The sequence below is a fragment of the Carcharhinus amblyrhynchos genome, chromosome 9, assembly GCF_965287045.1.
Source record: "Carcharhinus amblyrhynchos chromosome 9, sCarAmb.v2.hapA, whole genome shotgun sequence".
NCBI lineage: Eukaryota > Metazoa > Chordata > Chondrichthyes > Carcharhiniformes > Carcharhinidae > Carcharhinus > Carcharhinus amblyrhynchos.
In genome coordinates this window covers 64140792-64212880 of record NC_137332.1, presented here as the reverse complement: position 1 = coordinate 64212880, position 72089 = coordinate 64140792, and the positions used below count along the sequence as shown (strand labels likewise).

Here is a 72089-nt window from a genome sequence, read left to right as displayed (position 1 = left end):
AATCTTGTTCTGTTGATGATTGCCGGACGGATGCTTCATATTAATGTCAGTAGGGAAGGCCCCTCAATGCTGTGTCACTGAGAAAAGGAAGCCATTGGTTCCCATGACCCCACGTGCAATTCGCTCGCATCCTCTGCTCCAGGGCCCTGTATGGGGGTTTCAGATCCCTTACCCACTACACAGATGTGGTCCCAGACGCCAGTGTGCATGCGGAGCTCAGGTAGGAGTCAGACTAGTTTGCACCAGGGCATCATCATATTGATGCTTAGGGAGTCATCATCACCCTCCTGCCTGTCAAGAAACTCACTAACACGAGTACCCAGGCCCACCACTCTGGTGTGATGATGTTGCAAGATATAGAAGGAATTCTTTTGGGGAGGGTGGTGGAATGGAACCCACAGACACTTGCCCCTAGCAAGCGAACCACCTGGTTACCAGTGCCTCCCTTGCCGCCCACAGATGCTTCATTTGAGCTGCCAGCCCTCCAATGCCTGGTTGGTTTTCCTCGGTGAACTCTTCCTTTTCTTCCTCCTCCTCCCCCTCTTCTTACTCCTCCTGCTGGCCATCCTTTCCAGTGATGCCTGGCTGTTCAACCTCCATGTTCTCCTTCTCCAATAGGTTGCCTCTCTGCAGAGCCAGATTGTGTAAGATACAGCACACCACCACAATGCGAGAGGAGGTTGGGGGCTGTATTGGAGGGTCCACCAGATCAGTCAAGGCACCAGAATCGCATTTTAAGGAGCCCAATGCACCTCTCCACTATCACGCAAATGGTTACATGGCCTCATTATAGCAGGTCTCCACCTCAGACACAGGCCTCTGCACTGGCATCATCAGTCATGTCCGAAGCAGGTAATCCATATTATCCACGTCTATCTCGCAGCCTGGGCTCCTCCGGGATGTCTGAGCTCCTTTCAATGACGCTGCCATGCACGCTGTCTTGTGCAGACGTGCATGATAGTCATATTGTGGTGACACATGAGTGGAACCCCTTCCTATTGACAAATCTCCGCGGATTCTGTCGGGGGGCCTTGAGGGCAATGCGTGGGAAGTCGGTGGCCCCTGCACGTTAGGCATCCCTACAATGGCTCTGAACCCTGCAGCCCGGGCTTTCTGCTGCGCCTGGTCCAGGTTGAAGTTGATGAACTGACCAGCCCGGGCATGATGTGGATGTGCCGGCGTTGGACTGGGGTAAACACAGTAAAAAGTCTGACAACACCAGGTTTAAGTCCAACCGATTTATTTGATAGTAAATTCACTAGCTTTCACTAGCTTTCGAGGTTACCCTCTTCATCAGGTGAATGGCACCTGACGAAGAGGGTAACCTCGAAAGCTAGTGAATTTACTATCAAATAAATCGGTTGGACTTAAACCTGGTGTTGTCAGCCCGGGCATACAGAGCTTCAGTGATCAGCCTCACAGAGGTGTGCGTGGCAGATTGGGAGATGCCACTGACATCTCCACCAGGGGTCTGGAAGGAGTCAATTTGACAGCCACCGAGAGTGGGTGACCACCCCCCGACCCCCAACCTCTAGGTGCCAGGTCCTGCAACAGATTGGACAGGTATTGCACACTACTTCTGGAGTCGGAGACGTTGGCAGCTCATGGTGTCTGACATCTGCTTGAAGGACAACCATGCATGGAACTGCCGAGGTCTCTGCTCTCTCCTTCTCCTATGCTCCCCCTCTGGGTGAATGAAGGCAACCTCCTGCCTCCAGTGGTCATCTCCCTCTGGTCCTAGAAGTGGTAAGGCCCGGGCTTTCTGTGCCCGCAATTCTTCCTCCTGCTCCTCCTCCTCAACTCCAGCGGCAACCAAAAGAACAGCAAGATCGATTGGTTGAATCGAAAAAGCCATGTTGTCACTCTGAAGGGGGAAGGGGGAGGGGAGATGTAGAGGTTATAGAATGCTAGTTGCTTCTAGCACATCAACAGTCACTGTCCACACCTCCCGATTCCCCCAGCCACATGCTCCCCACATAACAGCCCCCCCAATTCCCCCAGCCACACGCTCCCCACATAACAGCCCCCCCAATTCCCCCAGCCACATGCTCCCCAGAATCACAGCCCCCCCAATTCCCCAGCCACATGCCCCCCACAATCACAGCCCCCCAATTCCCCCAGCCACATGCTCCCCACATAACAGCCCCCCCAATTCCCCCAGCCACACGCTCCCCACATAACAGCCCCCCCAATTCCCCCAGCCACATGCTCCCCACAATCACAGCCCCCCCAATTCCCCCAGCCACATGCTCCCCACAATCACAGCCCCCCCAATTCCCCCAGCCACATGCTCCCCACAATCACAGCCCCCCCAATTCCCCCAGCCACACGCTCCCCACATAACAGCCCCCCCCAATTCCCCCAGCCACATGCTCCCCACAATCACAGCCCCCCCAATTCCCCCAGCCACACGCTCCCCAGAATCACAGCCCCCCCAATTCTCCCAGCCACATGCTCCCCACAATCACAGCCCCCCCAATTCCCCCAGCCACATGCTCCCCACAATCACAGCCCCCGCATTCCCCCAGCCACATGGTCCCCAGAATCACAGCCCCCCCAATTCCCCCAGCCACATGCTCCCCACAATCACAGCCCCCCCAATTCCCCCAGCCACATGCTCCCCACAATCACAGCCCCCCCAATTCCCCCAGCCACACACTCCCCACAATCACAGCCCCCCCAATTCCCCCAGCCACATGCTCCCCACAATCACAGCCCCCCCAATTCCCCCAGCCACATGCTCCCCACAATCACAGCCCCCCCAATTCCCCCAGCCACACACTCCCCACAATCACAGCCCCCCCAATTCCCCCAGCCACATGCTCCCCACAATCACAGCCCCCCCAATTCCCCCAGCCACACACTCCCCACAATCACAGCCCCCCAATTCCCCAGCCACATGCTCCCCACAATCACAGCCCCCCCAATTCCCCCAGCCACATGCTCCCCACAATCACAGCCCCCCCCAATTCCCCCAGCCACATGCTCCCCACAATCACAGCCCCCCCAATTCCCCAGCCACATGCTCCCCACAATCACAGCCCCCCCAATTCCCCCAGCCACATGCTCCCCACAATCACAGCTCCCCCAATTCCCCCAGCCACATGCTCCCCACAATCACAGCCCCCCCAATTCCCCCAGCCACATGCTCCCCACAATCACAGCCCCCCCAATTCCCCCAGCCACATGCTCCCCACAATCACAGCCCCCCCAATTCCCCCAGCCACACGCTCCCCACATAACAGCCCCCCCAATTCCCCCAGCCACACGCTCCCCACAATCACAGCCCCCCAATTCCCCCAGCCACACACTCCCCACAATCACAGCCCCCCCAATTCCCCCAGCCACACACTCCCCACAATCACAGCCCCCCAATTCCCCCAGCCACATGCTCCCCACAATCACAGCCCCCCCAATTCCCCCAGCCACACACTCCCCACAATCACAGCCCCCCCAATTCCCCCAGCCACATGCTCCCCACAATCACAGCCCCCCCAATTCCCCCAGCCACATGCTCCCCACAATCACAGCCCCCCCCCAATTCCCCCAGCCACATGCTCCCCACAATCACAGCCCCCCATTCCCCCAGCCACACGCTCCCCACAATCACAGCCCCCCCAATTCCCCCAGCCACACTCTCCCCACAATCACAGCCCCCCCAATTCCCCCAGCCACATGCTCCCCACAATCACAGCCCCCCCAATTCCCCCAGCCACATGCTCCCCACAATCACAGCCCCCCCAATTCCCCCAGCCACACACTCCCCACAATCACAGCCCCCCCAATTCCCCCAGCCACACACTCCCCACAATCACAGCCCCCCAATTCCCCAGCCACATGCTCCCCACAATCACAGCCCCCCCAATTCCCCCAGCCACACGCTCCCCACAATCACAGCCCCCAATTCCCCCAGCCACACGCTCCCCACAATCACAGCCCCCCCAATTCCCCCAGCCACATGCTCCCCACAATCACAGCCCCCCCAATTCCCCCAGCCACATGGTCCCCACAATCACAGCCCCCCCAATTCCCCCAGCCACATGGTCCCCACAATCACAGCCCCCCAATTCCCCCAGCCACATGGTCCCCACAATCACAGCCCCCCCAATTCCCCCAGCCACATGGTCCCCACAATCACAGCCCCCCCAATTCCCCCAGCCACATGGTCCCCACAATCACAGCCCCCCCAATTCCCCCAGCCACACACTCCCCACAATCACAGCCCCCTCAATTCCACCAACCACATGCTCCCCACAATCACAGCCCCCCCAATTCCCCCAGCCACATGCTCCCCACAATCACAGCCCCCTCAATTCCACCAACCACATGCTCCCCACAATCACAGCCCCCCCAATTCCCCCAGCCACATGCTCCCCACAATCACAGCCCCCCCAATTCCCCCAGCCACACACTCCCCACAATCACAGCCCCCCCAATTCCCCCAGCCACACGCTCCCCACAATCACAGCCCCCCCAATTCCCCCAGCCACATGCTCCCCACAATCACAGCCCCCCCCCAATTCCCCCAGCCACATGCTCCCCACAATCACAGCCCCCGCTTTCCCCCAGCCACACGCTCCCCACAATCACAGTCCCCCCAATTCCCCCAGCCACATGCTCCCCACAATCACAGCCCCCCCAATTCCCCCAGCCACACGCTCCCCACAATCACAGTCCCCCCAATTCCCCCAGCCACATGCTCCCCACAATCACAGCCCCCCCAATTCCCCCAGCCACATGGTCCCCACAATCACAGCCCCCCCCAATTCCCCCAGCCACATGCTCCCCACAATCACAGCCCCCCCAATTCCCCCAGCCACATGGTCCCCACAATCACAGCCCCCCCAATTCCCCCAGCCACATGCTCCCTACAATCACAGCCCCCCCAATTCCCCCAGCCACATGCTCCCCAGAATCATAGCTCTTTGCAAAAATGAGAGGCTGCGGCAGTGCAATTTGCAAGGGCTTTGTGCACATCCTTCAGCTGGAAGTGAACTGAGTGCGCGAGGACCCAGCAGCACCGCAAGATCCAAAGTCAGTGCTGAGACCCAGGTCTGTGCTGCAAGTCGGACATCAGAGAACCTGCTGAGCAACAGCCCTCCATCCTCCATGTGCTCGTAGGGCCGCCACCGACCCAAGAAACAAAATGGCCACAATGAAAGGATACACGTGAGCAGCAGAGAGCTGTTGAATGCTAGGCACTTACCTCCTCACTAACCCTCACTGATGGAACGCCCAAATTGGACTTTTATGGAGCATGTCTGTTCTGCGCCGATTCCAGATTGGTGAATGCGGTGGTAAAGGGGGAGTGCCAGTAAAGTTGGATGCAGCTCATTAAGTCAATTTAAATGCATTCAAACCCATTTAAATTGCCGTCATGCCCGTTTTGGGTGCGGTCCCAATTGTAGCCATTTACGGCCATTGGTAAAGGGGGAACAGACGCAGAGGTGGACGTGGATCATGCTACTCACCTCGAGCCCAACTTTACCAAGTTTTCACGCCCGAAAACGGGCACAACTTGATAGCAAAATTGGGCCCTTAATATGGGGAGAATGTGTAGTTGTCCACTTTCATAGGAAGAATAAATAAGCAGAATGTTAATTAAATAGAGACAGACTGCAGAATGTATAGAGGGATTTGGGTGTCCTCACATGAATCGCAAAGCATGCAGGTACAGCAAGCAATGAGGAAGGTAGATGTACAGAGGAGACGTTAGGGGTAAGTTTTTCACTCAGAGGGTGGTGGGTGAGTGGAATCGGCTGCTGTTGGTGGTGGTGGAGGCGAACTCGTTGGAGTCTTTTAAGAGACTTCTGGATGAGTACATGGGATTTAATGGGATTGAAGGTTATAGGTAGGCCGAGTAGGCAGGGATATGATTAGTGCAACTTGTGAGCCGAAGGGCCTGTTTGTGCTGTAGTTTTCTATGTTCGATGTTCTAGATGTAATGTTGGTCTTTATAGCAAGGGGGTGGAGTAAAATATAGGGACATCTTGCTTCAATTGGACAGAGCATTGGTGAAGCCACACTTAGAGTACTATGTACAGTATTAGCCTCTCTGTATTGGAAATAGTTCAGGGAATCAGCAGCATGAGGAAAAGTTGAGTAGGTTGCCCTATGAACACTGCAGCTTAGAAGAATTAAAGGTAATCTTATTAAAATATATAAGATTCTGAAGAGATTTGACAAGGTCGATGCTGAGAGGGTTCCCCTCATGGGGGAATCTAGAACCAAAAGGTACAGTTAAAAAATGAGGGGTCTCCTATTTAATATGGGAATGAGGCTGAATTTCTTCTCTTGGAGGGTTGTTGGTCTTTGGATTTCTCTTCCACAGACAGCAGTGGAGATTGGGTTATTATGAGTTATACAGAGTTTTGATCAATAAAGGAGGTAGGCAGGAAAATTGAATTAAGACCACCATCAGATGAGTCACAATTCTATTGAATGGTGGAGCTGGTTTAATGGGCGTATTCCTGCTCCTATTTTCTGAAATTTTATGAATGCATCCCCATCTGACACAATGTGAAGGAGGTTTGTTCCCTAAGAATGCAGATGTCAGCAACAGCCTGCTGTGAAAACCTGAACTTCCCGAGGCACTGGTGCTCACAGATGTCGAGAGACCTCAAGTTAGATCTGTGTCTCCATCCCTCTGTCTGTGGAGTGGTATGAATCTGAGGAGAAGGGAGATGGAGCTTTTGTTGCTCTCGCTGTTGCTGTTGGTGTTACTTCTCTTATTTCTCATCAGAAGTGCAAGATAGAACTGCAATAAGCTGCTCCCATGCTCTGGTGAAGGCTGGCAGCAGGGAGCTGCAGCTAATGATGAGTGAAGAACAAGATGGGTAAAGTGACATCCAAGGAGTTGGCAATCACCTGTCATTCTGAGAAGGGGTTTTGTGAGCAATGGCCTCACTTGGCCCTGGCTACACCTCTTCAGCTTTAGTAATAAAAGGTTTCCCAGCCTGCCAGTTTCACCAAAGTATCACTCCCCTCTATGTATCCACCTTGATGACCCTGGTGAGTTGCTGACAGCTCTGGAAATATATCCACTCACAGTTAAAGTTGTAGCCCTTGGTTAAAACAGAATTTATTGACCAATACGAATATTTAAATTGTTTCCTGATCGTAGAATCCTACAGTGCGGAAAGAGGCCATTCAGCCCATCCAGTCTGCACTGATCACAGTCCAACCGAGGCTCTATCTGCACAATCCCATGCATTTACCCTAGCCAATCCCCCTGACACTCAGGGGCAATTTACCATGGCTAATCCACCGAACCTGCACATCTTTGGATATTGGCATAGGCGGTGGTGGTGGGGGCGGGGGATGGAGGGGGAGGGAGGGGAGCATAACCTCTCATCTTCAAAGAAAGATGAACCTGATGAAGTTAGGATCCTGACCCAACATCTCTTTCAGGGAATTCCACTTCCTACACTCCCCAAACCCACTCCACTTGTCTCCCAATAATCATATAATCTTACAGTAATCAAGGTATGATTGGACCAGAGCACAAGTGTTTGATCATGAATCCTTTGGACTGCATTATGACACTGCTTTGGCAAACCAGTTAAGAATTCTGTATGTTAATTTACGATGAATCGTCATCCCTATTTTACTATGGTAAGGTTTTTTTTAGCTTTTTAATCTTATTTCAAAGTGAAGACCTTGGTTTTTTTTTCACTTTCTTTTCTGAATTTCATCTGAAGAATCAGCAGAAATCCTCAGATTTCTTATGTGCAAGAGGCCTGAGCATCAAACCCGCAAAAAAAAAGCCTTCTTCAATCAATCTATTTTTTTATGTTGCTTGTGCTGGCATGTTTGTATTCTTCAAAATCCTTCAGAGGATTTCAGTCAGCAATTTTTGTTTTCTTCTGTTACAGTTATAGTAACAAGAACTGGACATGGAGTTACAGCAGCAATCCTGAAAAGATGTGAAAGACATGATGAACTGTCAGTGTTGTCCAAAGTTCAAGGGTAATGACAGGACATCTCCAAATCTTTGACTTTGTGCAGTTCTGAGTAGTTCCTTCTCCTTGCACTGTTTTGCTCTTCATATTCTACTTTCAACTCAAAGATGCAATTTGAATAAAAATACATTACAAATGGTTTAAAACTCAAGTAAAATCAGGTACCAGGTAGAACACAAATCTCAATCTTCCAAGCAATGGCTATGCTGTGTGCACTTTAGTTGTGTGGGGAGGTTCTCCAGACCCGACACTGCTGTGCATTTATTTCAATCCCAGCTTTCAAAGAAATGCAGAGTGCTGTGTCTGCCAGGGAACTACTTCAGGGAGTAGTGTTGATGGAAAAGAGGTCACACTCCCTTTTTCAGGGCACTAGCTTCCATATTCACGTAAGTTTAATGGTCTAGAATTTTGAACATGGGTTAGTGAATGGGTAGGTGGATGGATAGGTGAAATGATTGAGTGAATAGGTGGGTGTGAGTCAGTGTGTGAGTAGATCAATGAGTAAGTGGGTTAAGAAGTGTGTGAGTCAGTAGTAAGAGGTGAGGTGGATGAGTAGGTAGGTAGGTGTGTGATTGAGTGTGTAGATGGCTGAGTGAATAGGTGTGTGATTGGGTGAGTGTATATATGTGGCTTCTAATATGTGTATATAACCACAAACAGGGGGTCCAATCCTTTGCAGAGAAAAGGAGCACTTCCACACATTATGTCTTTTGCAACTAAACAAAAGCTCAAGGGACAACCATCGCCTGGTTCATTCACAATGGCAGTGCCTTGAACAGAATCAACTATCCTAGTTTGAATTTGAAACAAAAATTTAGTAGAAAACTGCTGTGTTTCCTATGGCAATGCCTCTACCAATCATACTCCACTTTTAAAGTTTATTTGTTAGTGTTACAAATAGGCTTACTTTAACACTGTAATGAAGTTACTATGAAAATCCCTGAGTCGCCACACTCTGGCATCTGTTCGGGTACACTGAGAGAGAATTTAGTACAGCAATGCATCTAACCAGCACATCTTTCGGACTGTGAGAGGAAATTGGAGCACCCAGAGGAAACCCATAAAGATACGAGGAGCACGTGCAGACTCTGCACAGATGTTGACCCAAGCTGGGAATTAAACCTGGGCCCCTGGCGCTGTGAGGCAGTGGTGCTAACCACTGTGCCACCATGCTGCTCCAACTTTGATTTGATTTGATTTATTATTGTCACATGTATTAACATCCAGTGAAAAGTATTATTTCTTGCATGCATAGCTTACATAGAGAAGGAAACGAGAGTGTGCAGAATGTAATGATACAGTCATAGCTAGGGCGTAGAGAAAGATAACAATGCAAGATAAGTCCATTCAAAAGTCTGACAGCAGCAGGGAAAAAGCTGCTCTTGAGCTGGTTGGCACGTGACCTCAGACTTTTGTATCTTTTTCCTGAAAGAAGAAGGTGGAAAAGAGAATGTCCGGAGTGCGTGGAGTCCTTAATTATGCTGGCTGCTTTACTGAGACAGCAGGAAGTGTAGACAGAGTCTACACTGGTGCGTTGGTTTGCATGATGGATTGGGCTACATTTACAACCTTTTATAATTCCTTGCGATCTTGGGCAGAGCAGGGCCAAACCAAGCTGTGATACAACCGGAAAGAATGCTTTCTACTATCCATCTGTAAAAGATGGTGAGAGTCGCAGCTGACATGCCAAATTTCCTTAGTCTTCTGAGAAAGTAGAGGCATTGGTGGGCTTTCTTAACTATAGGGTCGGCATGGGGGGGAGCCAGGACAGGTTGTTGGTGATCTGGACGCCTAAAAATTTGAATTTCTACTTCGTCCTCGTTGATGTAAACAGGCATGTTCTCCTTTATGCTTTCTGAAGTCAATGACGATCTCTTTCATTTTGTTGACATTGAGGGAGAGATTATTGTTGCTGCACCAGTTCACTAGATTCTCTCTCTCATTCCTGTATTTTGTCTCGTCATTGTTTGAAATCTGAGCCACTACGGTGGTGTCATCAGCAAACTTGAAAATTGAATTGGAAGGGAATTTGGCCACACAGTCGTAGGCATGTAAGGAGTATGGTGGTGGGCTGAGAGCACAGCCTTGTGGGGCACTGGTGTTGAAGATGATCATGGACGAGGTGTTGTTGCCTATCCTTACTGATTGTGGTCTGTGAGTTAGGAACTTCAAGATCCAGTCGCAGAGGGAGGTGCTGAGGCCCAGGCCACAGAATTTGGAGGTGAGGTTTGTGGGAAAGATAGTGTTGCAGGCTAAGCTGTAGTCAATAAATAGGAGTCTGACATAAAAGTGTCCTTGTTATCTCAGTGTTCCAAGGTTGAGTTCAGGGCCAGGGACGGGGCATCTGGTATGGACCGGTTGTGGCGGTAGGCAAACTGTAGCGAAGAACAAAGAAGAAAGAAAATTACAGCACAGGACAGGCCCTTTGACCCTCTAAGCCTGCACCAATCATGCTGCCTGATTGAACTAAAACTCCCTACCATTCTGGGGACCATATCCCTCTATTCCCATCCTATTCATGTAATTGTCCAGATGCCCCTTAAATCTCACTAGTCTGCTTCCACTACCTCCTCTGGCTGTGAGTTCCAGGTACCCACCGCCCTCTGTGTAAAAACTTACCTTGTATATCTCCTTCAAACCTTGCCCCTTGCACCTTAAACCTGTACCCCTTAGTAATTGACTCTTGCACCCTAGGAAAAAGCTTCTGACTATCCACTCTGTCCATGCTCCTCATTATCTTGTAGATTTCTGTCAGGTCACCCCTCAACCTCCCTCATTCCAGTGAGAACAAACCAAGTCTCTCCAATCTCTCCTCATAGCTAATGCCCTCCATGCCAGGCAACATCTTGATAAATCTTTTCTGTACCCTCTCCAAAGCCTTTACTTCCTTCTGGTATTGTGGCGACCACAATTGAACACTATATTCCAAGTGCGGCCTAACTAAGGTTCTGTAAAGCTGTAACATGATTGCCAATTTTTAAACTCAATGCCCCGGCCGATGAAGGCAAGCATACCTTATGCCTTCTTGACTACCTTCTCCACCTATGTTGCCACTTTCAGTGACTTGTGTACCTTTACACCCAGATCCCTCTGCTTATCTATGCTCTTAAGGGTTCTGTCATTTACTGTATATTTCCTATCTATATTAGATCTTCCAAAATGAATTACCTCATATTTGTCTGGATTAAACTCCATCTGCCACCTTTCCGCTCAAGCCTCCAACTGATCTATATCTTGCTGTATCCTTTGATGGTCCTCATCGTTATCCGCAAATCCACCAACCTTTGTGTCATCCGTAATCTTACTAATCAAACCAGTTACATTTTCTTCCAAATCGTTTATATATATTACAAACAGCAAAGGTCCCAGTACTGATCCCTCAAGAATGCCACTTGTCATGACCCTCCATTCAGAAACGCACCCTTCCACTTCTACTGTCTGTTTTCTATGACCGAGCCAGTTTTGTTTCCACCTTGCCAGCTCACCTCTGGTCCCATGCGACTTCACCTTCTGCACCAGTCTGCCATGAGGGACCTTGTCAAAGGCCTTACAGAAGTCCATGTAGACAACATCCTGGATCCAGGTAGTGCGGGAGGCAGGAATTGATTTGTGCCATGACTAAATTTTCCAAAAGACCTCGTAATGATGGATGTCAGAGCCACCAGCCGATAGCCATTAAGGCATGCTGCTTAGTTTTTTTTTAGGTATTGGGATGATGGTCATCTTCTTGAAGCAGCTAGGGGCTTCAGACTGTTGTAAAGCGAAGTTGAAGATGCATACCTCTGCCAGTTGATCCGCACAATCTTTTATAGCAGCACTCTCTTTTCATGCAGGATAAAATGTTGTTCTCTTCACTGCTGGTTTATCTTGCGTGGCTGTCTTTATGAGTGCAAGATGGAAAGCTTCAATTGTATGCATCTTTTTTTCCAGCAAAACTCAATAATCATTCATTTTATTGCATTAGTGAAATAAAATTACTCAATTTTATTCCAAAATTTCTTGAATACACTAAGGTGTATTCAGACAAAGGTGTAACAGACAAAGATGAAAAACAAATTTTAAAATAGTTCATAAACAACATTTTATTTATGATGTACATAAACATAAGAACATAAGAGCTAATGAGTTTCTTTTTAATGATTATCAGCAAGGCTGGACAATCTCAGTTGATTGGTACACTAATCATTGCATTCTGGGGTTGGAAAAATAGTCAATTGCATATTTCTAACAGTTGTGACGTTTGTGTAACTTTAAGAACTTTTTTTAAATCTTGTTCTCTGCAGTTGTAAGTAGACCTTTTTCAGTTTTGTTTTCATTGCTGCCGAGTTGCCTATGAGGGGTCCTTTTGTTACTACTTCAATAGCTTAAATGCGGTCTGTTTATGTTACCTATAGGTTGTTTTATGATCTTGCATTGTTAGGAGGATTGTCATGCATTTTTGGACAAGTTTTCTCCCTTTTCAGTGAGTTTAAGTGTCGTCTTCTGTTTGGCTGCACTTATTGTTGAGTTTTAGAGGGGACATCAAGTTGAAAAGAAGTCTCTTTCTTTCCCTGGTTTTGGAAATTCTACTGGTTAGCTGAAAGCAAGGTCCTATCTTTCTGAAGGGGAGAATCAGCTGTTGGTGGCTTGCCTAGAATCCCTGGTGCTTTGGGAATCTGTTCTGACTTCAAACTGCTCCGAGTCTATCCGAGAACTGCAGACTTCAACTTAAAGTCTCAAGTCCAGTATTATATGAGCATAAATATTTGCTGTGTTAAATGTGTGAAAAGGATCTTTTATCCGTGGGATTGATTTGTTAAGGTTTATCCATTATAGTGATTGTTTTGTTTCTTATTTGTAATTGATAAGAGTTCTTGCCAATTTTCTTGTTATATATGTTAACTATATTCTTAAATAAATTTTGTTTGATAAAAGCTCCCTATGGGTAATTTGAATCATACCTGAAGTGAAACATACCATGCTTATTCCAACCAAATTCAAGAGGCAAAACTTATGATCCAGGCAGGCTCCATAAAACATTTGGAATTTCTGACCTGAACCATAACACAGTGCATCTATAATAAAATTTGACTAAAATCATTACTTTTACATCTGAAGCACTGCACATTCGCCTTTATACGTGAATCAAATAGGCTTGCTCTCTGTATTAAATATTCCAATTGATGTACCCTACTCATACATCTTCAATATACTTGGTTTTGTGTGAAAACCTTGCTCATATGAGCAAGAAATATCAAGAATACTAATATGCATATTGAAAAAAAAATTTATTATGTAATAGGGTACATGTGCTTAAAGTTGTGCACATGTCTTAATGTCCAAAATGAAAATAGAATCTGATTATCTAAAATTAGCTTTGTAGCTATGACGATAATAAAACTCTCTCATGCAAAAGAACAGGAATTGAAGGTTTGTGCCTGTACATAGTTGTCACTCTCTAGGTTTGACCACCACTAATAAGTAATACCAATGTAATACCATTGTTCGCTTGTGTTATTATTTTGAATTAGCCAAATTAAAACTGATAATAATAAGAGTTTAAATGATTCACGAGTAAATCAGGTGGCAGGTGAAGTTCAATATAGAGAAGTGCAAGGTGATGCATTTTGTCAGAAGAATATGGAGAGACAATGTAAATTACGGCATAAATTTCTTAAAAGGGTGCAGGAGCAGAGGGACGGGGGTGTATATGTGCATAGATCATTGATGGCAGCAGGATAGGTGGTTAGAACAGTTAATAAAGCATATGGTATTCTGGCCTTTATTCACAGAGTTGTAGAATACAAGAGCAAGGAGGTTATGCTGAACTTATACAAGACACTAGTTAGATCTCAGCTGGAATATCATGTAAAATTCTGCGAGCCATGCTAAAGGAAGGATGTGAACACATTGGACAGAGTGCAGAAGAGGTTTACAACAATGGTTCAGAAATGAGAAACTTCAGTTATGATGATAGATTGGAGAAGTTGGAACTTTTCTCAACCTCACCTTGGAGTGATGAGATTTGAGTAGAGATGTTCAAAATAATGAGTGGGGTGGACAGAGTGAATAGGGAGAAACCATTCCCACTCTTAAAGGGGTCATAGGTTTAAAGTCATTTACAAATTTGTTTTCCTGCAGTAGGATAGCCAGCAAGCTTATATTGTCTGCAGTCAGTATTTAACTCTCATGATCGTGAAAATAATTCATCCATTACTTTCTACAGGAAGTTAGTGCTCTTTTTTTTAAGTTCCACTCTGGTTATGACAGGAAGATTTGGCAACATTACTGATTCTCCTTTTTACTGTGAACAAACAAAATTTTTTTTGCTGTTTTTCTTTTGATACAAATATCTTTTTGTCAAAGATCCATACTTCCCAACCACTTTTCTGTTTGAGAATTTTATCTGCAAGTCAGTACAAACCAACATTGTTTTCCTGTAATATAACGCCATTTGGGAACTGTTGGAGCTTTTTGGGAGACCAAGTCCAAAGGACTCACAGAGACGGTAATTCTGGTTGAAGACATACTTTATTGCCCAGGCCTGGTCCACGCATGTAGAGAGCAATTTGAGGCAGCCCAAATTACTCTAAATTGCATTGTTATCAGTATTACAGTTATATACTTTTCAAAAATCATTTGCCTACCTCCTTTGCTCATCCTAACCAGATGTGAGCCAATCATTTTAGTTGAAGCATTAACCTTGGACAATAACATTCTACCCTCTCGCAGCATGAGAATACATATGTCCATTTGGGATGGCATGGTGACACAGTTGTAAGCACTGCTGCCTCACCGTGCCAGGGACCCAGGTTCGATTCCTGGATTGAGCCACTGAATGTGTAGAGTTTTCATGTTCTCCCTGTGTCAGCATGGGTTTCCTCTGGGTGCTCCAGTTTCTTCCCACAGTCCAAAACGTGTTGGTTAGGTGGATTGGCCATGCTAAATTGCCCATTAGTGTTAGGGGAACTAGTAAGGGTAAATGAATGGAGTTGTGGGGATAGGGTCTCAGTGTGATTGTGGTCGGTGCAGACTCAATGGGCCGAATGGCCTCTGTCTGCACTGTCGTATTCTATGATTCATAGAACCTTAAAGTGCTTGCCCATTGTCTCCTAGCAACCCCATCCGGAGAGTTCTAAAGATCTTTTCCCACTGCCTATTTAGCAACCCCTTATTGGAAAAATTGTACTCCTCAATTCCTTCTACTATCTGGGCAGTTTGTACTTTCTAAAGCCCACACTGATAAAAGAGTTCTTTTTGCTTCACTCAGTAGCTGTATTATTTTCAAGGAATGTGGTTCTTCTCGTGCAGCTATATCCCATCATGCCCTTGAGAATCATTAGCCAAGGCGTAAGCTTTTAATACAAATTATAATATGTTTTCAAAAAAAATACATTTAAATTTTCTAACAGTGGTTATATGTGTGTCTATGCAAACTGTACCTTTCTAACTCCAGGTACTTTGTAATTTATACTATATTAACTGTAAATTAGTCTATCTTGATCTATCAGTCTTTATAGTCCCAGATTATCCTGAACCTCACTTACAGGAACCAACTGATGGATTGGCCAAGATCAAATGATTTTGCTATGTCACCATATCACTCTCATCCTCTAAGGGAGTTCCTTCTAATTCAGCCTTGTATTCAAAATTTTTATGCATGTCTTCTGAATAGTGTCAAAAACTTGCATGTTCCAACAATTCTTCAAAAAGGCCAGGTAAGCTGTTTTGTTCACCTTGCCATAGGCATTGGAAAAAATCCACAACACATATCGCACAAGTGATTGAATGGGACTGAAGTTTTCTGTTCTACCGAACATAATCTCCAGAGACTTCAAGATGATTACTCAGCAGCATTTCACTAGAGAGACAGAACTTAAACTTAATTTATGAATAGTTGTATCAACAGTGAACAGGAACAAAGAATGAAGTCCAATTTCTTTACAAGTCTCTCAGGGGGGTATTTAGTGTATCAAAGGATATGATGTTTGTTATAGTAGCATAACTGATGATGACTTTAGCAAAATATGACTCCTGCTTGCCTTCATTCTCATTGAAGGCATTGAGTGGGCGATGTGCTCTTTTTTCTTTCTTCTCACTAATCTCTCATAATACAGTCCATAGGGTTTTCCTTCAGTGCTCTAAACTCTGCCTGTTTTCCACATCCTGTGTGTTATTCATTATCCACTTGCTTTTATTAATAAAACAGCCATCAATTAAGCTGCATTTGTGTGACATGAAGAACGCACAATCTTGACTCTACAAATTAAGTGACCCTATTCTGAATATCTACACCTGTAAACCAGATTCTTACTTTGAGTTACAGTTCTAATATAATCAGCCATAACTCAATTGGTAGCACTCACATCTCAGAGTCAGAAAGTTGGGGGAGTGGGGAGGGGGAAGGGGGGTGTCAAGTCCCACTCCAGGGGTGTTGGCTGTTTAACTTCTCATTTCCCATATCTAGCTTGTTAAATCATAGAATCCTTACAGTGCAGAAGGAGGTCATTCGGCCTATCAAGCCCCCCTAGACCCTACCTCTGTAATCCCATATCTTTACTTTGCTAAATCCCCTGATACCAAGGGGCAATTTAGCATGGTCGATCAACCTAACCCGCACATCTTGAATAGCAGATTAGCTGCAAAGACTTGCATTGTGTTGTGTAAACTGTGTGTGCCTTTATATGCCCTGTTTGTGATCAGAACTCTCCACTCACCTGACAAAGGAACAGCGTTCCGAAAGCTAGTGGCTTTTACTACCAAATAAACCTGTTGGACTTTAACCTAGTGTTGTGAGACTTCTTACTGTGTGTACCTCCTCTGCAGCCAGTGTGGATACAAAGATTTCTCTCAAGGCCCCAGCAATTTCCTTCCTTGCCTCTCTCAGTATTCTGTGGTATATCCCATCAGGCCCTGGGGACTTGTCTACCTTAATGTTTCTCAAGAACCCCAAGAGACTCTGAAGTAATGTTTTGTGTTTATAGTAGCCTTCATGATCCCAGGATGTCCCAAAGGGCTTTACAAATAAAGCATTCTTGAAGTGCAGTCACTGTTGTAGACAATGCCAATTAGTGTACAACATGCTCCCACAAACAGCAATGTGCTAATAACCAGATAATCTGTTTTTGCGATGTTGATTGAGAGATAGATATTTGTCAAGGCGTCAGGGGATTACTGCCCTGCTCATAGAATCCATAGAATCCCAACAGTGCAGAAGGAGGCCATTGGCCCATCAAGTCTGCACCAACCACAATCCCACCTGGGTGCCATTCCCCTAACCCCATTTACCCTGCTAGTGCCCCCTGTCGCTAAGGGGCAATTTAGCATGGCCAATTAATCTAACCACACAGCGTTGCACTGTAAGAGGAGGCCAGAGCACCCGGAAGAAACCCATGCAGACACAGGGAATACATGCAAACTCCACACAGACAGTGAGCTGAGCTGGGAATTGAACCTGCTTTCCTGGCGCTGTGAGGCAGCAGTGCTAACCACTTCTTCAGAATTATGCAACAGATCCTTTTACTTGATAGCAAGACAGTCCTCAGATTAACTTCTCATCTGAAAGATACGAACATCTCAAAGAGGAGTAGGCCACTCAGCCCCTTGAACCTGCCCCGCCATTTAATAAGATCACGACTGATCAGAAAGTAACCTCAAGATAATACCCCTGCCAGTGTAGCACTCCTTCAGTATTGCTCTGGCGTGTTAGTCTTGATTTCTTGCACTCCACCTGGCATGGTGGCACAGCGGGTGCCATGGTGGCACAGTAAGCACTGCTGCCTCACAGGCCATCGTTCAATTCCAGCCTTGGGTCACTGTCTGTGTGGAGTTTGCACGTTCTCCTCGTCATGGGCATTTGGCCTCTGATCTTTGGGTAAGCGTTCTCCAAGGCGGCCTTCACGACACACGATAGCGCAGAGTCGCTGAGCAGAAACTGATAGTCAATTTCTGAACACACAAGGACGACCTCAACCGTGATCTTGTGTTCAGGTTATATTATCTGTAACCCCCATGACTTGCCTGAACTTGCAACATCTCACTTACTGTCCTGTCTGGAGACAATACCCATCTCTTTAACCTATGCTTAATGCTACCTCCACTCACATTGTCTGCACCTTTAAGATTTGAATAGGAGATTAGCTGTAAAGACTCGCGTTCTAATCACTATGTGTGCCTTTATATGCCCTGTGATCAGAATTCTCCACTCACCTGACAAAGGAACAGCGTTCCGAAAGCTAGTGGCTTTTGCTACCAAATAAACCTGTTGGACTTTAACTTGGTGTTGTGAGACTTCTTACTGTGTTTATCCCAGTCCAACACCAACATCTCCACATCATACAGGGGAGGTCCCAGAGACTGGATAATGGCCAATGTTGTTCCTTTATTTAAGAAGGGTAGCGAGAATAATCCAGGCAATTACAGGCCTGTGAGTCTTACATCAGTGATAGCGAAATTATTTGAGAGGATTCTTTGAGATAGGATTATTCCCACTTGGAAGTAAGTCGATGTATTAGTGAGAGGGAACATGATTCTGTGAAGGGGACGTTGTGTCTCATGAACTTGATCGAGTTTTTCGAAGAAGTGACGAAGATGATTGATGAGGAGAGGGCAGTGGATGTTGTCTACATGTACTTCAGTAAGGCCTTTGATAAGGTCCCTCATGGCAGACTGGTGCAGAAGGTAAAGTCACATGAGATCAGAGGTGAGTTGGCAAGATGGATACAAAACTGGCTCGGTCAAAGAAGACAGAGGGTAGCAGTGGGAGGGTGCATTTCTGAATGGAGGGCTGTGACAAGTGGTGTTCCTCAGGGATCAGTGCTGGAACCTTTGTTGTTCGTAATATCTATAAATAATTTGGAGGAAAACGTAACTGGTTTGATTAGGAAGTTTGCGGACGACACAAAGGTTGGTGGATTTGCGGATAGCGATGAGGACCATCAGAGGATACAGCAAGGTATAGATTAGTTGAAGACTTGAGTGGAGAGATGGAAGATGGAGTTTAATCCGGACAAATGTGAGGTAATGCATTTTGGAAGGTCGAATACAGGTAGGAAATATACAGTAAATGGTAGAACCCTTCAGAGTATTATCGACAAAGGGATCTGGGTGTACAGGTACACAGGTCACTGGCAATGCAGGTGGAGAAGATAGCCAAGAAAGCATATGGCATGTTTGCCGTCATCGGCCGGTGCACTGAGTTTAAAAATTGGCAAGTCATGTTGCAGCTTTATAGAACCTTAGTTAGGCCGCACTTGGAATATAGTGTTCAATTCTGGTCGACACACTACCAGAAGTACGTAGAGGTTTTGGAGAGGGTACAGAAAAGATTTACCAGAACGTTGCCTGGTATGGAGGGCATTAGCTATGAGGAGGGGTTGGAGAAATTTGGTTTGTACTCACAGGACCGATGGAGGTTGAGGGGCGACCTGATAGAAGTCTACAAGATTATGAGAGGCATGGACAGAGTGGATAGCCAGAAGCTTTTTCCCAGGGTGGAAGACTCAATTCCTGGGGGCACAGGTTTAACGTGTAAGGGGCAAGGTTTAAAGGAAATGTACGAGGAAGATTTTTTACACAGAGAGCAGTAGGTGCCTGGAACTCATTGCCGGGGAGGTAGTGGAAGCGGATACAGTAGTGACTTTTAAGGGGCGTCTTGACAAATACACAAATAGGATGGGGATAGAGGGATATGGTCCCCAGAAGGCTACAGGGTATAGGTCAGTCAGGCAGCATGGTTGGTGCAGGCTTGGAGGGCCAAAGGGCCTGTTCCTGTGCTGTAATGTTCTTTGTTCTTTGTAAACCCTGCATCCCTTATGATTATTGGTAAATATATGGCTTATTAATGGAAGTCTTTCTGTCTAAAAGAGATGGTACTTAAAAGGTAGCATTTTCTTAAATAATTATTTTGTTAAGAACATAAGAAATAGGAGCAGGAGTAGGCCATCTAGCCCTTCGAGCCTGCCCCGCCATACAATAAGATCATGGCTGATCTGTCGTGGCTCAGTTCCACTTTCCCGCCCTCTCCCCATAACCCTTAATCCCCTCACTTATCAAAAACCCATCAACCCGCATCTTAAAAATATTTAGTGAGGCAGCCTCCACCACTGCAACGGGCGGAGAATTCCAGAGATTCACCACCCTTTGAGTGAAGAAGTTCCTCCTCAACTCCGTTCTAAACCGCCCCCCCTTTATCTTGAGGCTGTACAACAACTGCATTATTTTTATTCTCGTCCCTGCCCCTTTCCACTTGCCATCGATAAGTTCTTGAAGAGGAGTGAAATATCTACTCTTATTCAGATGTGGCTAAAAGAATTGAAGCTCAGGAGAAATAAATGAGGTTCGTACACAGACAGTACAGCAACTTTGGAGTTTTGTGGACTGGTGATGCCTCTTGCCCTATCCCAGAATGCCTAATTTGCTGAAAGAAGTCCTCAGACACTGAAATGGTACCAAGTTAGTTGAAATGCCATTTCAATACAAAACCCATTCGCTCTCCAGCAAGAATATATAGTACTTCAAGTGCCTGAGAGAAGAAAGCATAAACAAAAGTCAACCTATGATGGAGTGTGTGTGGGTTTCAGATCAAGCATAAGTGATGAGCTACCTGGTGCCTAAGCTCATAGCAAAATTGAAAAATGTGTACACCATTGCCAAAACCATAATTCTGCCTGCATGCCAAAATATTATAAGAGTGCTGTTGCACAATGACTATCACTGTACATTGGTAAGATGAGCAATATCCCTTGGGAGTCGTAGAAGCCAGAAGGTGTGGCCCATTGCTATCAATTAGGAGTTTCACATTCTGTGTAGAAAGTTCAGCCCGAAGTAAAATCAAATTTTAAAAGTGCTCAATCTTTTGTGAGTTTGCAAAACTTAGTCAGTACGGTATTTTTACATTCTAACTGAAACATCACACATGCCTACCTTGTAGGAACAATTGCATGCATGATAAAAATAAAATTCTCTCTCTCTTTCTCGCAATGTGAGGACCAGCTGGCAGTGTAACTTTGGTCTGCCAGAATCTTTGATCACTAAAATGGATAGCTGTTTTTGTAGTACAATGATAAGCTAACTAGCAACAGTTTGGGGTCAGCACGTCGTGTGTAAAAGCTTCACCATTAACACAGCTAAATGTGTGAAGCCTAACTGCAACTCGTGAAAAAACAATTTCCTAAAGCTTAATTTGGACCAGGTAGTTTGTATGATCAAATTAAAGTTTATATTATCAAATCAAAACAGATTGCCCTGGATCTGCGAGTTTTACAAAAGGGCAGGAATTGTTATTGACAGTAAACTTCTGAGTTATGCAATAACCCCCAAGGAAGGAACCCCTGGGTGGCATGGCAGCACAGTGATTAGCATTGCTGCTTCACAGTGTCAGGGGCTCTGGTTCAATTCTAGCCTTGGATGACTGTCTGTATGCAGTTTGCACATTCTCCCTGTTTCAGGGTGGGTATCCTCCGGATGGTCCGGTTTCCTCTCACAGCCCAAAGTTAGGTTGATTAGCCACGCGTGGGTTAGGTTGATTGGCCATGCTAAATTAACTCTAGTGTCAGGGCGCATAGTGGGGTAAATGTGTGAGATTACAGGAATAGGGCCTGGGTGGGAGTGTGGTCGGTGCAGACTTGATGGGCCAAATGGCCTCCTTCTGTACTGTAGGGATTCCATGAAGGGCTTTATATCTTCAAACGTCAGTCCATTTCGGGTACATTTATATCGGAAGTTGGAGCTCATAGCAGCCAGGAGTGGTCTTTCTCCATGTCACCTGGCCAGTACTGTGAAGAATCCTTCTGGTCACAGTTTGGGTGGAGTTCTCAGTCTCCACCAGCGGGGAATGGTGCACTTTAAAAAAAATAATAATAAATTTGGATGGTCAACGCATGGGAATTATATTGAGATGGGCTAAACATTTAGACTGAGGTTGAGTAAAATATTGAAAAGTGAAGAAGTGCCATTCCAGCTACTTTGGTGGCATAAGTTCCAATCTAAAAGTGGGTGTTAGTTCCCAAATTAGATTGCATTATTCCCCTGCATCGTTTTCCTGGGTGAAGATAAAAGCATCGATTTTCAATTTGCACTTATCATACCAGCCCGAAAGCTGTGCTACTGTTCAGTAATCCGGAAGACAACAAAACAGTTCCTGCTCCCTGTATAAGCAGGAAGTACTGTTGCTGTAATCAGCCAAGTTTCCCCCAACAAACGCGATATCCCAGGGTAAATTAAACATCCTTTCATTCAGGTAACCCTGGGGAACGTTAAACGTGTTATGCTGCATTTTATATTTCTGGCAATCGGGTGCTGGATGTGAAATTTCGAATTAAAAAATATATATATACATGTGAAACCTTGAACATCTGCAATGTTTAACCACCTCCCGGTACAGTTCAACCCATTCGTCCCAATGTCGTTGCGTCCAAACACTTTGAAGTGGTCGAATATTACTTACAACATTGGGAAAAATGTGTTCCAAACTCTCTGTATGTCCCCGGCTTCTGTCCGCAAGGTCAGCCCGGCTTGCGGCTGCAGGCTGAGCGGTGGAGGGGCTCAAGGCAGCCCGGGGGAAGGTCAACAGCCCTCCGCAGCAAGTGAGCCCCAGGAAGCCGCCAAGTTAACAGCCCTTGAAAAGGAGATCGCCGCCTCTCATCGCCAGGCCTGCAAGGTGAGTAAGTGAATCAGCCGGTGCTGCACTCCCTTCTCAGCAACATCACATCTGCCCGGCCAAAGTCTTGTTCATTCAGAGTGCTGGTGGCGTGCTGCTCACTATATTAAGACCCTTCATACATGGTATCCCTCCAGTATAGAAGGAGACCATTGGGTCTATTGAGTCTGCACCAACAACAATCCCACCCAAGCCCCATCTCCACATTTTTACTCTGCTAATCTCTTTAAACTACGGATCCCGGGATAGTAAAAGACAATTTAGCACAGCCAGTGCCCCTAACCCACTCATCTTTGGACTGTGGGAGCACCCAGAGGAAACCCACACAGACACAGGGAGATTGTGCAAACTCCTCACAGACAGTGACCCAAGCCATGAATCGAACCCAAGACTCGGAGATATTGCAGGAGTCCCATGTGGTTATCTCCCTCTCAAACAGGTACACTACTTTGGATATGGCTGTGGGGGAGAATGCCCTCTCAGAGGAAAGCAGCAGCAGCAGCCAAGTTCAGAGCACAAGGTCCCACATGTGAAATTGGTCAAATATGTAAGAGCCCCTGGGATACAGGGTTCTGTGGCAAACTGGATGAAAAGTTGGCTTAGTAACAGGAAACAAAGAGTACAAGTCAATGGATGCCCTTGTGAATAGAAAGTTGTTTCAAGTGGTGTTCCTCAGGGCTTGGTGTTGGGATCCTTACTGTTGTATATACTAATGATTTGGATGTGAATGTGGGGGGCACGATTGGAAAATTTGCAAACAACACAAAGATTGGCGAGCAGTGGATAGTGTAGAGGATAATCTACAAAACAATATAGATGGATTGATGGATGTTCACCCAGAGAACTGCGAGGTCATACACTTAGGGAGGTCAAACAGTTATTGAGAATACACAATAAATGGGAATATACTAAGAAGATAGATGAAGTGAGAGATCTTGGTATACAAGTACACAAGTCCCCAAAGGCAGCAGTGGACAAGGTTTTAAAGAAGGCATATGGAATGCTCTCCTTTATTGGTCAAGGTAAAGAATATAAAAGTAAGGACAGAATGTATAAAACACTGGTGAGGCCACAACTGGAGCATTGTGTGCAGCTCTGGTCACCACATTACAGGAAGGATGGAATTGCTCTGGAGAGAGTGCAGAGGAGATTTACAAGAATGTTGCCAGGGCTAGAAAAGTGTAAGTGAGGCAAGATTGGATAGGTAGTCGGAAAAATGCAAACAACTATTATTGGAAAATTATATTATAATTAGGCAGAGTCAGCTTGATTTTATGAAAAGGAAATCACGTTTGACAAATCATTTGGAATTTTTTGAGTGATTAGTTATAGCAGTAGAGTTTTAGAGCACAGAAAAAGGCTGTTCAGCCCATCATGCACCAACCATCAAGCACCTATCTATTCTACTCCCATTTTCCAGCACTTGGTCCAGATCCTTGTATGCTATGGTGTATCAATTGTTCATCTAAATACTCCTTAAATGTTGTGAGTTGTGTAGAATGTTGTTAGATTTTGGAATTTGTGAATGTAGTATTTTTGGATTTCCATGACACATTCAGTAATGTGCCACACAAAAGATTGTTACACGAGATTACAATTCATGGGATTGTTGCACATGTTGGGTGGGGTTGGTGGGTAACATGAATTGAGGATTGGTTAATGAACAAAAGTTTGAGTATAAGTAAACGGTTAAATTTTGAGAAGGCAAGATGTGAAAAGTGGAGCACTGCAAGAATTTGTGTATTGGGTCTTACGTTGTTTAGAATGTACAACATTGACTCAGCTAAGGCTCCCAAGTAAATATAACTAAGTTTGCTGCTCATGTTCGGTTTTGTGGGAAGTAAGCTTTGAGGGAAGATATAAATTGGCTGAAAAGTGATATAGATTGGACACAAAGATGATAGATGCAATATAATATTGGGAAGCTTGAAATTACACGCACTTTGGTACAAAGAATGATAAAGCAGAGTATTTTTAAAAGACAAGAAGCCAACAAATACTAGTTTTCAGAGGGATTTGTGAGTCGTTCTGTAGGAATCACATGGAATGATGCCACGCTGTCAGGAAAAGCAAATGAAGGGCAGGATTTTCCAATCTGATCCATGGTGGGACCCATTGCGAGTGAGAACAGAGAATTTGACATTCCAGCCAAAATTCCATTCACTTGCAGCAGAACCGGAAAATTCCAGCCGTCAATGAGGATGGAAGATTTTGGCCATTATGTTAGCCTTTATCATTAGAGGGATTGGTGTATCATCATAACAGTATCACATCATAATTATATAGGACTTTGATGGGACCACACCTGGAGTACCGTGTATTAATGTTGTTCTTCTTATCTAAGGAAGGATATACTTGCCCTAGAGGAGCTGCAAACAAAAGGTTCATTCAATGATCCCAGGGTTATCCTCTGAGGAGAGGTTGTGTAGAAAGGGCTTATACTGTCTGTGTTCATAAGAATTACAGGTGATCTTGTTGAAATGAATAGCATTCACAGGCACCTTGACATGATTGATACTCATAACTGTATACCTTGACTATAAAGTCCAGAACAAGAGAACAGGATAAATGGCAGCCATTTGAGATTAAGATGATGAGAAATTTCTTCATTCTTAGGGTTGAGGATGTTTGGAATTCTCACTCTTGGAAGGCTGTAGCTGCATAAGTCAATGAGCGTATTCAGGATGGAGATTGATAAGTTTTGGGTCCTAAATCAATCAAGGGATCTGGGGAGGGGGTGGAAAAATGGAATTAATTTAGAAATTCAGACATGATCTTATTGAATAGTGGAATGACATATAACTTGCTCCTATTTTTCCATTTCTTACATAAACAAACTCTGTAAAATTTGGGGAACTGGTCCCATCAGATTGATTTCATATAGAATTGTTGGCTTGACAAATGTTGGCATAGAGCATAAAACCAACAAATTCATGGTAAACCTTTTGAAATGACTGGTTAGACCGTAGATGGAGTGTTATGTCCAATTCTGGGTACCACACTTTAGAAAGAACATAAAGCCTTAGAAAAAGAGGCAGAAATTTACTGAAAAGGCACTTGAGAGGAGAGGGTTTCTGGACATACCTGAGAAGCGGGGATTGTTCACCTTCAAGCAGAATAGGTTAAGAGAAGATTTAATGGAAGTTTTCAAAATTATAAGAGATCTAGATAGTGGAGTTAGAGGAGAACAGTTTTCACTAGCAGGTGGGTTGGTAACTAAACAGCATAGGTTATAAATCATTGGTAAAATTAACAGGGACAGGATTAGGGGAATAATTTTTTTTATTCCAGAACTGTAATCTGGACTGTACTGCTTGACAAGTGGTGGAAGCAAATGCAGTAATCGCTTTCAAAGGGGAATTGGATCCCCACTTAAAAAGGAATTCAATATATTGAAAAAAACAAGTGGTGAAAAGCCTGTTAATATGGTTAGGTTATAGACAATATGATTATTCTATAATATCTGGTAGCAGTTCTTGCAGTACTTTTATAGTACTGCACTGCATTCACTAATGTTGAAATAGCCGTAATTGCAAAATTGCACAGATACAGCTGAAGTGGAAAATACATTTTTGGACCCCTATGTTGTGAATGCACCTTTGGGAAATGATTTATGCAGAGATAAGTGACAGGGTAATGCAATACATTGGAAGCAGATTCACTATATGGCATACGAATAACATAAAACAAAGTCCACTTGTCCAGTCACCACAGCCTCATCTCTTTAAAAAAATCCAGTCTATTTTTTAAAGTGTAAATATAATGAAATAGTTTCAATAGATTTAACAACCACTTCCCCAACAATTGGCTCATTTAGATGCATTAATTGGGACAAAGCATAATATCATTTCAGCTGCTATTCCTGTGAAATATTAAGATTCAAGAATAAGAATTGGCATCGGGCATTTCAGTATAAGATACATTTAATTTATGGAAACATTGCAGTTTTTAGCAGGAATCTAACAATGTCGCTTTCAAAGTATTGGACTGTGTAAAATCAGATCTGACATCTCTTAAAAAGCACATTCCTCAAGCATGTGTTTATACTCCAACTTCAGTGTCACAACCAAGCCGTTTTTACTTCACTACAAAGCTAAACTTGTGCTGATTGCAGTTAGATCAGTGGTCTAACTCAACACACTTGGGACGTGAAACTAAAACCCCAGCAGCTGGTGGTTTCACACCCAAAAGCACAGATCACTCCCTCAGTTTAAAGAAGGTCTTGGAAGTTCACATTTCCCATTTTCCAATTTCCTCCTGTGTGCAATGTTGTGGTTCCGTAATGTTTAAACCCCTGTTAGCAAATGCTGCATTCCTCCTCCCTCCCCACCCCTCTCCCCAACCTAATCCCCAGCATCTTCCCAAGTTGTCCTTTACAGATGAATTGAATCGGGAGAGATTTGCAATCCATGTCACCTTTTTTGTAAAACATGAATAAATCCATTGCTATGAAAAGCAATGTAAATTGTAATGGAGAACATAACAGCATCAGGAGTTTCACAACCAACTTATGCAACTGACCATGTATTGCACCAAGTAAATTTAAACATTGATTATAATTATGACAGGTCAGCATCAGCAACATTTATTCTAATCAAAGAAGAATTCATATAATTTCAGCTCACAGTTCAGTAAATTCCTTTTTTGCTGGGACACATTGACCACTGTCCACAGCACTGGGATCATTTTAGCATTCCCTTTTATCATCATGGTTAGAATTGTTTTCTATTGAGGTATCATCCGGCTCTACGAATTGCAGCAAATTCAAGAGTGACATGCACTCAATTCACTTTTTGTATCGTAACAGCACCGTGAAATACAAGAGCTTGCATTTCAGTGCAACGTAATAATTCATATAGAGTATTTAGAACTCCCCTTTTTTCTTTCTTTGGTCTCGACTGAATTCAAGTTAATGATGAATATACTTTAAATTTTCCATATTTATTGGAAAATATTAAACTGCCACAACTCAGTGATCAGTTTATTCTTATTCTATACATCATCATGAACACTCCCCGAGGAAAATGATGGATCCATGGCATGCTGTGTTATCATTTTATTTTTGGAAGTGACATTTTGCTTGGTTTATGGGCATAATAATAGTCAACACGTTGTGAATAAAATCATACAGCATATAAATATGTGTCATACCAACTGCAAGTCTATAGATGCATCTATTGACCCAGTGGGAACAATTAATTAGAACTTCTGCAAGTGGTCTCTGTTAGTTTTCTTCACTAAACTAATCCATAGTAAATCATCTGTGTAAATGTTCATTACTCCACTATTCAGGTTATGCTTTCAGCTGCGGAGTCCAAAAACTCTGAACATCTGTCCCTCAAACTCCCCTCCTTTCAGACGCTCCTTAAACCCAACTTCTTGGACCAAGCATTTGGTCGTATGCCCTAATATCTCCTTCTTTTGCTTGTGTTGAATGTGGCCTGGTAATCCTCCCATGGAGTGCTCTGGAATGTTATTGCTCTGCTAGGGGTGCAAGATAAGTGCAAGTTGCTGTTGTTGTGAATTAGAGTGATGGCACAGTGGCATCACAGCGCCAGGGAACTGGATTTGATTCCCAGCTTGGGGGTCACTGCCTGTGTGGAGTTTGCACATCCTCCCCGTGTCAGCGTGGGTTTCCTCTGGGTGCGTCAGTTTCCTCCCGCAGTCTAAAAGACATGCTGATTAGGTGCATTGGCCATGCTAAATTCTCCCTCAGTATACCCGAACGGGCACCAGAGTGTGGGGACTAGGGGATTGACATACTAACTTCATTGCAATGTTAATGTAAGCATACTTATGACACTAATAAATAAACTTAACCTTAGAGAGGTGGCTCACTCGTACTGATTATGGTCATGGAACCTCACGAGTCGAAATGGATGCCGTTTCCCCACACCACCACCCCCCCGCCCCCCCCGACCCACAACCCAATAATCGATCAGCTTCATGTGAAAAGGATGTCTTCCTGAGCAAGGGATGACTGTGCTGTACTGAAAGCACAACACGGAGTGGAGCAACACAAACAAACATCCACCTCGCCTGCCAAAATATTTACAAGTTATTTGTGCAAACTCAGTTGGGAAACCCGAATGAAGCGCCGGTGCGAATCCCTTAGGGTAGAACGCCACCCCCTTATTCCCAGAGCTTTTAGCTCCCAGCTGGTGATCGGCGCACTGTCTGAAAAGCAGAACATTAAACTTTACCTTTTGTTTCCCTGTTTGTTTTTTTTTACATGAATGCCCACAACATTAAACGCTGCCCACCTTTTTGTGTGCTGTTAAAGGCTGGTCAGCAGACCTATGTGGATCCAGAGAGCGGCTACCTGGTACTGACCCGTCTAGCCCACCTGCAGCGGGGGGAATGCTGCGGCCAAGCTTGCAGACACGTGAGTAACAAGCCTCCTTTTGTTTACAACCGCCTCCTCCTCTTTCCAACAGGAATTTCCTCCTTCCTGACCTTGTCAGCCCCAAGTGTTAAGCTCCAAAATGCATCCTATCTGTGGTGCCTGACCCCTCAGGTATACCTGGGTAGCTTTCAGGATTTTATTGTGTTTTCATGAGTGGCATTTTTTTCTTTGCAAACCTGAACTGTTTAAACAACAAAGAGTACTGGGATTTCCAATTCTTAGGAATTGTGATTAATTAACCTTATCATTGAGCTTTCAGATCCCGAGCAAAAGATGGAAGGAGAATTTTTTCAGATGGTATCAAAGAGAACATTTACAATCTCAACTTTTTTACAGTTTGAAACGATTAGTCAAAAATAAATAAATATTCAAGACTTTCTTAAAATAATATGGGAAGCAATCTTAAGGCTTTCAATTTAAGAAGCGTTGGCAATTGCCATGTAGTCTATCCCACTGATTTTAGTTTTATTAAGTGGGTTCAAAATTAAATTGGCATTTTGTTTTGTTTCTTCGAGCCGAAAAACCCTGACATAAATCAGTAAATTCCACTAATAGGCTCGATCACTCTGGGCATAACGAAGCTCGGCACTTGAGGAGACAGGTTTAGGAAGTGCAGTTTTCTGAACAGTAATCAATCCCACTTGTTTTCAAGGCGTCCCTCACAAAGATCCTGCAGCCTGGGAGCGGCTCGCCAAGAAGACCGACTTTTATCCCCCCTCCCCCGCCGGTTAATTGTTACGTGTGAAGCATCCTCCAGCCCCCTCACTGTAAGGCACCCGTTACATTCACAGTCAGGACAGGAGGGAATCATCTCTTGTTTTCAAATTCTCTCCGCAGTGCCCTTACAACCAAGTCAACGTTAAAGACCCAACAAAAAGGAAGCGTTTCAATTCCATCTTTTATGTCTGACTCTGGTGACAAGTGGAGGCAAGCCAAGGAGTGAATCCAGTTTTGCTCGGGGGTGAATAAAGAGACAGGATTGAATCGTTGGTGCTGATCCCAGAGGAACCTCAGAAGAAATACTGTTTGAAGTGTTTTTTTAAACCCCCCGATGTTCTCCTTCCCAACCTTTCTGACTGAGTGCCATTCGTTGCATTGCCTCATGCAATCTGCCCACAATGAAAGATGGGACACTGTTGGCACTCCAGTCACTTCTTCCCACTATGACTTCACTGTTAAACATATTTCTTGTTTGGAAAGGTTAATATATCTGGGAGAAAATTAGTTCCCTTTGTAATGAACATCGACAACTTATTTTTTCCCCAAGAACAAACCAAAAGGGGAAGCGGTGAATATGAAAAATGTATTACAAATATTACTTGAAGAGTAATTCATTTGATTCATTGTGTGAGACTGATGTGGGGGGCGAGATGGGGGGTGATTTATAGCATGGATTTGAAACCAGCTGAATTTAATTAATGAAATAATTGTGGGATACACATCTTTGTGCATGCTATTTTAGAAGAATTTCAGAAGTTACTATCAGGAATTGAATGGCGTACAGACACCTGACTGGCTATTTATTTTATGTTATAGTAAGCAACCACCTATTTCTTCATTTTTAGATTGGGATGGTTGTATTTTGTAATTTAGTAGGTTTTTTTTGGCAGTGGCACTCTTGCATTTGAGTTTGAAGTTTGTGAATTCTAGACCCATTCCAAAATAAGCACCAGAATGATCTTGCAGTGTAGCAGTGAGATGGATGCTACTTTGGTGGGACTGTCATCTTTTGGATAGGATGTCTTGTCCATCCTGATGGTTCAGGGAAAGTAGGATCAAGTTTCTGTGTCACTATTCACAGAAGATTAGCATGTCCTCCTTTTGTTCTCCTGGGAGTCAATATCCCCAAAGTACATTCATTAAGCCATCTTATTGTTTTATTTTGTGTGGGACCTAACAGTGTGCTGCTGCATTCACTTATGTTACTGCACTGCAAAGTATGGCACTGTATGAAGCCTAAGCTTTACATGCTATCTCATTCTTTGTCAAACCTTCACTTACAAAAAATAGAAGTATGTATACCCAATGTACTTTGCACAGTCCTTATCATACAATGATGATCTTGTCATTTGTTTATCAAATAAAAATCTGTTGCGATGTGGAAAACATAGGAAACATTACTTGGGAAGAAATAAATGAATACAATGAACATTATCTATATAATATAACAAATAGGTATAACAAATGATTACACAACATATTAGATCAGAAGCAAAACATTTACAATTACTTTCTTCTGTCCTTTCAGTTGGAGGTTTAAACTGCTTAATTTTACTGCCTTCTCTTAATGCATTCCCTCCTCTTGCATTGGCACAACTTCTAACAAGTGCGTACTCTTTTCTACTGTTCAGCCAATTTCTTACCCACTGGCAATTTTTATTTGGCATCTCCGAAACAGCTTTTAGATTAACCAGTTACCTTTCAGAAATAACACTTGGGGCTAAAGGGATCAAAGGATATGGGGGAAGGCAGGATCAGAATATTGAATGTGATGATCAGCCATAATCAAAATGAGTGGCAGTGGAACAGGCTCAAAGGACCAAATAGCTTACTCCTGCTTATAGTCTGTTATGTTTTGGGGATCTCAGTGCACTGTATCATAGATCTTCCATATTTCTCTTGGAATGACACTATATGGAAAAAAGGTTAAGGAGAATCGCTGAGCAGAATCTCCTCCTTCAAAGCATAGTGGACTCTGAACTGCCCTCTGAAATGACCAGGCAGAACATTCAGTTGTATCACAGTGATGTGTAACATATGCAGGCCTTCTTACGCATCCCAAAAAATAGAAGTAAATCAGATTTTTTAAAAAAGAATATTGGCTGCTGTTTACTAAATTGTTGTGACACAGAAAATTCTTGTAATGAATTGCAATATTTTGCACAGCATGGAAGACCAATGGTCTGTTAATGCCTGCATCTGCTTTGACACCTTGTTTAAAATGGGGTGCCACCTTAACCAATTTCTAATCTGCTAAGCTCTTCGCAATGTTCATCACTTCACTCATAACAGCTGACAATTTCACAATGTACAAATCTCCTTTCTTTGGCACTTTCAGATATTATATAGGAAGTATTGCTGCCAATTTGTCAAGAGTATTGTTAATTAGATTTCATCTATTTTAGTAAAAGGGCTGACCTTAGTTTGATCAGAGTGTAACTTTGAATCATAGACTCTGTACAATGCAGAAAGAGGCCATCTGACCCCTCAAGTCTGTACCAATTCTCTGAAAAAGCATCTCACATTGGCCCTCCCTCTGCACTATCCCGTAATACTGTGCATTTACCATGGCTAATCCACCTAAACTACATATCTTTGGACACCAAGGGGCAACTTAGCACAGCCAATCTACCTAACCTGCACATCATTGGACTGTGAGAGGAAACTGGAGGACCTGAAGGAAACCCACACAGACACAGGGAAAAGTTGCAAACTCAATACAGGCAGTCACACAAGGCTGGAATGGAACTTGAGTCCTTGGCGTTGGGTGGCAGCAGTGTTTCGGGATGAAGGTACCAAAGATTGAACACAACAAAATTTTTCTACATGTTGCCCAGGTTGCCACTGTTAATCTTGCTCGTGTTATGTACAAATGATCGTAAAATAACACTATCTATTAAATAATTTATGTAGAAAAGTTTCCCCCATTGTATTCTGATTATGATATTAAATTAAGTGACGCAAGGATTCTGGTTAAATGCATTGTTACAATTTGATGTTCTTCAACATAAGAACAACTTGCATTTATACAGCAGTTTTAACATGGTAACATTTTCCAAGGTGCTTCACAGGCGTATGATCAAATAAAATGTGACACTGAGCCTCTGAATGATATTAGAACAGATGACCAAAAGCCTGATAAAATAAGTAAGTTTTAAGGAGCTTCTTAAAGAAGGAGAGCAAGTTAAAGTGGCTGAGAGATATGAGAGTAAATTTCAGAGCTTAGGAAGATGAAGGCATGGCAGCTGATCAGAGCATGATCAAACTGAGGCTGCTGAAAAAGCCAGAATTGAAGGAGTGCAGAGATCTCAGAGTATGGTAAGGCTGGAGAAACATCCAGAGAGGTAGGCGCTAGATCGTAGAAGGATTTGTAAATAATGATAAGAAATTTGAAGCTGGAAGCCAGTTGCCAGGATGAGTTGATGATTTAGGAATGGAATTTGTAACTGGAATCGAAGATAATAGCTTCAGTCTTCCCAGTATTTTGATGGAGGAAATTTCTGCTCATTCAGTACTCTTCTGCCAGGAAAAACGACTGACAAATCTGAGGCAGTGAAGAGGTGGAGAGAGTTGTGGTGAGGTAGAGTTGGGTGTCATTGGCACACAGATGTTATTAGGGGCAGCATGTTGATAGGAAGTGGTTTGGGACCAAGGATAGATCCTTGGTGGATTCTGGAAGTAATGTTTGGGAGGTGGAAGACAAGTATTACTGGTGATACTCTTTCCTCATTTCCAGAAGTAGACTGCACTCATTATAAACTCTTCTCTCGCAGGTTAAGTTAGCATAGGTCCAATTTAATAACTAAGCATTAACATGTTAAATTGCTTATTGAAAAAAACTTAGTGTGTCAACTGTCAATTTGGAGCTTTGAAGTATCACAATTTTCAAAAACAGTAGATGGGCTACACAGCGATTTACATACTAATAAAATGACTTCATAGGAGCAAAGAAGTAGGCAGGATACTCTCATTCAAAATGTATACTACATTGAAACTGGAGTAATATTAGCATTCACAGCTCTTCCCGCTTCTTGGTAAATGTGTGATAAGACACCATCTCTAGAAGATATGTATACAATGTTGACAGAGCTCTGTCTAACCCTATCTGCAATGGCACAAAGAAAAGAAAGTGATGAAGGCTAAAAGATCTGACATTTATAAATCTCTGTGATGTAGAAGCAGCTTCTTTGAAGATTGACTTCAACAAACAGAATCTGAGCAGACAAACATCTCAGTAAAAGATGGGAAGAAGGCTCGGATATTGTGTCTCTTCTCAGTGTCTCTCACACTGTTTAAGTAGGCTGCTTTCAACACAGAACAGTTGGAGATTACAATTTCTAGTTACAGAAATTGGAATGATTTCATGTAAAATAGCTGCCATGCAGAGATGATCTCATAAAAACAATGGGCTTTGTTTTTGGCATCAAGCACAGATATGAAACAACAAAAGTGTTTTGGCCAAAATCCACACTAAATTGATGAGGTTCCTAATCTGATTAATTTAATTGACAAGTAGTTTGGTTGGACACGTGACGTTTGGTCAGCTTGTTAGAATTGATGTCTACTTGCACTGCATCCATTGAATTTGCCAAAAATCAAAGGAAGTGTCATAAAGGTGGCCCAGAGACACAGATGACTGATATTATTTAATATGGGGTTACTATATTTAAAGCTAATGGAAAAAAATGGTTTTATTCATTACCCCTACTTTCTCACAATATATGTACGGGAGATGAATAGGTGAAAATACAAGTATCTGAGCTCTGTAACTATTGCAAGAACTTGGTCCAAAAGCTGTCATTCAGGAATCATTCTTGTGACGTTGAACACGTGGAAGAATTAATCCTTCAAGCTCAAGCTGCACTATTATTGATCTAAAGCATTCACAATATTGCTAAGGCAAGCATGTGCGGAGGTTGGAGTAAAAGATCTGTTTCAATGTAGATGATGACATATTGGTGACAAAGCCCCATATGAACTGGCAGTATTCCAATTTACCACATCTATAAGATACTTTACATACAGACCAACCTTTGAATGTTTAGAGGGAACTTGATGTCAGATAAAATAAAATTTATTTATTAGTCACAAGTAAGGCTTACATTACACTGCAATGAAGTTATTGTGAAATTCCCTTATTGCCACACTCTGGTGCCTATTCAGGCAAATGTACTTAGCCAGTACATCTTTAAGACTGTGGGAGGAAACTGGAGCACCCAGAGGAAACCCACACACACAGGGAGAACATGCAGACTTCGCACAGACAGTGACCCAAGCCGGGAATCAAATTCAGGTCCTGGTGCTGTGAGTCTGCAGTGCTAATCACTGTGCCACCCCATATACATTGTAGATGTATTCCACGTCATTAGGCAGAAAATAGTGGATCTTTGAAACAGGCTGGCATCTTAAGTAATGCATATCAGTTCAATAAATATTCTTCAAACAAGTTCTGGACATCTTTTTGCTTGGGCACTTCAGAGAATGCAGGGTCATAGTGATCCTAGTCTGGGTTTTCACATCTTCCAGGCTATTGCATTGTTTTGGGTGGGTTAGAAAGTGTGTATATTGTGATCCAAAATTTATCACATTTACATGGGATTGGCTGGATGGGCCAGAGGATTGTTACCTGTTCACCATTGTTCATATGTTTATATAAAAGGGTAGGATTCATCAGTTGAGGAGAACATAAGAACATAAGAAATAGGAGCAGGAGTAGGCCATCTAGCCCTTCGAGCCTGCCCCGCCATTCAATAAGATCATGGCTGATCTGTCGTGGCTCAGTTCCACTTTCCCGCCCTCTCCCCATAACCCTTAATCCCCTCTCTTATCAAGAACCCATCAACCCGCTTCTTAAAAATATTTAGCGAGGCAGCCTCCACCACTTCAACGGGCAGAGAATTCCAGAGATTCACCACCCTTTGAGTGAAGAAGTTCCTCCTCAACTCCGTTCTAAACCGCCTCCCCTTTATCTTGAGGCTGTGCCCCCTAGTCCTACTGTCTTTTTTGAGCGGGAAGAGTCTCTCCACCTCTATCCTATCCATCCCATTCATCATCTTATACGTCTCAATGAGATCTCCCCTCATTCTTCTAAACTCTAACGAGTACAAGCCTAGTTTATTCAGCCTCTCCTCATAGCTCAATCCCCTCAACTCTGGTATCAGCCTAGTAAACCTCCTCTGCACTCCCTCCAGGGCCAAAATATCCTTGCGCAGGTGCGGCGCCCAAAACTGCACACAGTAATTGGAACTAATGTTATGGCAGAGAAGAAGCAAGGATGTACATGGGCAGAAAGGCAATAAATGGTGAGTTAAAAGGGGAATCAATTGCTCATATTACTAATTAAATGATAATGTTTAAACATTGTTTTTTGATACAGTATGTTCCAGGTACAGTATAACACCAAATGATGCTTAAAGAAGCAGCCTTATTTTTGCAAATTAAATAAGTTAGAAAAATTAAAACATAGAATGGTTTGCATAATTTAAATTTAAGAAATGAAATAGGAATTTTGCCATGAAAATGTTAAACACTTGCATTCAGGACATATATTCAACCAAAATTATGTTTTATCTTCCAGTTTACATGTAATATCTTGGCAAGCAAAGGCTCAGTACTTGGGTACTCAGACCATTCTCTCTGTTCCATCATTCAGTTGGATTGTGGCTGATCTGTACCTTGTCACCATTCACCCTAACTGCCTTTGATCCATATCCCTCAAAATCATTCACCAACAAAAATCTGACAGTCAAAGCCTTGACCAGTTGAATTTACCCAGCCTCTGCATCCTTTTGTGGTGAGAATTCCATGTGTTTGCTAACATTAGCGTGATTTCACTTCCAACTAATCTTGCTCTAATTTTAAGATGATACCCCTTTATTCTGAACTTTTCTATTAGACAAAGTAGCTTCTCTGGATTGAGATTTCTCAGTCTTGTGGAGGCAGGTTAGAAAGTAGGGTTGGGAATAAAGTTATAAAACAGCACGTGGACTTGGCTACCCGATCTCCAAACGATCTTGCTGAAGGTGGGAACAGTGTGGTAGAAGCTACCTGTCCAGCCACAGCGGACAGCTTATTAGGGCCATTAATTGGCCATTTGGAGGAATGTTGTTGACATCACTGAGTGGGTTTGCCCCCCCGCTCCCCACCCACTGGAACCTATCAAGTCACTAGAGCCAACCAGGGGTTGGGCAAGCTATCGATTCCTTCTTTCAATTGCCCGAGCACAGGGCTACTGGGATGTGACAGCCCATAAATAGTAGATCTTTGAAACAGGCTGGCACCTTAAGTAATGCATATCCGTTCAATAAATATTCTTCAAATATTCACAAGCCACGCTCTGTTTTCTTTTCAAAATGTAGCCAGACAAGATTTTTAATATTTCCTCATGCTGCTAAGAGTGCTTCCATTTTGAATCACATTTGAGGTCTCTTGCCACCTCAGTGGGGCTCATCTACTTTGTTGAATCTTTCTATCATTTTAAACTCCTTCATAAGATTATATTCCCTGTTTTACACCCCGACACCCCTGTCCCCATCCTACTCCCTCCACCACCCCCAACCCCACTCTCAATTTTCTAAACTCAAGGAAATACAACCCATGTCCTTCTTATTTGAGGGGAGGTGATATAGGGTCATGGTAGTGTCACTGTACTGGTAATCTAGCATCCAGGCTAATGCTCAGGGACATGGGTTCAAATCCTACCATGACACCTTGGGGAATTGAAGCTCAATTTAAAATCTTAATTTAGTCTCAGTAATGGTGACTATGAAACCATTGACAATTGTCCTAAAAATCCATCTGGTTCCCTAATGCTCTTTAGGGAAAGAAATCTACCATCCTTACCTGGTCTGGCTTACATGTGATTCCAGACGCCCCGCAGTCTGGTTGACTGTTAACTGCCCTGAGAAATGGCCTTGCAAGCCACTCGAGGGAAATTAGGGATAGGCAACAAATGCTGGCCTGGATTATGGTGCCCACATCCCATGAAAGAAATTTTTTTAAAAAATCAACCCTTCAAAATTTGGCCTCCTTTGGTGAATCTGTGCTCCATTCCCTTCATCCTTAATATACCCTCCCTGAGGTGCAGTGATTAGGATTGAATACGGGAAACCAGATGAGCCTGATCAAGTATCTGGACAACTGAAGCATAAATTTCTCCACTATCTTTTCTAAGCTTCTTGAGAAAAAGGCTAACATTCTGCTTGACTTTGGAGTTACTTTTTGTGCCTGTACACTAGTCTTTAGTGACAAGTGTACCTCCACAGATTCGAGTCACTCATCAGTAGGATAATATTCTGATTTGTCTTTCTTGGATCCAAAGTGGGTGACCTCTTGGTCCCCACATTGAACTCTGCCAATCATACTTTTTCTCACTGATTTACTAGGCAATGGTCTAGTGGTATTACTGCGAGACTGTTTGTCCAGAGACTCAGCAAGTGTTCTGGAGACCTGGGTTTGAATTCCACCACAGCCAATTGTAGAATTTGAATTCAACAAAAAGTATCTGGAATTAAGAATCAAATGATGAACATCAAACCATTGTCAATTGTCAGAAAAACCCCAACTGGTTCACTACTGTCCTTTAAGGAAGGAAATCTGCTGCCCTTACCTGGTCTGGCCTATATGTGACTCCAGGGCCATAGCAATAACTCCCAACTGCCCTCAGGCAACTAGAGATGGGCAATAAATGCTGGCCTGCCAGCAGCACCCACGTCTCACGAATGAATAAAAAAACTGTCTAGATTACTTTGTAATTTCCAGCTCCCCTCACGATGACGTATTTTTCTTCCTAACTTGGTGACATCTGCAATGTATATTTCTAATACATAAGACGAAAACTCCACTTGTATATTTAAACAATAATCACACCATCATTCTCTCCTCTTTGCTCCTATCTCCTAAAGAATGATCAGCCTGTATCCCAAAGTTGCCTCAAATCCCTGAAACTCACTTCTGCTGATAATCTGTAATGCACAACCTTACTAAATGTCTTCTGAAGCACATATATACAATATCCATAGACATTGCCTACCTTATTAGTGACCTCCTCAACTAGATTAGTCAGAAATAAACCAGTTTCACAATCCATGCTGATTCTCATTGACCTGTTCATACTTGTTCAAATGGATACTCACATAGTTCCTGATGATAAATTTTAGTTACATTCTTATCGTTATGTAGACATTTAATTTCTCTCAGTCAACTTGGACATGTATCTTCATCCCTTCACTATTGTTAGGTTAAAATCCTGGAACACTTAATAGCACAAACTATGGCTGTTCATTAAAATGGCTCAACAGTATTTCCTCACCAACAGATAGAGATAGGCAGTAAATGCTGGATTTTGTCAGAGACACACACTTTCCAAGAACAAATGATTAAATAATTTGTGTTGCTGAACACGTATGTGACATGGACATGAAGGTAGCTGAAGATGATGATGTATGATTTCAAGGAAAGTTGTATTTGTGAGATAAAGTCTGAGAAATATTGAATCTCCAGTGTAGCAAGATTTCTCACAGTGTACCTTGGAATATACTTATAAATACAGGGGAATACTACACACAAGAAGTCAAAATCAGATAGAGTCTTCTCATTATGGGGCGGGGGGTAGGGTGAGAGGACAGAGCATATTGAACTAAAGTACACAGGCATAATGCTGTTCCTATCTGCGGTGATATATTTGGTCCCTATTTTAATCAAATTACAGCAGGAACTGATTGATGCAAACTTCATGCTGTAATTACACCTTGCTACCAGTGATGGTGCTGCAGTGCTTCCACTGGCAAGAATGTATAATTACAGCAGAACACGTTTACATGGACAGATTGTACTATATATGCATTTGAATAAGAATTTATAATAGAATAAGTTCACAGGAAATGCATGCAAACTGAAGATTTTCATACATGCAGTCTGATTAGCTTTCACATATGTATATTGAAGACTGTTAGGCACATTGCAGCTCAACTCCATACATATCTGGGTGTGACTATTCCCAGGTTTGTGTTGAGAAAAGGAATTTTTAAAATTGCTCCCACAAAAATACCTGATATCTTTCACAGGCAACCTGACTACACAGTTGAGAATATTCTTCGTGGAAACCAGTTGAGAAGGTGACGTGCTATTACATGGTGGCACGGTGGTTAGAACTGCTGCCTCACAGTGCCAGGAACCTGGCTTCAATTCCCGACTTAGATCACTGTCTGTGCAGAGTCTGCACATTCTGTTTGTGTCTGCCCGGGTCTCCTCCAGGTGCTCTGGTTTCCTTCCACAGTCCGAAACATGTGCTGGTTAAGTGCATTGGCCATGCTAAATTCTCCCTCAGTGTACCCGAACAGGCGCCGGAGTGTGATGACTAGAGGATTTTCACAGTAACTTCATTGCAGTAAGCCTACTTGTGACAATAATAAATAAAGTTTAGCTATTATGTCCTTATTGTTCTCAGTCAATAAAAGTGTAAAAAAAAAGCAATTTTCATGTTCTGATAAATGAAAGTGCGGAATAAAAGGACATAATTTGCAGACATGCAAAATGATAAACTACCCCGTGCTTTCCATATAACTAATAGTTGAGTCAAATCACGCAAAACTAAAAAGAATCAAAGGTTCCAGCTCTTTGTCGTCACTTCATTTGATCTTTTCTCTGTCTTTTTGTTGTCACATTGATTGTCCAATTTCCAGGCCAGCAAAACCACTATTTCCTTCAATTGAATATCAGAAATAAACTCATTGGGGGCGATTCTCCAAAAACCTTTTAAGTACTTTATTGGCAGGAAAACTGGTGTAAATCACAATGGTTTTTTTCCAGTGGGAGTTCACACTTGAACCTCCCATACTCTGTGCACTGCAGAGGTTACAATCATGAATATCATTAAAAGCTTGATGGGCTTTTTCACGCCAGAGTCTGACAGTTCCGGGCCTCTGCGCATATATAGTGACCACAACCCGTCAGCCTGCACTTTACTGGCCAGCCTGATTGTTGGTCAGTCTGGGACCCCTGTAGTGCTGTCCCTCCACTCCCCTCCATGGCATGATTGCGGCCCCCATTATTATTCCCGGGCTAGCCCTGAAGACACTTATCCAGGATTGCCCCGATCTCTCCCTGATCTCCAGTAACCCCCAGAAGTAATAATCACCCCACCCCTCCCACCCCAGCAGACACCTCCAAGGGAGGAAGACTGCCCCCACCCTGGCCAACACCTACCCATGGGAGGCAGAACCCCCGGCTGACCACACCCCGAGGCCACCCGATCAATGGTCTCCCACGAGTCAAGAATGATCCCAATGGCAGAGCTGCAGTGGGACTGCTCACCCCCACCAATCACTCCTAAGTGCTAGCCCATAGGCCCCACCCCCAAGCTCCACCCCCTTGGCACTGCCTGATACCTGGTGGGCTGTGCCAAGGTGCCTCTGGGCATGGACACTTTCCCCCTTGGGAGTGCTGGCACTACCAGGATGATGTGGATGTGCCGGCGTTGGACTGGGGTAAACACAGTAAAAAGTCTGACAACACCAGGTTTTAGTCCAACCGATTTATTTGATAGTAAACTCACAAGCTTTCGAGGTTTCACCTGACGAAGAGGGAAACCTCGAAAGCTTCTGAGTTTACTATCAAATAAATCGGTTGGACTAAAACTTGGTGTTGTCAGACTTTTTACTACCAGGATGCCCATGCCCAGGGACCACCATCTTTCATCACCTTAGCACCTGGGTGGTTTCAATTGTCCCCCCCCCCCCCCCCCCCCCCCCGCCACCCTTCACTCCAGTGGGGTCCCTGAAAATGGGGAGGTAATCTGAACCCTGCCAGAGTGAAATTGTACTGTTGGGGTGGGAGATGCTATTGGGCCTGGAGACTTCAACCCCAGGCCCATTTAAATAACATTAAAATAAGACTTAAATGACTTACCTGCTGGTCCCGCCAGTTTCCAGCATGGACTCAACGGCGCCATATATCCGGCAATCAGAGATACGCGCGCTTCAGGAATGCGTGCGTGAATCCTGCGAATTGGCCACACGTGATTTTCCCAACCTGACGTGGTAAAAAATTGGCACATTGGGATAGGAGAATCACACCCCATTGTCTTTTCATCTCTGGCATACAACCAGTCTCCATTCACCTGACGAAGAGTTTAACCTCGAAAGCTTGTGAGTTTACTATCAAATAAATCGGTTGGACTTAAACTTGGTGTTGTGAGACTTCTGACTGTGTTTACAACCACTCCCCACCCTCTTCAAACTCTATTCATTTTCCACCAATTCCATTCTCACCCCAGCACCATGCCTTACTGAAATGGATTGTGTGTAACTTTGGTCTTTTATCTGATTAGTAATTGAGCTTTTGACTCCATATGTTGTTCATGACAAAGACTCTCTGCTTTTGTCTCCATCACACCACTCACTTCCATTCCCGCCTCAAACCAACTACATCAGCTTGAATTATATTGAATGTTTCCTCATTGGAATCTCACCCATCATCCCCCCAAATGATGAAGCCCATGCAAACTTCTGCTTCCATATTCTAACCTAGACCAACATCGAATCTTCCATCATCCCTGTACTTGTTAACTTGCATTGCCTCAGTTCCCCACAAGGCTTTTCATTTCTGGTCTCCAACTCCTGTCCTTTTAACCCTCTGAGGACTTAATGCGCCTCTATCTCTGGCCTCTTTCACATTCCCTACTCCATTGACCCACACTTGGTGGCTGTGCCTGCAGCTATCTGGGGGGCCACATTTTGACATTCCCTTCCAAAACCTTTCTGCCTCTCCACTTCTATCTCATACGTTAAGATCCCCCTTTAACTGGCCTATTCCTGCTCCTATTTCTTATGTTTTTCATGTTCTAATCCTACTTTGGTGACCACACTTTTGGTCACCCCTCTTAATAATGAGTCAGTGTCAATCTATTTTCTGATTATGCTTCTGTAAAGCACCATGTGATATTTGTGTACATTAAAGGCACTGTGTAAATGCAGGTTGTTATTAAAACCATGAGCTGTCAAATTAGGCCATCCATCCCCTTGAACCAATCCAGTTCAATCTCGTGTGACCTGTATCTCAGTTGTATTTATCTGTTTTTCCTTCATATTACTTTATAACCTTAGGTAACAAAAATCTATTAATCTATTCTCTCACTAGAGAAAATCATTTCTCTTTATCTAAACTTCCACGTCCCTTATTCATTTTAAACATCTTGGTTTGATCAGTGCTCAACTTTATAATCTAAAGGCAGTACAAACTAAGCTTATGTATTTTATTGATCTCCGTCATGTTAACCTAAAGATTAAACTACAGTTTATTGTCATGCATAAGTGGTCATTTAAAATGCAATATATTGCTGACTGACTGTTTCATTTATTTGTTTATGACTCTCACCCCACTGTGATAATTAAGTTATGCAGGTGCATGTTCAAGAAGATTCACAAGAATTGTAAATGCCCACATTGAGAAAAGTTTTAACTGGAAAAGGACAATGTTTAAGTATTATGTTTTGCAGTATGCTACTCTGTATAAGAGTTAGTAACTAGTAGATTGAAACAAAATAACCCACAGTTGATAGGTTCGAATGATGGACACCACACAGTGAAGCTCAAGTGAAAAAGAGCAATGTTAAGAAATTGAATAGTTCTCTACTATTTGGTACCAAGTCTCACACTATATAATAGAATTTAAAAAAAGAATGGACAAGATGCAGGGTGAATTTTCCTCTACTCTATTTCAATATGCCATATCAAAATTCAGGAAAAGCAACAGTGTGAAATATAAAACTTACAATATCTGTCAGATGCATTGCCAATTTGTATTGAATTTTGCTAGCTTCTGCTCTTTACTCGAATCCACCAAGAATTGTTAACATTATCCTAATCTACAAAAATTTTCATCCTCTCATTCTGAGCCAAGGTTTAAGAACATGAGACAATCAGAAATAAAAGCAGGAGTAGGCCATTCAGCCCTTCAAGCCCACCTCACCATTCAATGAGATCATTGTTGATCTTCTACTTTAGCATCATTTTCTTGCACTGTCCAAGTATACCTTGATGTTTTTAATATGTTTATCAATCTTGTTCTTTGACCTATGTGAACAGAAAGAACACTCAATAGATTCCTAAGGGAACTATTGGAAGTGCTGTCCTTTGGACAAGATATTAAAGCAAGGCACTGTCTGTCTACTCAAATATTGATGGCATTATTTGAAGAAGAGTGCTGAGTTCTCCCTGATCTTCTGGAAAATATTTATCCTGAATAACATCTTTAAAATAGGTTATCTGGTCATTATCTCTTGCTATTTGAGGGACTTTCCTGTGTTCAAATTGGTTTCCATGTTTCCTACTTGATTAAGTGACTAATTTGAAATGGACTTCTTGTCGGAAAGCAGTCTGGAGCATCCTGAGGTTATGAAAGACATTATATAAATCCAAGTTTATCATCTTTTCTTTCAATATTCTCATACACTTCTCCAGATACTTTGAATAAGTGGATGTAAACATCACCTGAGCTACAAATTTGTATGATCGTGGCAAAAAATTGAATTACTTCATGTATATTCGTCATTATTATACTTTCATGACAGATTAAAGGTCTCTGAGACAAGAACTTGTGAATATGTTCATTATTCCTTGAAATATGCAATCTGCTGTAAAAAGCTAAGGTAAAGTTGCCACAGTCCCATGATGATTATAGGCTGTTTTTGAAAAGTTTATTTATTTATTAATCACAAGTAGGCTTACATTAACACTGCAATTAAGTTATTGTGAACATAGAAACATAGAAGATAGGAGCAGGAGGAGGCCATTTATCCCTTGGAACGTGCTCTGCTATTCATCACAATCACGGCTGATCATCCAACTCAATAGCCTAATCCTACTTTCTCCCCATAACCTTTGATCCCATTCACCCCAAGTGCTACATCTCACTGCCTCTTGAATACATTCAATGTTTTGGCATCAACTACTACTTGTGGTAATGAATTCCACAGACTCACCACTCTTTGAGTGAAGAAATGTCTCCTCACCTCTGTCCTAAATGGTCCACCCCGAATCCTCAGACTATGATCCCTGGTCTGGACTCCCCCACCATCAGGAAAATCCTCCCTGCATCTACCCTGTATAGTCCTGTTAGCATTTTATAAGTTTCTACGCAATCCCTTCTCAGTTGCCTGAATTCCAGCGAAAACAAACCTAACCTAGTCAATCTCTCCTCACACTTTAGTCCCGCCATTCCTGGAATTTTGAAAATCCCTTAGTTGCCACACTCCAGCACCTTATCAGGTTCACCGAGGGAGAATGAAGAATGGCCAACCCACCTAACCTCTCTTTCAGTGTAGGTGAACAGGCACTGGAGTGTGGTGACTGGGGAATTTTCATAGTAGTTCTTAAAGTTTATTTATTATTGTCACATGTAGGCTTACATTCATACTGCAGTGAAGTTACTGTGAAACCGGAGCAACCTCAGGAAACCTACACAGGTGCAGGGAGAAGGTACAAATTTCACAGTGACCCAAACTGGGAATCGAACCTGGGTCACAGGCACTGTGAGACAGCAGTGCGAGCCACTGTGCTACCCAACAAAGTAATTTCAGTGAAGCGTTAATGAAGGGGATTACCGACTGGTGATGATTTAACCCGAGAATCACCATACCTCAGGCAGGGACAAGGTTGAAAAGACAGGGCCTTATTGAATAATCTCAGCCAGTACAAAAATTGAATCTATGCTGTTTGCATGTTTCTGCATCCCTACCCAGCTGTCCAACCAACTAAACCAAACTGACCGATCTTCTGAATGATATTACTGAATGAGAATTGTAAGTATTTGTGGCTGGCATTAGAGCAAAATGGAAAGATGATTTTATTGAAAGCATAACAAAGTTATTTTGATTGTGTGCTGTTAATATCTTTGGGAGAAAAGGTAGTTGATTTTAGGTGGACCTCAATACTTTGTGCCATTCCCAAAGTTTCACGTAAGTAAACTTAAAAAGTGTTCCAAAGAGGTGAAGGGTATTCTCTTTTAATTTGAGTGTCACAATTTTGACAAAATAATAACATTTTTCAAAAGTTGTTAGCTGAACGTGTATCTGAAAATATTGTGCTACAGCCTTAAAAGCTCTCCATTGTATAACATGTCCTGTTTACAAACCAGTTCCAAAACTCTGTGACTGTCTGAATCCTGTTTGCTGTGTTTTGCCAATAAATATAATAAACATGATACAACATCATGTGGCTGGCATCTTGGCAGGCTTGGCATCTTGTTTGCATGGTAACAAATATATGCACCAAAGTAAAGGTGCAAAGATGACTCCATTAGTGCCTATATAAACCCAAACAAACAAGATCGGAAAGGTCATTGTAGTTCATTCAAGGCGCTTAAAAATAGGATTTCTGTGTAATATATTCAGATTAGCTTAATTATTTTAAAGAAATTTATGATTCCTCAGAAAAGGAAGCCACCAGTGTTCATATGTAAAGTTTATTTATTAGTCACAAGTAGGCTTACATTAACACTGTAATGAAGTTACTGAGAAAATCCCCGAGTCACCACACTGTGGCACCTGTACAGAGAAGGGAGAATTTAGCATGGCCAATGCTCCTAACCAGCACTTCTTTGGACTGTGGGAGGAAACCAGAGTACCCAAGAGGAACCCACACAGGCGCCAGGAGAATGTGCAGACTCCACGCAGACAATGATCAAATCAGGAATTGAACCGCAGTCCCTGCCACGGTAAAGTAGTAGTGCTAATCATTGTGCCACCATGCTGTCTATGTGGGAAGGCCTGCACAACTCTCAGAATTGGGCTGATGAGAGGCAAGTAACAAAGCCAGGCAATGACTATCTCCAACAAGACAGAATCCAATCATCTCCCCTTGTCATTCAATAACATTACAATTGTATCTACTATCAACATCCAGGGGTGTCCCATTGATCAGAAACTGAACTATGCCAGCTGTATGAATACAGTAGCTATAACAGCAAGTGAGGCGCTGGGAATTCTGTGGCAACCAGCTGACCATCTGACTCCCCAAAGCCTGTCCACCCACAAAACACAAGTCAGGAATGTGATGGAATACTCTCTACTTGCCTGGATAAGTACAGCTCCAACAATACTCAGGAAGCTTGCCACCATCCAGGACAATGCAGCCTGTTTGAGTGGTACCCAATTTTCCACCTTAAACATTTACTCCCTCCGACATTGTTACACAGTGGTAGCAGTGTGTACCTTCTACAAGATGTCCTGTAGGAACTCAGCAAGACTCCTTAGACAGCACCTTCTGAATCCACAACCTCTACCCATCCCGAAGGACTGATACCTGGGACTGCATCCTGCAAGTTCCCCTCCAAGCCACTCACCACTCCGATTTGGAAATATATCGCTGCTTCTTCACTGTGACTGGGTTCCCTTCCTAACAGCACTGTGGATGTATCCACACCTTAGTGACTGCAGTGTTTCAAGAAGTTGGCTCATCACCACCTTCTCAAGAGAAATTAAGGTCTGGCAATAAATGCTGGTCTAGCCAGTGACAACCACATCCCCCATGAAGGAATAAATTTTCAATCAATATATTACTCCCAAAATGGTGTGACGTATTTTAAAAGGATGTGAAGTGACTGATTTCTAGTCAAATGGTGCAATTGAGTGACAATGGGAACTGGCACTTGAAAGATCCAATCATTTTCTTTTCAATATCAGCCTGGCCCACCCCATTAGCTTAAATATCATTTAATCATCGGACACATCAATGTGAGAGGAGGAAGACAGTGATGTGCCTGTCTTAATCAATTGCAATCAGATTTTTAAATATGTTTTTTAATTATTCAAAGGGATTTACAAAATGTATCACTTAGTCTCCTGAATGAAGAAGGCAGCAAAGAAAGATGAATGGCTCCAGTGGGAAATTATTTTTCTCAAAAGGAAAGGATTTTATGTGGGCAGCATGATGGCACAGTGGTTAGTTGCTAACTCAAAGCACCAGGGACCTGGGTTCAATTCTTGACTTGGATCACCATCTGTGTGAAGTCTGCATGTTCTCCTCATGTCTGCATGGGTTTCCTCCAGGTGCTCCGATTTCCTCCCACAGTCCAAAAGACAAGCTGGTTGGGTGTGTTGTCCATGCTAAATTCTTCCTTAGTGTACCTGAACAGATGGCAGAGTGTGGTGACTAGGGAATTTTCACAGTAAATTGACTGCAGTGTTAATGTAAGCCTACTTGTTATACTAATAAATAAACTTTATCAAATTGTTCGACAATATTTGGTGTGAATTAACTGTGCATGATTCGAATAAACACATCGAATATTTTGCAACTTAACAGCAAAGATAATATAAAAATCATACTGCATCCAATTAATAATAGCGCATTTATTTTACATTGTAATCCTATAACAATAAAGCAAAACATAGCAAAATACTCATCATATAGGTATCTGTGGACAATAGAACAGCAAGTTTTGAGTTTACAAAATAAATTACTGTTTACAATGTCAACTCTATTTTAACTATTTAATAAAATGTTTTGAGTGTATTACATTAACTGCACATGATAGTTAAAATTATAAAAAGTAATATCTCAAGAGATCAGAATTTTGTTATAATGCCTAGCCAAAACCAAATAGGGTTGCTCTATTCTTGATCGCTTCTGTAACTTAGATAATTGTTGACTTTATCGTCTGAAATTTGTAGTCAGTCTTTATTTTATATCTCTGTGCAGTTTTGAGGTATTGAATTCTATGTCTCATCGGACCAATTAGTGTGTCATTTTAGTGACGCAACCAATTGTTCAAATTGCATCAAAAATCAGGCTTGTACTTCTATAAACGTCACCATCAATGATTATACTTTCTGTTTGTGCAAATGCCTATAATGGCTACATTTACAATATAGCAAAGGAGAGGTTAGAGGTGGTGACTGAGTTTTCTGTTCATAGGGACAAAATGTCCAACTTGGTTGGAGACTGAACGATCCTTGAGTGTTCAATAGTTTTGACAAGCAGGGTCACTTATAAAGAACAGTCCAGTGAATTGTATGCTATGGCCTATTTCCCTTCTCTTCCCAGTTGTGTGATTAATTAGAATAAGATATTTTTGCAACCTGCCATTACTACCAATTGGATGCTGAACCATAAGTAGTTGCGTTGATATCTTCTTATACTAGGTAATAAAACAAAAGTTGAAAGAAAGTATTCTGAAATACAAATGTCTACGTTTATTTGACCTGATGTGCTTTCTTCCAAAATATTACAATCCTAACTTGGTTACATTAAAAACAAATATTATTTTGCATATTTGGAGTAATTCTATAACAAGAGAAACAATGATTTGCCAATTCTTTTTCAGAGTTTGGACCCTTGGACTAAATAGTGTTTCAAGTAGGAGGAATATTTCATCCTGATTTTTGGCAATATTCAATTTGTGGTCAATAGCGAAAATGTTTTACTTGCATAATAGTTCTAAAGCCATTCAGCTTGTATGTTTCAGTGTAAAGCTGTGCTATTTAAGACTTCTGTGGAATCAAATTTCACTGGGATTATTTAATGGGCAGAAATCTAAAAAGTTGCCATGTTGTTTCCAGAATGCAGTTTAATTAGAATCATTAATTGGAATTTAATACGAATCAAAATTACTTTGTGCATCAGTTTGGCTTGGTGGTGGTTCTTTTACCCCAGAGTCAGAGCGCCAGTCCAGACTTGAGCACATAAAAATTTGTGCCTGCAGTTTAGTAATGAGTGAAGCAAGTGCTGCATTGTTAGAGCTATTATCTTTGGATGAGTCGTTTAACTTCAGCCTTACCTTCTTATTCAGGTGGACATATTGTGCTGCATAATTTTACCAATGTTCTCAACAACATTCATCCCTGAACCAACATGACAAAAAAAACAATAACTGGTCATTCATTCCAATGGCTTTTGTGGGACTTAGTTGATGAGCAAATTTCCCTACACTCCAATTTAACAAGTAATTCATTGCTTTTATGGTGCTTTGAGGCAACTTGGGTGCATAAGAGGCAATGCAAGTACTTTCTTTTTCTGTTTTGGTTTATTTCAGTAATAGTTCAATTCAACGTGCAAAGATAAAGTAATATCGGCAAGTTAATATAATTTTTCCAGCTGTCCTTTTCAGCTTGAAAAACTAGTGTTAAAGCATTGTAAGTTTTCACTTCCCTGGGCCATATATGCCTGTACCATGAAGCAAAGGGAGGCACATAAAAGGCTTAAATCAATGTTCCAAAGCTTGAGCATATTTCAAATCGTAAAATGAATCTCATCATTCTGCTATTGAACTTATGCACAAATGAGACAAAACAGCAAACCAGCAAAATTCAAACAATCCAGCAAATCTGCCATATAAAAGTAAATGGGAGTGAATTGCTTGGGAGGTAAGTGCATCCTGATTGATTTTCTGTGGCTCTGTTTATGCAGAAATATAAGAAATATTATCCCAGCTGATGTCACTACTGGACAGATAGATCTGCAAGCAAAACCCTGGCTTGATAGATCGTAACTTCCATTTGTTATTTAAGAGACATGATGAACAGAGTCACAGGACTGCTACTTAAATTTTAATAGAAGAATAAAACATTTATTAAACAAGAGAAGATTAACACTACTGCTACACCCCACCTGTATCCTTAGGCATGTACACAGACTTATAAGGATAATACAAATTACCAAAGGTATCTTATTCTCTAATGTTCTCAGCAAGTACACTGTCCATGTAAATAAATAGGCCAACTGTGGTCAGCCGCACCACATTCTGAAACCGTGTGGCTGATGCCACACAATATAACTTCTGTGGATTTCTCATTAAATTCCCCCAGATGCTTATCACTGTTAGCACTGGAATCTGATTTCCACAAAACTCCACTCTCAGAAAAAAAACATGCCTTGGAATCTTCTTCCAAGCAGTGCTTTCCCTTGGATGCCTTCACTAAGGATCCACTTCCAGGATTTTAGTCTCTCTTTCCATTATTCCTCTGCTTTGGATTATCACATGCATTCAAGATTCCATAGTATCTCTCAGGCACCCAGCCATGACAACAGAACACCACTACTTCACAGGCTGTACTTAGACATCATCAAGCTTTTGATTTACCTCTGTTATCTGGTTTCTTACCGTAAATATGGATCAGAGCACTTTCCCTGCATTTTATTTTAACTTCACCCAACAGAAACTTGTTCAGCTTCTTGTTCTTTATTCCTTTAGCTTGATTGTCCTTCTGAGACATACTTTTTGTCCCATTTTCCTGGCTTCTGGGCTTCCTTTTTTTCCCATTGGGATGTCTGTTACCTGCAGCTTCCTTGTCCTGTCCAGCTCCTCCTAGGTCCAACTTAAAATGAAACTCAAAAGTTCTTTCTAGTCTAGGATGTAGCCTAGGCCCATGGTTGCTAAGCAACAACCTAGTTTCACTTTAAACCTGTTTACTTTCATGTGGTTAAATCCTTAAATTACAATGCTTAAAGATTAGTTCATGGGATGTGGGCTTTGCTGGCTAGGCCAGCATTTATTGCCCATCAACCACATTGCTGTGGATCTGGAGTCACATACAGGCCAGACCAGGTATGGACAACAGATTTCCTTCCCTAAAGGACATGTCTGAACCAGATCGGGTTTTATGACAATTAACAATGGTTTCACGGTCATCATTGGACTATTAATTCCAGATTTTTATTGAATTCAAATTTCTCCATTTGTTGTGGTGGGATTAAAGCATTGAGCTTAAAGTTTATTAGTGTCATAAGTAGGCTTACATTAATACTGCAATGAAGTTACTATGAAAATCCCCTAGTCACAACATTCCGGCACCTGTTCGGGTATACTGAGGGAGAATTTAGCATGGCTAATGCACCTAACCAAAACGTCTTTTGGACTGTGGGAGGAACCTGGAGTGCCCGGGGGGGGGGGGGGGGGGGGGGGTGGGAACCTACACAGACATGGGGAGAACATGCAGACTCTGCACAGGCAGTGTGCCAAATTGGGAATCAAACCGGGTTTCTGGTGCTATGAGGCAGCAGTGCTAACCATAGTGCTACCCCATTACTCTGGATTACAAGTCCAGCGGCAACACTACTACACCACAGCCTCCTCAATGCAGGCACAGTTTAAAGGTGACCAAAACCCACAGACATGTAGGCACATTTTGTTTAACATGAAGGTAACTAAAATTTTAACCCTTTCTGAAACAGAAACATAAAACTAAACTTACTTAAAGCAATATCATATTACTAATACCCACAATACTAACACAGATTACTTAAACTACCTCTGTTTCCTGACACTTCCCACAACCATATCTCTGTTTCACTGAACTTTATCAATGGCCTTCCCTGTCTTTGTTGCTCTTCCACTCTTTCTATTTCTCTGGGACACAGGCACACCTACCTTCTTTCTCCCTGCCTGCCACTGTCCTCATTTTTTGTGTCTTGCTATGCTTTTAATAAAAAAAAATCTGTCTGCACTCTCTTTCCGTTCTTTTGTTTCCCACGCAAATCTGCACATAGCGCGTGTACGCTCCATTACTAATTAACTGAGTTTGTATTTTGAAGGAAACAGCTCACATGAGAGGGGAGACAAACTATGCATGGTTGAAATTGGGCAGATCAAGTTTGAGCCGAAACTGTCAAGGGATGTTCGAGAAAAATGAGGGATTGTACCCTGGGCGAATGGGAAATTTAGACCAAAAGGGATTGGAGGGGAATGGTTGCAGTTGGATTTAGAGTGATCAATGGGTGCCAGATTCTGCCTGGGGGAGAATTGATATGGAGGCTTGGAAGAAGCATTGGTTTGAGTACTCCACATAATTCAATTGGCCCAAAATCATGACCCAAGCCTTAATATCGCATCCGCCTGCTACCGCAACACATGTTAATGCAGGGACGGGGGGCGGGGAGGCGAGGGGCGAGGGGGGAAGGAGGTACACTCGAATTGTGGAGCAGGAGCAGAGTTCGGAGGTTAGAGGAAAACAGGCTGGAGTGCGGCCCTTAACCTAAAGCACACCGGGATCCCAAACTACAGGCGACAAGGAGCAGAGTAGAACTTTCAGAACAAAGATAGGAGAATGAAGGTGAGTGCTAGTGGTCTCTTTTTTAAGTGGATTTGAGTGTTACCAGAGATTTGGTTGTTGAGCAGGGATGGAAATGAAATAGGTCAAGCTTGTAAGGGAATGAAGACGAACTCAGAATTAGTCTCCATAGCAGCGGCCGAGCAAAACCTGGAAATGCATTTGAGCACACAGGCTTGTGGAAGTTCCAGTCAACAAAAAAAGGATAAAAGAGGTTTATAAGGTAAGTGGATGACCAACCTAAAACAAAAAGTGCGAACTAGTGGAAACCAGAGTATTGCCATTCATTTGATGAGTATATTCTGTTACAAGATTAGCAAGATCAGTACTGGTGGTACCTAATGGTACCATGGTGTCAACTAGCCAATGCACTATCGTAACGGGAGCACAACGATATTGCAATAAAACAATATGGTTTTATTATCTAATGGACATATTCACGAAGAAAGACAATTCATTTTTTAAAATCTATTGATGTAGATCTTGCCAACAGGAAAATATATTCCTCAGCCTTTGCTGTCGGGTAATAGACGTCGCTGTTTTCGGAAATGTGTTTGGTTGTAGTTCGACTGCTATTAAGGACAAACTCTGTCATCCTTACTTTAATCCAATACCTTCCGATTCTTACGATGAACTTTAAATAGGACGTGTTAATGGAGCTGCCCGAAAATAAATTCAACTGTATCTAATAGAAACCTTGCTTTCAACAACTGCCGATGGAAGTTTTTGAACGCTTATTTTTCTTTTGGAATTATTCGCTCAGAACGGGTTTGGAGGCAGCACGAATATTTCTCTCAGTTTTTGCAAAAAACTGCTGCAACTATCTTGGTTAAAAACAAAAATCCGCGTGTATTTCGTTACCCGCTTTCCTTCTGAAGTGTGCGGCTCAGATGTTCAGCCAGTGGTGTGAGAACTTAGCAGTGGTCAGTCACACAGTTTCGATGACAGACGATCAAATCCCCTGCGGCATTGATACAGAATGTTATTTAAAGGCGACAGTGACTCTGAGCAAGTGGGCGGTAGGGTCAAAAATTAAACAGTTAATCAGACAGGAAATTTTCCTATCGGAAGAATTATTATTAGCATATCCTGCTGTCCAAGCGCATCCATAATTATTCTTCGACAGAGTTGCATGCGATTTAGCGAAAATATTCTGGCACTATTAGCATAAAATAACTGAAATGTGTGCTTTGTGTAACCCGGCTGGTTATATACTAGCGCGGGTATAAACCTGGATACTTTCAAAGCAGACAGATTTAGATGGGGAGCTAGAATAATAGGGTGACATTGTACACTTCATGCCATTGTAGCAATGGCTTGGCTAACGGTTTGACGATAGAATTACATTCTAGCGAGACAATCCCCTGGTCCACATCCGTGCCAGAGGGTTTTATCCGATGAATATTGGCCTGTGCCTGGCATAGTATTGGGAGCACTGGGGGCCTCGTGGATGCTGGCCCATGCTTTTCAGACAGTTTTGTGGAGCGTTGGCTTTTAACCGCCGCTGGGACTTTGCAGGGGGGATTGCTCGGTAAATTGTACCGCCAAATAGTCACTTGGCGAATGTGGCAATGAAACGTGGTGTCACGTGAATACACCGACACGGTGAACGGCTCAAGTTGCTAGTTGATGATTAAGATCGGAATTAAGTGCTGCTGGTGTTTGAACCGTTTCCTTTCATCAGAGGCAAATACAGACTTTACAGGACATCAGTGTCTATCGCTTTAATAGACAACACGGGCTGCTGCACAGTCCTGTCCCACCTTGAGAGAAAAAAAGGATTTTGTTGGAATCATTTTTGCACCTAATGTGAAGGCTTCCTCGGTCGAGACTTGTGGCCTTGCAGCCATCCCAACACACTGGTGGCCAATACTTGAATGGGCATCAAACGCACCGCATTCATTGAAAATAAAGAAACTACTGTCTCAATAATGTGCAAAAAAAAGCTTTGTCTGAAACGAATGTTTTTTTTAAAGTACTCCTGGCAAAAATAACGAGAATAATTAACAAGAACTTCACCAAGACCTTACAGCACCACAATAGGTCTGGTTAATATCGTCTCAAATGCAATTGATGTAATATATCATCTGTGTGCCGCTAAATGTATCAGAATTAATCACTATTGGCTCCAGCAACTACTTTATATTGGTACTACCTGTCTGCGGTCAAATATTAAATCTGGCTCATTATTGATTAACTAGATTTGCCAATCGCACTGGGCATTAGGGAGCATGTCCACGTCGGGTTATAAAAAATGATATACAAGTATGTAATAAGTAATGATTAGTTTCGGTTTCTTGGCAGCAAGGTGTAAATAATTGTTCGGCACTTAAGAAGCGGGAAAAGCAAAACAAAAAAAAAATGACACTTTAACAGACAAATGCGGGAATCGTGCATGTCAGAAATGCTATGAAAGTGGCCGAACAAAAAAAAGGTGTGATCTTGATAACAGCTAGCTTGTGGAGGCACACACAGAACTTTGCTGATAATGGACTAAACAAATTAGACAGATAATCATTTTACAGTCGATTGTGTCAGAAAGCATGTGTAAGATGCAAAAAAATAAATTGAACGCGGAAACACCAATTTTTTTTTGAATAAAAAAAAACACAATTTGGAAGCGGATTCTCTCTCTGGCAGCTCTATTTTCTTTGTGTATATATGAATTGGGTACAGGTCAATAAATAATGAAAAGCTGGTGGTTGTGCTGGAGGCGGGTCAGGGATCGCACCTTCCACGTCAGTTATAAATTGAGCCCAGCGTTCAGACTGCGGGCACAATGCGGGAACGTCCTTAACAAGCAGCTCCTTTATTTTAATTAACAGGGGCGACCCGCTCGCGAGACACTCGTCCAACCCTGGCAGGATAATTCCCACCGACTCCATCCCGGGACAAGCTTTCCCACCAGCAGCCGTCCATTTTCATGCTGGAGCCGAATCCATAAAGGTAAGTTTGCACTTGTGAGATCTTGCCGGTGGATTAATCCTTGTGATGTTATTGTGGAACGGGGATTGTAAGGTAGGCTCACCGTAAGAGCACACTTGGTGCTTTCTTAACAAAGGGAATTAATATTTACCCATCTGAATTGCCTAGCAACGCTGTTCAGATTCCCGAGAGCCGGAGACGCAGAATTCAGTCGGGATCTTGATTAATAGCAGGTATTGTTCAGAACACCTAGCTAGTTCACCTGTTTCTAACGCGGGATGTAATTGTTGGCATCTTCAGACCTAAGGCTGTGTCTGTTGTGTGAATGAGCCCAGGGTATTCTAGTGCTCGGGCTGAGTTTGAAGAGAAGACGATTCTTTATTATACTGATAATACGCCGTAAAATAATTCGAGGTCTCGATAAACAAGATAAAAGACGTTGATAGGGATGTGCAAAACAAAACTCGGTGATTTCTCCTAACAGGTTTAAATCATCCTTCTATCGTACATTGTTAAGGAATGCCTTTTTTAAAAATATATATATTTTGCATCAATTTGCAAATTTTCAAAACCTGGAAATCTGGCATTTCTTGGGAGCGTACATGTTGCCTTTTTAATGCTGTAGGATGCTAACGCAAGCATGCAATCAAATCCTGGCCCACAGCAATTGGAAAGGGAAATATTTCATGGGGTTGACGGGGCTGTGGAGTAAACATTTCGTATTGTTGTGAAAATACATGGTATGGGCGCCTTAGTTTTTCTTTAAACCCACTTTCTGACTGAGTGAATTTCCGAGTGTCCCTGCTCTGGTTGTGTAAAGAATTACATCGTTTTATAGTTAGCAACTTGAAAGGCAGCGTGAGTTGAAGGATTTACCGAGATCACAATGGCACCAAACCAAACATTCAGTGTGATTAGCTGTAATAGAGTGCTTGCAGGTTTTTTTTGGTGGGATGCGTGGGTGGGGGTTGGTTGGGTGGGGGAGGGGGGTGCGGGGGCTCTGGTTGGTAGTCCAAACATTGTTCCATATTCCGCAGGGCACTATATATAGTTGCAGCTTAAAACCAATTGGAAGCCCATAGCATAGTGAGCAAAAAGCATACTTAATAGAAGCTGTATACCACTGTGGCAGCTTAAAGGCCTCTGACAGTTATGGTAATGATTCTTTGAGATGTATGAACTGGATGCCAGGCCCATACTTAAATATGGCACCACATTTAGCCTTTGTGTGTAGAGATGGCTCTTCCATTTTGGCCTTGTTTTTGCTCGAGCGTTTATCGGGCACGGCATCAATCTGCTCTTCGGCAGAAACCAACTCAAGTGAAGATGCAAAACCATTCCGGAGTCTGAACACTTCAGCCAATATCTGTGCTATTTTGTCCGACTGTTAATTTTTGAATTTGATTTTTCTCAGACAAAGCCCACAGAGCAATTTCAACTCTTTTTCTTCCTTGTCTTGAAGTCCTTTTGAGTTTTGGTCATTTAATTGGTGACATTGTTGGGCCGGAGTCACCTGTTACTTAACGAGCTTTCTCTTCAGACTCTGGACAGTGGCTACTTGCCCCCGGAATTTGGTTGCAGTAGGATTTTTACCCGTGACAACGCTTCTGAAATGTCAATTTTTCTTTTCTGTAATGTCATTTTCGCTTGCATTTTATTTTAGACGGAGATTACAATCGAAGCCTATTCTATCCTGATCACCGTGGCAATTGCTTATTTTAAACCTATCTTAGATACTGCACCTTCCCTACCTGGTATTCAATTATCCATAAGTGAATGAGAAGGCTATCAGGTGGGACCTTACGGCCGTGAACATTACATTAAGATATTAAACTAAGACAATGGCACTTTGGTAGATTGACTGCATCTCTTGTAAACATGATAATTTCATACTAAAAAATCGGCCACGCCGTAATAGGTTCATTTGATAGCATTAGGCCAGAAATGTAAACCCTTGAATATAAATATATAAATTATATACAGTAAATACACACACAGACTCAAAAATACTTTAGGCAAGGAAACCTAACCGTGCTCCCAAATAAGAGTACTTAGAATATTAGGTACTGATTTTTAAAATTGTATTTTGAACGTGATGTATGTCGGAACAATTTAACCTAAACTTATACCGATTGTGATGAAGGTGCATCCATATCCAAGCATTCGAATGTTAATATCAGCAGGCATAACCGCAACTTTCACATTCTAGCTAACACATTCTCAGTGTATGTACATCCTGTGTGGGAATCTCTTATTGCAGTGTCCGTCCTGAAATCGTTTGATGTACCACTCTCCACCGCCCCCCCCCCACCCCCCCACCACCACAACAGAATATTATTTTCCATCGGAATAAAGTTGATACTCATCCACCTTCCACTACCCGCTTCCCCCCAGTCCCTACCCACCACCACCACCCTCCCCCCGCCCCCGCCCGCTCCCCCGACCCCCAGCGCCTAGGGTTCTGTTTTCTGTTTAACCTGGGCGGACAATTAATCAAAGTGGAATCGAGTGAATTAAATAAATTCGGCAAAGAGTAGCAAATGAATCATGTGTTCTAAACAAACTTACGAAAACGTTAAAGACGATAAACTCATTGAAAAAAAGCATTGACAAGGTGCATGTGATACTTACTATGACATAGTAAGCTTTCGAAAAGGGCTGCAGATATGAATAGAACAACATTCAGGGCGCGCTCAATGCGTTTATACTATTCTTCCTATATGTTTTAACTCCACCAAGTACTGCAGTGACAGGAAATGGTGTAATTCACTAATAACTGAGTGGATCCTGTCTCCTGTAATGTAGCTGGCTGATATCCGCGGCTAAAACAATGCCCGAAAGCTGTTGATTAAGAATTCGAGCACCAAGCATTATCAGCCCACGTGTTGTAACAACGTGCTGCCATTGACGCCAGTGCACTTAATTTGTATTACTGTGTTGTATAATAAGAAAGTGCAAGGGTAAACTGCAAATTAAATGGAAGATATCGATAAATGGAACCAAGATGAGTCGCGGTTTAAAAAGTTGTAATTTTAGTGTTGTTTCGTACCAGGATTGCGAAAAATCAGCTCCCCTTGTCAACAGCTCATCACTCCGTGCACCTTACTGTGCCTGATGGAGCGAACCAAGAGATCACATAATTAATTAAATGAATACAGATGTATGGGTTTAGCCATTTTTGAGTTATGTTATTGTCGCCGGCCAATTACTGGTAATAGTGCCATTGAGCAGAGATAGATATGTAAATTTAACACCGTTTTTTCCCCCTCAAATGGAAAAATAGCTCCTCAGCTCTTATGCACCTGCAGGTTTGCATAGAACTAGAGGAAGTGCATTATCCAACAAATGGAAAGAAAGTACTCCAACTTCAGAGCATGTTAATTGAATTCATTCATTCGGGCTTGGGTTATGTTTGAGCTTTTATCTGCCAGGTCGGGATGCACAGATAGAAGACTTGGGCATCAATTCATTAGGCCGAGACAGTGCGTTTAGAAAGTGTTTACAGCTGTGCTGCAGGACACCTTATAGCTGCGATTAGGGAAGGGAGAAAGGCGACCCCGGAATATAAAAATTGCCATCCTGTTCAACCAGTTCGACACCAATAAAGCTATAAGAGCATGTTAGTGTGCATGAAAGATAGCTTGCCTTCAGACGCACAGAATATCCTGATGTTTAATGTTTGTTTGAATTTACATAAGGTTCTCATTAGATAGTCGTTAATTAGAGTTAAACACGCATTCATTAGTTGCATTTACTGGTCTCCTATTGGCTGTGTTTATTACCTTAGAATAATATTTGCACGCGTGCCCTTTATTTTGTCCCATCCGTCTACGAGTGGGAGGAATGGAACTGAAATATATTAGAGACTGCCTTGTAAAATGGCCACTTGTGCAAAACTTATGCACGGAGCGATGAGATTTGGTGAATACCGAACTGCGCGGCGGCACATCAAACAAAATGGTTTGGTTACACCGACTTGCAGTTCAGCATATAAAACGCCCCCCCCCCCTCCCCCGTCCCCCGGCGTCGAAGAGCTGTGAACCTAGGGATGCGAGCGCAGGTCCATTCGGTTGTAACTTCAGACAGCAGCTTAATTCCGGAGTAATGCCCATCCACAGTATATTAGGCGCGATACGATTGGATAACATTGTGTGCCATGAGATCACATAACAATATGCTGGGGGCGAGAACGTGTTATGTAGTCAGAACACCCCTACACAACTTGTAATGACCATTAGCAGATTTACAGATACTATGGTCCTATCACAAGATCACGACTGTAGTTCGAGGCGTAATTTTCCTTTTTTTTGTTCTTGCATTTTGTTTTAAATGGATCGGTTGGATAATACTAACTGTGAGGTGTGCTTTAATTCCTTGTGCTGAGACTTCAGTGCAAACGGTGATCCCGTGGCAGTGAGCAGTTCTTGCTTTGCAATTGTTTTTTCCAAAATTACAGCAATGAAAATCATTGTTGAGAACTGTCAGCATGTGACACCGACGTGAAAAAACATCCGCCAGGGTAATGGGGATTTCCTTCAGAGTATTTCTGCGCACACGTATAACTATCACTGCTCTATTTATAAGCCATTGATTTCTGTACAAAACGACTAATTGCATTACTTACAGCAAATAACAGCCCTGCTGTACATACTATAGCGTGCCAGCAACAAACAAATCACTGCTTATTTCACTTGATTGACTTCATTTTCACATGAAATTGTGCCTTATGAGCTAAACTCTGGCAATCTGGCTAGTGCACATACCCGCTAAGCAGCATACACTGCTAATTGAATCTGTTTAAAAATAAAAGCTTCTCCATGTCGTAAATGTTCAACTTACAGCTGTAACTAAGGGACGAAGAGGGAGCTTCAGTTAATTTACAGGTACGAAGCTGATTATGAGCTTGCATCTTGCTGGGAAATTTAATCTGTATGGTTTGCACGCGATCTAACCGTTGTATGTGAGATCCCAAGGGAGTTGAGAAGAGAAACTCCATAGACAGGAACCCCCCATATAGACCGGGCTATAGGTGTGATCAAACACGCGGCAGCTGGCACGGCCAAGGACTGGGGCGAAAACAGCTAGTCAGAGGATTTGTTCTAAACCAATTAGTTTAAACTGTATATCAGGATAAGCATATGGGGTGTGAGGGAGAGGCAGTGAGAGGCAAAGACAGAAAAAGAGACAAAGACATACAGACAGCCGTAAGAGACAGACTTTGACAAAGGCGTTCGGGACGAAATTGAATTATTCCCAGCAACGATAAATAACGATTGACTTTATTGCAACCAGTGAATATTTGCGAATGGGCACACAGTGTATTTTTAGTTACATACCAAGCCATTTTGAAACACAGTTAGCAATTCCTCGGAGCTCGATTAAGTCTAATCAACGAACAAATCTAGCCTTTATCTAACCAGAGGTCGACCTGTTTCCCTGTATAATTCCGGACAGTATGTATTCCTCTGTCAATTATATCATATAACTGTCAAAGTTCTGATTTTTTTTACAAAAAGAGAAGTAATTTAGAATGCATTCAGAAATGTGCTTTAGATGTTGTGAATGGAAGGAGAAGGAATATACTCATCCAGTCGAATTATTTTTTAAATTGCATTAAGGTACATTAAAAAACATTTAAATTGGCCAGTTAACCGAACGCTTAAAATTGTTCAAAAGCGCAAAACAACGGCTTACAATTCTTGTAAATGAACGTTTAGAGAAATAATCACTTTCCAAATGTTTCCGGCAGAGAGGGTATGAATTATGATAATAAACCACAAACCCAAATATCCTTCATGCACATTTCAGTGCGGTCGGTTTCAATTCCAAATACAGAGCATCTGTTTTGGTGTCATTACAACTGTTATAAGATATAATCAACAAGGAAAAGGAGGTAGATTCAAATCAGAAATCAGTACGCTTTCGCGTCATGCCTGTATTTATACACTGGAATCTGAAACAAGCGAGGACTGAGATCCATCTGTCGCCCACGTTCACTGTTGCAGATTCTTTCACCGTCCCTCCCCATACCTGTACAGCTAGCTCCCTGTGTGGATTTTAACACCTCCCCCATTCGGAAGGTATATTAACACCAGTGTAGACTGAAGATTGGGTCCCTTCATCAGGATCATGGCGGTTGAGCGAAATAGGTCGGAGATGCCAGGTTTAAGGTGACATGCTGAATGTTAATGATGAAACAGAGCCGTGGGTTGGGGCAGGGACCCACTGAGGCCTGCGGGCTTTCATTTTCGAATCAGATTTCTGGACGCCCCTCCGCACCCCCCTCCCTCCCCCAGCCTCGTGCGGCACATGCTTTGGCAGAGAATAGGCGGAGGTTTATTTTCGAAGGTTATTCCCAATGTTGAGACCTTTTATACATGGGGCCACTTTGTTCGACTAAAGTAAGGGAGTCTTCACTACCAGCGGCGCGCTAATAAAAGCTTCAGCAAACCCCTTGCGCCCACAGAAATATACCGTACACAGGAAAGGGGGTGTTACTAATGTAATTTACAGGTAGGAAATTTGGAAGTTTATTTTGACTTGATACGCACGTGCGTTTTCACGCAAGCGCCACCCTCTGTGGGAAATGAGCTGGATGAGCACCAACCCACACTGAACAAAACCCCAATGTCTTACTGTGGACATTGCCTGCCTCCTTTAAGACCACTCCGTGAGCAGTTTCACTTCAGAACTGGGAATGACTGAGAACAGTTGTAAAGGATGCTGTTCATTTCAGAATTGCAGACATCTGAGTCACTGCAGAGAGGGATTTCTACAAATCCAACTGGCTATTCCTATCCCAGAGAGTTTTGTTTAGAAATGTTTACATCGTGTCCCTATCCATAAATGGAAACATGCACCTCCATCATCACAAAAGGGGGAAACAGGCTACATAGGCGCACACAGTAACATCTCTCACTGTCCCTGACTTAAAGCTGTGTAGTTTAACCTCACAAAATCCGTGCTGCCCTCTGTGCGCTTCTGACTGAACCATGTGGTGATGTAGAGACGTTGAATGTGCTAAACTTTTTTTTGGTGGAAGCTCTCTGACTAAAGCTGGCAATGGCAACTGGTTTTCACGATGTGGGTATGCCGGCGTTGGACTGGCGTAAACACAGTAAAAAGTCTGACAACACCAGGTTTTAGTCCAACCTATTTATTTGATAATATACTCGCAAGCTTTCGGGTTAGCCCCTTCGTCAGGTGAATGGAGAGTTCTGGCCTCAGACAGAGCATATAAAGCACAGACAGTTTAGAGATTTTCACAGCAGAGCTGCCACTCTGTCCGGCCACACACAATTAAACGCTTTGAACTTTAGGACAATGCTGACCGGAGAACTGCTGGCGCTGGATTGAGTTCCAACTGATATTAAAAATCGTGGCTGCATCACTGGGAATTGAGAGGGAAACTACATGACCGAGAGTGGAGAGAGAGAGAGTGTATTAGTGGCAGTGGAGAGGGGGGCTGCACTACTGGGGTGGAGAGGGGCAAGGGGACGCTGCATTACTGGGAATGGAGGGGGGAGAGGACAGTGCGTTACTAGAAGTGGCGGGGAGGCTGCATTACTGGGAGTGGAGAACAGGGAGGCTGCATTAGTCGGCTGGAGAGTGGAAACGCTGCATTACTGGAAGGGGAGGGAGAAGCTGCATTACTGGGAATGGGGGAAGGCTGCATTACTGGGGTGGAGTGGGGGGAGGCTGTATTACTGGGAGGGGAGAGGGAGGCTGCATTTTTGGGAGTGAAGACGGCGCACGAGTGTTGTGTGGGGAACAAACTGCTCTAGTCTACCCAAATACTATTAACTTATCGGAAGTTTGTTTTCAATTAACCTAACTTAAAACTAGACCTGATGTGTCTTTTTTAAAAAATATGTGGCGGGTATTTTTTATTGCAAGAAAAGTTGTTGTATATAATCCAAAATTGTTTTTAAAACAATTGCTTTCATTTGCACATAAAATGATATTTTCCCATGCAGGTTAATTTGTTGCTATTTATACAGAGCGTTCCTTTTTCTTCGCCCTAAATTGAAAATACATGATTCTATTTAAGAATACCTGTTGCTTGGGAGATAGATAAAGGAAGCTCACATTTCTCACTTTGCCCAATCGGAAAGTGGCATAAACTAACCACATTGGAAAATCGAATCCGCCTGGAGCTGTCATTGACCGTCCGTCAATAGCCAATGAAAAGCCTATGACAGGCCTTTGTAATGAAAAGGATTAGGTGGCAGTCTATCGAACTCCTCCTACCAAATTATCCAACTGTGCCCTGGCGAGAGACTGCAGCAAATCGGCAAAACCGTGTGTTCCCAGCCAGCAAGCTGCAATCGGATCAGCAAGGACTTGGGGCTGAGGAGTCAGGGGAATGCCGCTAAAATCACCCGAACATCATTGTTCGCCCATTATTTAAAACTAATCTGCAGGGATTCTCTCCCTGAAAAAAAAACCTTGGCACTGTCTGGTCCCCAGCAGCAGCGAGTAATGACCATTTCGTGTTGTATTTTCCCCCATTAGAGATTAGCACTTTATTTTTTTTGTCTCTCTCTAATTGTCTTGTGGCAGTGTATTCCATGGTTTAAGCTGGGGTCTGTATGGAAGTGCTAAGAGCCCGGTCCGAGGAAGACACGTGTACTTTCCGTCAATCAGCTATGCTTTTCCACGGAATCTCTGGGGGCGAGATCCAGGGGATCATGGAGGAGATGGAAAGGCGGTCCAAGACGGATTCTCGTCTCGCCAAAGGAGTGCAGATGAACGGAAGGGAGACGGTAAGAGCGAAAACAGCATCAACAACAACAAATTACTTCTGCGACACACACACACAGCTAACTTCCTCCCTTCATCCTGAGCAGTTCCCGTGCAGCAGATGTTGGAAGATTCGATTTAGATTTTACTTTTTTGGGGGGGTTCACAAAAAATCTCTCCGATACATTCAATACACGGCGGCCTGATTTTTAGCCCATCGCATTTACTAGAAAGGGACTTGAGTCTGTCTGACAGCCAATTTACTCTGGGAGGTCATGGGGGTGGAGGCAATTATCCACATACAATGAAATTAAACTATTACATAAAACATATATATTTTAAAAATCGACTTTGAATTGACCATCTTTCTGCCGTGATTTGTCCTGTTCATTGGTTTAACAACGACATTGTCGCCAATTAATTAAGACATGTCCCCATTTAACATTTTAGGAGGGAAATTGCTTTGACAACGCGATTGTTTTGTAAGCTTTCAGCGAAAGGAACTCACGCTTTAAGCAAGTGCGCGGGCGTTAGGTTTTTATGTTACTAATTCAGCAGAGTAACTTTAGCTTGCTCATGGAGCGTGTAAAATATAACTTGCTGGAGCGGGGGCGGGATAACAGCAAATGAAACATCCAAAAATCCTTACCTGCAAAATCTTTTGCCTTGTGCAAATGGCAATTTGCTTGCCTTCCTGCTTCTGTTTGTTTAGCCTTGTGCAACTTGTGTATATGCATTTGGTTATGGTGACCTTTTAACTTGACATTCACTGGCTGTTGTTTTTTTTGTTTCCTAAACTCTGTTTACAGACCATGCCTTCTATGAACCCGGATAAACCCGCCCTATGTGCTGGCTGTGGCGGTAAGATAGCAGATAGATATTACCTGCTGGCAGTAGACAAACAGTGGCACCTAAGGTGCCTCAAGTGCTGTGAATGTAAACTCGCTCTGGAGTCAGAATTAACTTGTTTCGCCAAGGATGGCAGCATTTACTGTAAGGAGGATTACTACAGGTAATCATAGTCACACGCCTGAGCCCCCTTCTCAAAATAAGTCGTGCATTTTGCCCCTGCCACTCGTGCGTACGTAAATATTATTAATGCACGACTTATTTCACATTATTGTGATTTTTTTATCTGCTGTGTTATAATGATGCGTATTTATTTCCCAAACATCTACTACGCAATCCGTTCAGTTTTATACCCAGCCAACCAGTGATCTCTCCGCATTGAAACCGAATCTGAAGTTGGGGCCTTTTATCTGTTAAGAAAGTGGGAATAATTTGGAATGATAGTTGAAATAGACTCTAATAAGTGGTCGCGGTGGTTTGACAAGCAAGCTGTGAGGTTCCTTCCCCACCCCCGTTCTTTGTTGCACATCTCACTAGCGGCCTGCTCAGGACCCAGGACAAAGATGTAGCAATTTAAACTAGAATTCTTACTCTTCGTTCATTTATTAGGTAGCCATAACATGTTTTCCTGAACGTTTGCTTAATGTGTTATTTCGTTTGAGGGTGAGAGTTGTAGAAAGGAAGTTGATCTCGATCGGGGCCCCCAAACTACCAGACATTCTGCACTCTCTCCTTTCCTTCCCCATGTACGGTATGTTTTGTATAGCCCGCAAAAAACAATACTTTTCACTGTGTACTAATACATGTGACAATAATAAATCAAATCAAATCAATAGTGGAGTCACAAACGACAACAAATATCAATGAGTGCTTAAACATGTTTACTGATGTGAACATGAAGCCAGCGCATTGACAAGTCTTGAGAGTAATTTTGCCATTCCACCCATTCATAAAGTGCAATTCATTCATTGTTTTAAAATTAGCCCATCGACTAATATTGGTCCCACCTCAAAATGATATTTGCCCGGCAGAATTAGGTAGTTCGGCCCTTTCTGCTTATTCGCTAGAAATGTGGTCACTCCAGGACGGCTTCAATTGTACCGCGCTCTCTCTGACACTTTAACATGCATAGCTGACAATTGGTCAACTTGTTGTTCAAACCCCTTCCAGGTGACGTTCTTTTCACGTTACAGATCTATATATACTTAAAATAGAGGATCCAAGACTGCAGATGAAACTAAGGTTCTGTAAAATGAGCACCCGTTCACTGTAATCGATGCTGTTGAAATGTAACCTAAAAGTTGCAAGCCGTGATTAAATATTAATAGATCAATGCGATTGATTGTTCATCCTCTGACTCTTATTTTGTTGACGATAGTGTTTTTTATCCTGTAATATAACGTGAGACTATTTCTAAACGATGTACCCTATGTTCCCCCCAACCCCCCACCCCCTCAGGAGGTTTTCTGTGCAACGCTGTTCCCGCTGCCACCTCGGAATATCCGCCTCGGAAATGGTTATGCGAGCCAGGGACTCAGTGTATCACTTGAGCTGTTTCACGTGCACGACTTGCAACAAAACACTAACCACAGGCGATCACTTCGGCATGAAAGATAATTTGGTTTACTGCAGAGTTCACTTCGAGTCCCTGATGCAAGGAGACTATCACACGCAGCTTAACTACACGGAGCTGGCGGCAAAGAGTGGGGGACTGGGGTTGCCTTATTTCAACGGGACAGGCACTGTTCAGAAAGGACGACCCAGGAAAAGAAAGAGCCCTGCCCTCGGAGTTGATATCCCAACTTACAATCCAGGTGGGGGAAAAAAAATAACAATTGTCAGGAAAGTGACATGTCAGCAATCAAAAAATAATAATTGCTGTGGCGAAAACTTCAGTGCGGTGTGTTGAAATATAAGCAGAAATAAGCATACATGTGTCCATCATATGCATAGAAAGTTATGGTTTTGGGGGAAAAAACAATTGAGTTACTGCCGATCTGAAATCTTACTTAGAATTTAGTTTTTTTGCAAATCATCTCTTGTTTTAAAAGACCCGCTAACCTAGAACCTAAACAACGCCGCAAAAACATGCAAGCTAAGAATTAGAATTGCGTGTTTTCTGTCGGCTGCATCGTAGCAAGGCCGAACGCAAAATATTCTTCCAAGTTGAGTCTCTGTTATCCACAGGAGTTTCCACTTGGCAAAGCTCTGAAGCGGTTTTAATTGGGCCGTCACACAGGCTAACTTCCTGCGTTTGGTGGCGCACAAAACCATTCTGTAGATCTCTTAGAAAAAAAAGTCAACATGATTTCATACTATTTTTCAAAAAAAAGGGAGAATAAATGCTTTGTGGATGTTCCGCACACTGGACCCAATCACATACTGGGTTCATTGTGTCCCTTTTGTACTTGTTTCTTAATTGCGATTATTCCTCGAAGCAGTTTGGCGCGCACTCGAGATTCTGATGTTCAAATGAATGGAGGGAGAATCACGTAATCTGGAGGTTAATTGTTTTGTGTTAATTAGACGTGACATTGGAATCCCTGGTTTCCAGTCACGCATAAATCACCCCTACGCGCTCTAAACCTACCGTAAACCCACCTTGAACTAACATACTGTACATACTCGTTGGTGGATCCAAGTAGTCACATCATTACCAACGAAAATTAATTTATCAAACTGTAGATATGTTTGTACATTTAGTTCTAAGAGCAGTTTTTGAAAAAAAAGTCTCCGCGTGCAAACGACAATTTTAACACGTTAACAACGTGAACTGCGATGTTGGAGAGTGCTGGTATTGTTCATGCTACGATTACTGTTGAATAGAGTGCTGTTAGTACGATCAGATTATAAATCCGAAGTAATCCGTGCTAATTCAAATGGCTTTTCACAGGGAACTTGTTTAAATTTACCCATAACTTCAGTCTCTATCCCTTGGTTGGAAATGAGGAGTCAAAATATTTAATCAGATTCAGATGCAATGTTAAATAATCCCCAATAAACTTTACCTAAATGTCTAACTGCAGACTCTGACTTGTTTTATGAGCAGTATTCTTTCCCCGCTCCCCAAAAGGAAATCTTAGTCGAATTGGACACGAGAGGTATTTTTTTAAAAAAACGAACAGATACAAAAGACAGCATTTCTCCACTCAGAAAGTTCATTACTAAGATCGTATTTTAAAAAGTGTGCAAATGACTCTTGTGTTGATATGAACGGGATGGATCACTGTCATCCGGAATGTAAATTATATAACGGTCCGTGATCCAAACCTTCACTTAAAACCTTCACCTAAAATCATTCAATAATGCCACAGCATCGCTTTAAAATGATACAAAGTGTGGTTAAAAAAAGCACGAAATGCGCACGTTTTAAATCATGTATCGATGTTTTTCTTGAGCGTAACAGTATAATGGGCAGAAACGTGACCTTCGATTTCTTGAAAAAACAAATCTTGGATTTACCATTAAGACTTCTGGAGGGTTATCGAGACTGATCAGTGTACCCGAGCGTAATAACCATTTTATGGCGTGGGATCCATTGTAGGGATTAGTTTATTATTATAATTTGGACTGCGTTCGAAAAAGACTTTTTTACCTCTGCCAATCGCACCGAGTTAAAATTAAAAGCGGCAGATATACTCACCGAAATCGATCTGTCCCCTGGGTTTGGTATCAACTATGTCACTGAACCTAAACACAAAGGCCAGTGCTTTTTTTTTGTTTCCAAACTATTTGTAACATAATATTTTGAGGAGGGCTTTTTGCAAAAAAAAAGAGGTTGGAGTTGAAATTCCTGGGAGCTGGTAATCGTTTCTATGGGAATAGTGGAAGGCGACGTTAATAAGGAATTTCAAACATTAGAGCAATCCGCAGAAGCCCCTGGTCTAATTGATATGGAGAGAAATTTGAATGTGTTGGGATACATCTCAGGAATTAGAGTTTAGCGCCCTCTAGCGAAGATGACGCGCGGATGAACAGTGGTGGGGGGGAGCCCTCTTGCCCAGTGTGAGAGATCATTAACAAACAGCACGGGTCTATTTGTAAATCCTAGGGTGCAACGAGAACGACGCGGACCATTTGGATAGGGAGCAGCAGTCGTACCCGCCAACCCAGAAAACCAAACGCATGCGCACCTCCTTCAAACACCACCAGCTTCGCACCATGAAGTCCTACTTCGCCATAAATCATAATCCAGATGCGAAAGATTTAAAACAGCTTGCTCAAAAAACTGGGCTCACCAAAAGAGTTTTGCAGGTAAGAGGTGTTCGTATTTATCTAGATCACGTTATGCACTGTAAACCCTCTGATTCCCCCCACCCCGCTTTAAAGCTCCATATTTAATCAGGAACCTCTATATTTCTTAATTTCGCAACACTGACACTTGGTAGAGACTGGTCGATCTAAACGAGTTTGAAACAAGAGCTGAAATAGTTAAGGGGTGGTATACCACGAGGGTTTACAGTTGGAGAGTTGCTGTCTATGTTTCATCCACTCTCAGATGCCATACATGTTAGATTAGTGACATTATGGTCTGTGTGGCAAACGTATAAGCACCTTGACTGATCACACATTCTATGCTCATATAAATAACTGAATATCAAGACACGATACATTGCACGCCACCAATTTGCCCTTAAATACACGACTCGGAACGAATATTAATCACTCAGCTCAAGATTCCAACCTCCCCCCCCCACCCCGAAAATGACAAATTTTCAGACTTGTTAATGTTCAGTGCAATTTTAACCAGCGCACTCCCGAGTAACATCTCAAAACTGAGTCTTGATTTTAAATAGCCACTTACACCCACTGCACTGTAAAATGGTCAACCCGCAAACTGGGAAGGAGCAGAGGCTGAGATTAATTTCACCATTTCCGGGACGAGAAAACCATGTCAAATATATAGCAGTGAAACAATAAGGAGATACATTGTGTGACGTCCCATTGCCTGAACGAACTCGATCGTTGATTTAATTTTCGATCGCGGCTTTTAATCCTTCACAGTGGATGTGGGGGCTTGGGGGGGGGGGGGTGGTGTGGGGTGCAGGCGGGAGAAACAGGTTAATCAGAGTAAATATTCTTCCAAAAACCTACGGCGCCCTGGTGTAGCCCATAATTACAGTGACCATAGAATCATAGAATGGTTTTGGTTACTTGGTGGATGCAACATACGACTTCAAAAACTCACCTTAAGTTTATAATAAGTGTAACTCGGTAAAGAAGCAGTTTCGTGTGTGTGTGGTGTTCTGAGCTTGTTCCTAGTTTTCTTGTGCAGGGGAGTCAATGGTATTAAATGTAACCAGTTTCATGTTTGCCTTGTGCACACTCAGCATACCCCAAATCCATTGAATGCTGGTCTAATTTAATGCTACATAGTATTAGCTGTTTAAATCATTTATCTTTATATATCTATATATATATCTATAGCGATAATTTGTGGTTTGTGATTAGATTTTTTCTTAAAACAAAAGGATCACATAATCGGTAAAAAGATTACATGGGATTGGTTTGCAGGTTTGGTTTCAAAACGCAAGAGCCAAATTCAGAAGGAACCTTTTGCGACAGGAGAATGGGGGTGTTGATAAACCTGATGGCACAGCACTTCCTGCCCCGCCCCCAGCCGACAGGTCCGGCGCCGCTCTAAGTCCAAGCAGCACTTCGACCACTTTAACAGATTTGACCAATCCCACTCTGTCAGTAGTGACGCCTGTGACCACTAACCTGGACGTGCACGAATCCGGGAGTCCGTCACAAACTACCTTAACGAACCTTTTCTAACATTTTTAAGCAGATTCCTTTACAACAGAACAAAAAAAACAAAAAAAATCCCTGGAAGTATTAACAAAAAAAGACAAAAAATAAAACAAATCCTGTTGTTGTGTAGGATGATTTTGTTAAATAACTGATATGAATATATATTTTTTGTTTATTGACGAATTCTAGTTTACAGCAGTAGAAAAAAAAGAGCAGTTTACAAAAAAAAATAAATGTCAATGGACTGTGCAGTGGTGACTGCGCATGCTGAATATAATTCCAGCTTCCAATGATACTTTTTCCCCCCTAAAAGCTTCCAGATTTTTTAAAAAAAGTTTAAAGCTCCGTTAATCTTACACTTCAGTTTTCCTGGTCATGTAAACATCCATTTTTTTTTACTTCTGCTAAACTTACCCACCATATTATTACTGTCTCTCCAACTGCAGGGTCGTCTTTAGGGAGAGGGAGACAAAAGGCAAATTAAGTTTTGTTTTGGTAGAGCTAATTTCATGCGCATTCACCAGTGAACATCTGTTCAGGCTACCGCGTTATTGTCATATGTACTGGTACCAGACTAAATAAAACTCGCCAATATTTTAAAACAATCGTTCTTCGGCAGAACGAGACATGGTACTGGGTCTACTTCTCTGGAGTGGGATCCATCACAGCTTTATCATGTGCCTTAATGATATATCTGAAGAAAGTCTGTGACGTGGTGTAGATTCGTGTCCCCTTGTTTTTTTTTGGAGAAAAAAATAAATCAATGCCCTTCTGACACCTCACGAGTTTTTGTATTGTTACCTCCTTTTCTGATAACTTTTTAAATGGGAAAACTGTTTTTTATTTAAAAAAAAGGCGGTTGAACTTGTCCTCGAAGGCAACCATGGATACTGTCTCATTCGGAGTAGTTGGTATTCCCGATGTTAAGTACACTCGAGGTCCTTCTGTTGAAATTCGTGTTTATAATTAGTACAGTAAGTGGTTTGATGAGATTGTTGATGTTACTTTGTTTTAACATGAAACCATTGTACAGGCGCGTTCTCCCCTTTA

The 72089-nt window shown here is 42.6% G+C and overlaps 2 protein-coding genes across 3 annotated transcripts in view; both read left to right on the top strand.

Annotated features, from left to right (window-relative positions):
- The first annotated feature begins 22113 nt into the window (after positions 1-22113).
- On the top strand, positions 22114-32716 carry c9h1orf53 (chromosome 9 C1orf53 homolog). The gene is made up of 3 exons (XM_080195843.1): positions 22114-22599; positions 28883-28984; positions 29843-32716. The coding sequence occupies exons 1-3, from the start codon at positions 22300-22302 to the stop codon at positions 29912-29914; spliced, it is 474 nt and encodes a 157-aa protein (XP_080051969.1). The 5' UTR covers positions 22114-22299; the 3' UTR covers positions 29915-32716.
- A 31283-nt stretch (positions 32717-63999) lies between these two features.
- The window catches only part of lhx9 (LIM homeobox 9), a 9710-nt gene continuing 1620 nt past the window's right edge, over positions 64000-72089 (top strand). The window contains exons 1-5 of one of the 2 annotated variants that reach the window (XM_080196605.1): positions 64000-64459; positions 65246-65448; positions 66744-67099; positions 69337-69539; positions 70800-72089. The exon at positions 70800-72089 is cut by the window's right edge and continues 880 nt beyond it. In XM_080196605.1, coding sequence (XP_080052731.1) covers positions 64286-64459; positions 65246-65448; positions 66744-67099; positions 69337-69539; positions 70800-71063 — 1200 coding nt within the window. In that variant the 5' untranslated portion in view covers positions 64000-64285 and the 3' untranslated portion in view covers positions 71064-72089. The remainder of the gene's footprint in view (positions 64460-65245; positions 65449-66743; positions 67100-69336; positions 69540-70799) is intronic. The other variant, XM_080196606.1, reaches the window with a different exon arrangement.

Bases quoted from the DNA above. Each gene is read 5' to 3' on its own strand.
- c9h1orf53 (XM_080195843.1), top strand. From the start codon at position 22,300: ATGTTTAACCACCTCCCGGTACAGTTCAACCCATTCGTCCCAATGTCG. The intron at 22,600-28,882 runs GTGAGTAAGTGA...GTGCTGTTAAAG, and splicing joins CTCATCGCCAGGCCTGCAAG to GCTGGTCAGCAGACCTATGT. The intron at 28,985-29,842 runs GTGAGTAACAAG...TTCTCTCCGCAG, and splicing joins GCGGCCAAGCTTGCAGACAC to TGCCCTTACAACCAAGTCAA.